The following is a 72,089-nucleotide window of genomic DNA, read 5'->3' on the forward strand; positions in this document are numbered from 1 at the left end:
GCGATGAGGAATACGCCCTTCCAATGTGCGTTCACCGCGATGTCGCTAAACACGGATGCGACCATCATGATGCTGTAAACAGAACATGGATTCGTCCGAATAAATGACGTTTTGGCATTCGTGCACCCAGGTTCGTCGTTGAGTACACCATCGCAGGCGCTCCTCTCTGTGATGCAGCGTCAAGAGTAACCGCAGCCATGGTCTCCGAGCTGATAGTCCATGCTGCTGCAAACGTCGTCGAACTGTTCGTGCCGATGGTTGTTGTCTTGCAAACGTCTACATCTGTTGACTCAGGGATCGAGACGTGGCTGCACGATCCGACACAGCCATGCGGATAAGATGCAATGCATCTCGACTGCTAGTGATACGAGGCCGTTGGGATCCAGCACGGCGTTCCGTATTACCCTCCTGAACCCACCGATTCCATATTCTGCTGAGAGTCATTGGATCTCGACGAACGCGAGCAGCAATGTCGCGATACGATAAACCGCAATCGCGATGGGCTACAATCCGACCTGTATTAAAGTCGGAAACGTGATGGTACGCATTTCTCCTCCTTACACGAGGCATCACAACAACGTTTCATCAGGCAATACCGGTCAACTGCTGTTTGTGTATGAGAAATCGATTGGAAATTTTCCTCATGTCAGCACGTTGAAGGTGTCACCACCGGCGCCAACCTTGTGTGAATGGTCTGAAAAGCTAATCGTTTGCATATCACAGCATCTTCTTCCTGTCGGTTAAATTTCGCGTCTGTAGCACGTCATCTTCGTGGTGTAGCAATTTTAATGGCCAGTAGTGTAATATGGTCACGAGCCAATGAGAGGCGCTGCAAGCGATGTGCTATTAGCAAAGCCACTCGCGTCGGTCGTCTACTGCCATAGCCCATTAACACCAAATTTATTTCGCTGCAGTGCCCTAAAGGATACGTTCGTCGTTCGTCCCACATTGATTTCTGCTGTTATTTCACTTAGTGTTGATTGTCACTTAGCACTGACAACTATACGCAATCGCCGCTGCTCTCGGTCGTTAAGTGAAGACTGCCGGCTACTGCACTGTGTTGTTTGTGGCAAGAGGTAAATGCCTGAAATGTGGTATTCTCGGCGCACTCTTGACGTTGTGGATCTCGGAATGCTGAATCCCCTAACGATATACGAAATGGAATGTCCCATGCTTCTAGCTCCAACTACCATTCCGCGTCAAAGTCTGTTAATTCCCGTCGTGCGGCCATAATCAAATAGGGAATCCTTTACATGAATACCTGAGTATAAAGGTTAGCTCCATCAATGCACTGCTCTTTTATACCTTGTGAACGTGATAACCCCGCCATTTGTATATGTCCAAATCGCTATCCCATGACTTTTGTCACCTCAGTGTATGGCCACCTGCTTAATAGTGTGTTGATCAACATCTGGAACGCATTTCAAATGGCTCTGAGCACTATGGGACTTCACATCTGAAGTCATCAGTCTCCTAGAACTTAAAACTACTTAAACATAACTAACCTAAGGACATCACACACATCCATGCCCGAGGCAGGATTCGAACCTGCGACCGTAGCGGTTCCAGACTGAAGCGCCTAGAACCGCTCGGCCACACCGGCCATGTTGGTGGTCTGAAGCTGCGAAGCTGACGAACAGTAGCGTCCCATACGTGGCCGAGATATCAGCATGAGTCCACTGTCCTCATACCCCTGAAGTACAATTCTGGCATTGCCATCCCCGTTGTGTAAACATTGAGTGTGAAGTGATCTTATGGTCCTCAGTAAGGTTCACGTAGTCCACAGCTTTTGTGAAGCATTACATTATTATCATGGGTCCCGTGTTGATGTCTCCTGCAGCATAATACTTCCCCCATCGACCTGGGTCCGTAAATGTTCCTTACAGCCTTTCGCCCTGATGACAGAGTATCTGGACATGACCAGACCTTGCCTTACTAGAAACGTTGCCATTGATCCACAGTCCAATCTCGATAAACCCTATCGCATTACAGTCGTAAATACCGAAGCCGTCAGGCCAACATGAGAAGCTGTGGAGCGCCATGTTCAACTATGTGCGCTGATCGGTGTCCTTGGAAACTTCTGTGCCTGCGCTAGCATTGTAGTTTGCATACGTGTCGCAGTCTGCTGTCGATCGTGCTTTACAGAGCTGCCAATCTTCGGGCCTCCACCATGTGCGACGAGGTCTGGACCTTCAATTCCTTGTCCCCTATTTGTAATTTTACAACCCTTCAGCCACTTTCCATTGGTACCCACGACAGAACGGCGCAAACAACAGATCAGTTTCACCGTTTCCGAGATCGTCGTTTCCAGAAGTTGTGCCATAACAATAGTGGCTCTTGTCAGAGTCGCTTATGTTATTTGATTTCAGTATCGCCGTGAAGAAAGCAAAAAAGAAATGATTGTCGAAAGGACTGACTCAGCATATAGAAAAGTCAAAGCAACCTTCGGTAAAATTAAAAGCAAGAGACGTAATGTTAAGAGCGCAGTGGGAACTCCACTGTTAAATGCGAAGGAGAGAGCAGATAGATGAAACGGTACATGACGGCCTCTGTGGGGGGAGGACTTACCTGATGACGTGATAGAATGAGAAACAGGATTCTATAGGGAAAATATAGGGGACCCACTATTAGAAACAGAATTTAGAAGAGTCTTGGAAGACTCAAAATCAAATACGGCTGTAAAGGTAGATAATGATTCCCCAGAATATCTAAAATCAGTGGAGGAAGTGGCAACAAAACGATTACTCATACCATCTGACTTCTGAAAAACATCATCCACACAATTCCCAAGATTGCAAGAGCCGACTAGTGCGAGAATTATTACACAATCAGCTTAGCAGCTTATACATCCAAGTTGCTGACAAGAATAATATGCAGAAGAATGGAAAGGAAAATTCACGATCTGCTAGATGATGATCAGTTTGACTTTAGGAAAGGTAAAGGCCCAGAGAGGTAGTTATGACATTGCAGTTGATAATGGAAGTACGAGGGTCACTCCAAAAGAAATGCACACAAATTTTGTAAAAATACAATTTTCATTCTGCATGTGTGAAAGTTTTACAGTGTGTAGATAAATCCTTCCCGCTTTTTTAAAATTTAGTTCAACCTGTTCCCGTGAGTGGTGCCGTCACAGCATGTCTTCAAGATCGCTGCTACACTTGGCGTTCGTCAGAAGCAACGTGCTGTCATAGAATTCCTGTGCTGTGAAAACGAGACAGTTGGAAACATCCACAAGAGGTTGTAAAAGGTGTACGGAGGGCAATATTGAGGATTGTCCTCGCAGCGGCAGGCCTCGCACTGCACACACTCCAGACAATGTGCAGAGAGTTAACGAAATGGTGACTGCTGACAGACGCATCGCAGTGAACGAATTGCATGCTACGTTGGGATAGGGGAAGGAAGTGTTTGCAGAGTACTGAAAGTGTTGGCGTTAAAAAGTTTGTGCCAGGTGGGTTCCCAGGATGTTGACAGTGGCTCACAAAGAAACAAGAAAAACGGTATGCAGCGAAATTTTGGAACAGTACGAGAATGGTGGAGATGAATTTCTTGGAATAACTGTGACAGGTGATGAAACATGGCTCCATTATTTTTCACTAGAGACGAAGAGGCAATCAATGGAGTGGCATCATGCAAATTCACCCAAGAAAAAAAAATTCAAAACCGCACCCTCTGCTGGGATAGTTATGGCTACAGTGGTTTTCGATTCCGAAGGACTCTTGCTTGTGGACATCATGCCAAGTGGAACCACCATAAATTCTGATGAATGTGTGACGACACTGAAGAAACTTCAAGCTCGACTGAGTCGTGTTCAACCACATCGGCGAAAGTAGGATGTTTTGCTGTTGCACGACAATGCACGGCCACATGTCAGTCAAAAATTCATGGAAGCGATCACAAAACTCAGATGGACAACACTGAAACACCCGCCTTACAATCCTGACCTGGCTCCATGTGACTATCATCTCTTTGGGAAACTGAAAGACTTTCTTCGCGGAACGAGGTTTGAAGATGATGACTCCCTTGTGCACGCTGCCAAACAGTGGCTCCAACAGGTTGGTCCAGAATTTTACCGTGCGGGTATACAGGCGCTGGTTCCAAGATGGTGTAAGGTAGTTGAGAGGGATGGAAATTATGTGAAGAAATGAAAATATTGTTCCTAAAGGATGTATCAACACACTGTAAAACTTTCAAACATGTAGAATAAAAGATGGATTTAAAAAAAAGTGTGCATTTCTTTTGGAGTGACCCTCATAAGACTGAAGAAAAATCGAGACACGTTCATAGGATTTGTCGAATTGGAAAAAGCATTCGACGATGTCAGGTGGTGCAAGATACTGGAAATCCTGAGAAAAATAGGGCTAAGCTGCAGTGCAAGACTGTTATCCCACTGCTGCTGCAATTTCTACGACAGGAAGGAGACATCCGTTTGCTGCATGGCAGTGCATGTCCACACACGGCAGCTGCGACGCATTGCGTTCTTCGTGGTTGCGCCCTCACTAGCAAAATCACCAGATCTCTCGCCAGTTCATCAGTATGGGTCAAGATGAAGTGGAAACTTGCTCGTTCACCAGGGTCTGCAAGAACCATTGTCGAATTTCATCAAAAAACGCAGCCGCGTGGTTTGAGGCGCCATTTCACGGATTCTGCAGCCCCTCTCCCCCGGAGGTTCGAGTCCTCCCTCGGTGCATGGGCGTGTGTGTTGTTCTTAGCGTAAGTTAGTTTAAGTAGTGTGTCAGTCTAGGGACCGATGACCTCAGCAGTTTGGTCCGTTAGGAATTCACACACATCTGAACAAAAAACGCAAAATGCTTGGGACAGACTATCGCAGGATGCCATTCAGCACCTTAATGATCCTTTATATGCGAGGATAGACGCTTGCGTTGCTGCCAGAGAGGGTGTAAACTGTGTAACGAGGCGACTGCGCTATACCGTGAGGTGTGTGTTTCATTTAATCTGAAGTAGTTATCGTATCCTACAATGCCGAACTCACTGTCACCTCAGTTGCCAATAAAATAACCTTGTCCTTGAGGTTGTTTCATTTGTTTCCTTAAGTGTATGTACTTCGTAAGCCACTGTACAATGGTTGGCGGAGGGTACTTCGCACCAATATTAGCGATATTTTGACCTATACCATTCTCATTTTGGGTAAAGGAAAAATGACTGTCTATATGCACCTGTACACCCTCTAATCTCTTGTTCTCTCATCCCTATAGGAGATATGCAGTGGTTGTAAAAGAATTGTCACACATTCGTCGATTACCGGCTCTCTGTATTTATCAAAGAGGATAACGCGAGAACAGCACCGTTCTTCATCCGAAGATTCCCGTTTAAATTCCCACAGCATCTTTGTTACACATTGGTATGGGCTATACTGTATCTCAGTATCCTAGCAGTGCGTCTTTCGAAGTCTGCGGACATGTCTGCTAGGCAAGGACTCCAATACACTGGAATTCGTCGCACTAGTGTATAGTATTGGACTTCCTTAATAGATGTAATACACATTCCTCACAATCCTTCCAAGAAATCTGTCTTCCATTCGCCGGCCGCGGTGGCTGAGCGGCTCTAGGCGCTTCAGTCCGGAACCGCGCGACTGCTGCGGTCGCAGGTTCGAATCCTGCCTCGGGCATGGATGGGTGTGTTGTCCTTAGGTTAGTTGGGTTTAAGTAGTTCTAAGTTCTAGGGGACTGATGACCTCAGATGTTAAGTCCCATAGTGCTCCGAGCCATTTGAACCATTTTTTTGTCTTCCATTCGCCTTACCTAATAATAATTTTGTGACATCGTTCTATCCCGTATGGGCGCTCTGTTTCATAAACCCATAAAACGTTAAACCATGTGACTTGAGCAAAATGTTCGTCAGTATTCTTGTTATCGGATACTACACTGTTCTAAACACAGTGACGTTATGGAACTGTGCTTTTTAACACCGGAGCACTTTTAGTAATACACGGAAGCTTACTGAATACGTCTCTCGTTCATTGTTCACTGGAAAATCACTGATTACATTACCACTTGATGTTACTATAGTGATACTCATGCGATGTACATCATATTTACTGTGTGTGTAGCAAGTCTTGAGACCATCAGAAGGAGCTACGAACTGGTGTTACGACACTCAGAAAGGCAGCAACACGAAAACACGGCGAACGTTTCGTGTGAACTTTGGAGAAAATCGGGCAACTCATATATAAACACCGTCGATGTTGTGGATGCACAGAAGGAGCTTCCAGGGGAAAACAGCGTAAATAATCCGTTGCTAAACAGCTGACGTGCTGTTTGAGACTGCCTCAGTAGCATATTTTCCCAACACTTCAGAGAAAGCGACGTTCACGATAGACGTACTGAGCCAGCGATCAATACGGAGGACAACCATAACGTTAGTGACTCAGGTCCCCACATGAATTCTTCATTCTTGACCTGCTTGTAGTTAAGGGCGATGATAGTCACATTCACCTCTGTTCTCCTGCGGTTCTGGCCGTTGTCCCATAGTTACTGTTTCACTTATTCAGCCGGCAGCGTGAAGCAATGCTAGCCAGTGTTGTGCTGTGCCACACGCATGCGTATAAATTGCTATTCAGGGCGGAATCAATCGTCAGTTTCAGGTGACCCTAAATTGTGCCTGAAACCGCTCTGTAGTGATTCCAGTTCATACATTAACGATAACTCATGTTGACGGAAGGTGCGTGAAGTAAAAAAAAGGAACTGCGAGACTTTGTTCTACAAGTATGTGCTGTAAATATCATTTGTTAAATGACACACTTTCACTCAACAGTCGAGTTCTTCATACGGATATGTGTTGAGTAATTGATGGAACATCTGCTTATCGTTCTCAAGTCGAATAGGTGAAAGGGTAACAAATTTTTTCTTTAACAACTCCTGGAGAAAGAAATCACTTATCACGAAATCGGATAAACATCGAAGCAAGTGCAAACAAACCATGTCTTCCGTTCCCTTGCTCGCAGTCCGGCAATTGGCAGTAAGACGGGAACTATCACGTGAAAATGGTGAAAAACTGTTTATCATGGATGGTTTTTAGTAACTTATCTTTTTTCTATTAATTTTAAATAAACGCACAAAAATAAAATATTGTATGAAAACAAATATACCGTACTGGTATGTATTTATCGATTGTGCAGTGTTTGTGACATGCAATCTTCATACTGTGTTTTAACGATAAACTTAACCGTGTAAATGTAGTCGAATGCGGATTCCGATGTCAGCCGTTTGTAAGAATTATTGTTTTTAATGAATGAGGCTGCTGTGGACGCATATTTCGTCCGCACAAACAGGCTGCTTTACAAAATCAGTTCGATCTGTTTAAAATAACCAAAATATTTGTTTTCGTCTTTGCTTTTGCTGAAGGCGGTGCTCACTGCTTTTGGTAAGCAACCAAAACTAAAAAAATGCATTACCTTTTGGCACAAAGCTAGCTCATAGTTATCTACCCATTTAAAATATACCAAACAACTTCTCCTGGTATATCTATGCCGTGAGCTGGTTTGTATCTATTTTTTATCGTTGATTATACTTCACATTGTTGACAAGTTGTAACCTCCACAACAGGTGTAATATATATGATGTAAAATGGAAGGCCAATAAAATGTGCGGAGCGGCCTGCTTGACAACCTCTCTCCTGTTCACCGTGATGACGAACCTGTGGACGTAACTTTCGAAAGTAAATGCGAACAGTAACTTCGCGAATTTGGGTATTTTCGCTAGCTTGCCACACTATGGGTTGCAACGAGCTACTTGTTCTTATGAAAATGCAGTCAATAAATTATGCACGGAGCCAGAGCGGCCGGTGGAACATTGTCGTCTTCAGTCATGTACATCGCCTTCACTTACAGCGTGAGAGCAATCACTTAGAAAGGCTGTAGAATCGTATGCTAATCCTAACCAATGGTCTATTTGATGTCAATCCATTTGGCTTAATGACTGTAGTTTGTGGAAACTTTGTTGTTTTCCGAATATAGTAGTACATTTGGTAAGATCCTGCTCCTGCTTCCTAATTGTTTTCCGAGTACCAGTAGGAGAATATGTTGCAAATAAGTACTGCATGAACGAAACTTTCGTCTTATCTACACTTGTGTCAGTCGTATGAAGTCATTTTCATCGAAAGACTTGGTTCAGTAACATCAAAGACTTTTAGTTTAAATATTATTTCAGTGATCAAGTAACACTTCTGTAAAATTTCTAGTGACCGCTGATTAATGAGACGTCAGTCGTATGAAGTCATTTTCATCGAAAGACTTGGTTCAGTAACATCAAAGACTTTCAGTTTAAATATTATTTCAGTGATCAAGTAACACTTCTGTAAAATTTCTAGTGACCGCAGATTAATGAGACGTCAGTCGTATGAAGTCATTTTCATCGAAAGACTTGGTTCAGTAACATCAAAGACTTTCAGTTTAAATATTATTTCAGTGATCAAGTAACACTTCTGTAAAATTTCTAGTGACCACAGATTAATGAGATGTCAGTCGTATGAAGTCATTTTCATCGAAAGACTTGGTTCAGTAACATCAAAGACTTTCAGTGTAAATATTATTTCAGTGATCAAGTAACACTTCTGCAAAATTTCTAGTGACCACAGATTAATGAGATGTCTAATGAAGAATGATAATGGAAGAAAATAAGCACTTAAATATGGTACTTTTAATTTCTGTTTGATATGACGCAGTGCACTGCTTTTTCCTTGTGTTTTGATCCTATAACAGCAATCATCCGAAACGTTCAATATATGTAGATAAACGAAGTTCAATCCAGACAGCTAATTTTGGATATATAACATATTAACTAAGTCGACCCAAACTAGTTAACCACAGATGAAGATCGACTGGCTCGAAGAATTTAACTGTAAATTAGAAAATGTATAGAATCAAGTTAAGAACAGAATTCAAAGCATTAAATTTTTAGAAACTATGTATCTCAGTTGCAGCGTGGAGGGTAAAAATCGTGGAGGGAGACCAAGAGATGAATGCACTAAACAGATTCAGAAGGATGTAGGTTGCAGTGGGTACTGGGAGATGAAGAAGCTTGCACAGGGTAGAGTAGCATGGAGAGCTGCATCAAACCAGTCTTTGGACTGAAGACCACAATAACAACAACATATCTCAGTTACTAAAGGGCTAAGATTTGAGAACTGACGTGAAAACTAATATTCTTCGATGAAGTGTTCCGAGACATCACAAGAACCAGCATGATCCGCAACAAAACCAAGTTTTGTAGGAAATAGGAGAGTTGATGAGGAGCAGAAGTGAATTAAGAGTAAACAGTATTAGGAGTGGTACAGAATTTATGAGGCTCGACCAGAATTTGAAGAAACGTTGATCAAAAGATGCTATGTCGTACAAGGATTGATAATAAGCAAGACAAGGGGCAAAATATGAAACAACAAGAAAAGGAGATAGCTACTTAGGCTGCGTAGGTGCCTCATCCCAGTGATTAAGACGCTGGACGCAACCGTTAGATCCAAGAGGAAGGTGTTCGCAGTTTTGTTGAAATGTTCTGTAGGCCACCCAGCGATGTGGGAACGAAGGTAGTGCACTGCAAGAACGAATACGATCCAAAATACATTCATGAGCGATTTAATTAGATCAAACTGCTATGTTTTGAGAGAGTGCTGGGTTGTGGTCGTACCTTGTACTGATCGTCTGCGTGACATTTGAGCGCAGTGAGTGCAAGACAGGCGAAATACCCTCCGACTTCAAGAAGAATGTAATAATTCATTCCGTAGAAATGTTGGAACACGTGAGGCAATACTGACCTTACGACTTATCGTAGAAGAAAGATTAAGAAAAGGCAAACCTACGTTTCTAGCATTTGTAGACTTAGAGAAAGCTTTCGACAATGTTGACTAGAATACTCTCTTTCAAATTCTGAAGGTGGCAGGGGTTAAATACAGGGAGGGAAAGGCTATTTACAATTTGTACAGAAACCAGATGGCACTTATAAGAGTCGAGGGGCATGAAATGGAAGTAGTGGTTGGGAAGGGAGTGAGACAGGGTTGTAGCCACTCCCCGACGTTATTCAATCTGTATATTGAGCAAGCAATAAAGGAAACAAAAGAAAAATTCGGAGTAGGTATTAAAATCTATGGAGAACAAATAAAAACTTTGAGGTTCGCCGATGACATTGTCATTCTGTCAGAGACAGCAAAGTACTTGGAAGAGCAGTTGAACGGAATGGACAGTGTCTTGAAAGCAGGATATAAGATAAACATCAACAAAAGCAAAACGAGGATAATGGAATGTAGTCGAATTAAGTCGGGTGATGCTGAGGGAATTAGATTAGGAAATGAGACACTTAAAGTAGTAAAGGAGTTTTGCGATTTGGGGAGCAAAATAACTGATGATGGTCGAAGTAGAGAGGATATAAAATGTAGATTGGCGATGGCAAGAAAAGCGTTTCTGAAGAAGAGAAATTTGTTAACATCGAGTGTAGATTTGTCAGGAAGTCGTTTCTGAAAGTATTTGTATGGAGTGTAGCCACGTGTGGAAGTGAAACATGGACGATAAATAGTTTGGACTAGAAGAGAATAGAAGCTTTCGAAATGTGGTGCTACGGAAGAATGCCGAAGATTAGATGGGTAGATCACATAAGTAATGAGGAGGTATTGAATAAAATTGGGGAGAAGAGGAGTTTGTGGCACAACTGGACAAGAAGAAGGGACCGGTTGTTAGGACATATTCTGAGGCATCAAGGGATCACAAATTTAGCATTGGAGGTCAGCGTGGAGGGTAAAAATCGTAGAGGGAGATGGCTCTGAGCACTATGGGACTTAACATGTATGGTCATCAGTCCCCTAGAACTTAGGACTACTTAAACCTAACTAACCCTTAGGACATCACACAACACCCAGTCATCACGTCGTAGAGGGAGACCAGGAGATGAATACACTAAGCAGATCCAGAAGGATGTAAGTTGCAGTAAGTACTGGGAGATGAAGAAGCTTGCACAGGATAGAGTAGCATGGAGAGCTGCATCAAACCAGTCTCAGGACTGAAGACCACAACAACAACAACGAGTGCAAGACGCGGGATGTTAGCACATTTTGTCGTGGCACACTTCATCTCTGGGGTTGTGCACGCACTGGGGGTATCAACGTGTCATCGTGTCAGTGGTGTACCGCAGAAATCTCAAAGGGTCAAGTGTTTTGACGACAGGCGTTGCCATCGACTGCATAGGATTCTTACAAGAGATAGACAGGAAACAACACAGTAAATCACTGGCTGTTTCGATGCAGAACATCAGGTGAGCTACCTCCCAGTTAGAGGGAGTAGAAGCCACCGCCCAAAACGGGTATCACTTTTCCACACGTCACAGGGCACTTCCTCCAGAACTCAACCACTGGACGCTATGGAAGAAAGGTTGCCTGATCTGATGAGACGTGGTAGATGTTGGTACTTAGGCATGACGGGGTACGAATACATCGAAACACATTTTTAGCGATGCATCGTTCGTATCAACAGAGTATCATTCAGAAAAAAGCAATGTCGTGATCCTATTAACTTCCAGGAACTCTGTTCACTGCAATAAGCGCATACTGCTCACAGGTGCGGGCAATGATTACGGTCGTGTTTCGTGTTACAACTTGCTCATGATGGTAACTACAGTCCATACTGGTCATTTTTGGGCATGCCTCTATTTGAAGATGAAAAACACCGTTGCTGTGGTACAGACGCACTGCAGTTACTTCTGCTATTTCTTCAAACTGTTGATTGGCGACCTGTGGTATTTCGAATGCTTGCGGTATGGCAAGAACTTCCTCTGCTGTAGGATCTCTTAATCGTAATGATTCTTGCAATATCTCTCTGGAGCAGGACGGACAACGGCGTCACGCTTTAAGAAGACTGCGTGGGGCTGTTGACAGTTTTTAACAAACGTAGTACTGTTGGCGGTTTAAACAGATGAATTTATGAAACCTAAGTATCTCCCGGGATATAAAATGTCCAGACAACCAAGGGGAATGCAGGCGGATGGCATCTTCGACAACTGCCGATATTTCGACAGGTGAACGCTCCGTCATTTTCAAGGCACAAATGCGAGAGAACACTTTGCAAGGAAATTTAAACCCTCGGTAGGCGGGGATACGTCAACCAGAAAACAAAAGCCGCCGTATGCAGAAAAAACGACACGCGCCGTAAACAACTAGCTCCACTACACAAGCAAAGATGACCGAAGTCAGAAGTTATCGATAGTGAATATTAATTATCATCGTATGACCCAGTAACGTTAATGCTCTGCCTTTGTAATTTCACCAAGGAGAGAAAAGGATTCCATGCAGAATTTAAGCTGTGTTTATAAGGTCACTTGCTCAGTTAAGCTCGATTGCTTCCATAATAACGCTATCCCAATAACAGGAAGTACACGCTAGAATCTCTGTGTTGTTATACTCCATAGGATGACTAATACCAAACCAACGTTCTGCAGTAGCAGATTTGGACGGCTATTGTAAGCGTGTGTGACGTTTATGCTTTGTATACCGGTGCTCCAGGTTTCTGATGGGTTGGATGACAAGCGACAGCTGCAATCGATACGGTGGACGCACGCCTTACGCTAACTAACAAAGGAATGGTCCAATCCGACATGCCGAAACCTACCTTAAAAGTTTTTTAAGCAGGTGAATACATCGGAAGAAATGCACTGTCGGAATCTTAGCTGTTAAGGAGCACTACAGGTATTTTTTTAAATGTCTAAGTTACTCATTTTTGAACCGCGAAGAACCGCTTATAACAGAGGCTTGTACAGCCCTTCCTACCTGGCTCTGGAATCGGCAAAGAAGCAGACGCAGCCGTGACATGAAGACGTAGTGCAAAGTCCAAAGTGCAGATACGTGAATTTTAAGCACTTAAACCATACCAAAAATATATTACTTCATTAAATTCTTGAACAACTTGCAGGTCATATCTACAGTTAAACTGTTGCAGATGTAATTGTTACATAATTGACTAGCAGGGGGAAAGAAAATCAAGGCAGTGTATGATGGCACTTTGCTGACGACTTCGATCATTCGGGACTGTAATTTGTTGACATTAAATATTTTATAACTATTCCCGTAGCACAATTCTTACGATAGTTGGTGAATATGTATATTCTGCTAAGAATGAAACAATTCCTTGTTTATTGCCTGCAGCTGTCACATAAATGCGAAGTCTCTATTGGATGACGGAAACAAACATTTTCCTTATACCAGGCGCGTCTGATAAAAGAAAAATTAACGCATTCAGGCACTTCACAGCAATTACTAATTTTATTTAGGCAAAACTGAAAAGGAGTAAGAAATGGTCTGCCGTTGTTCTGCATATTGTGCTACATACCACACATACTTGATCAAATTCGTAAAATTATTTAGACAAGATATCTGTATCGTGCGAAAAGTGGCAATTGAGCCTAAACAGTAAAAAGTGAAAGACGTTCCTGATGAGTACTATACAATCCGTTAAATTGCGATTGTACGCTAAACAACAAAACTTTGCAGCTGTTCGATTCAATTATATACCTAAGGGCTACAATTATGAATTCCTTAAATTGGAACTATCGCACAGAAGGCGAAACCAAAGTCTGCAATTTAGTGGTAGTAGAGCAAGAAATACAGTAAAGAGACTGCCCACACATCCCCTGTCCTTCCTCTTATTTCTGCGCACTGTGGAATTCCTGCCAACGGCCTTGTCGCAGTGTTAACACCGGTTCTCATCAGATCACCGAAATATAGCGCTGGCGGGCTTGGATAGCATTTGGATGGCTGACCGCCAGGTCTGCCGAGGGCTGTTGGCAACCGTGGTGCACTCAGCCCTTGTGAGGCAAATTGAGGAGCTACTTGATTGAGAAGTAACGGCTCCAGTCTCGAAGAGTGTTAACGGCCGGGAGAGCGACGTGCTTGACTACACGCCCCTCAGTATCCGCATCCAATGACGCCTCTAGGCTGAGGATGACACGACGGTCGGTCAGTACCGTTTAGGGTCTTCCGAGACCTGTTTGGACGGAGTAGGGGATGGAATTCGTACCAGATAGGATTGACAGAGGACACCGGAATGGTGCAAAGAACGCCAACTCGTTTCGTATTATCACGAAATAGGGGAGAGAGTGTCCCGGATATGATAAGCGTGTTAAGGTGGCGATCAAGGACATTTCTTGTTGCGACGAAATCTTTTCACGGAATTACAATCATCAGTTTACCTCTGCGAATGCCAGAACACCTGTTGACATCCACCTGCAGGGAGAAATGCCCATCGTAATACAATAAGAGCAATCGAGCTCGTTTTTGCGACGGGCTATTGGAGAGTATAACAGTCTAGAAATAGTCTGAAAGTGGTTCTATGAACCCCTTGTCAAACATTTAATGTGAATTGGAGAGTAATCATATGGAACTGTAGATATAACAATTCCGACTCCATTATTTGCTTAACACTAGGGAAAAAGGAAAAGAAACCTCGTTGCCAGTGTAATTTCCACCACTTTTATTGATACAGGCTGACACACAATTAAACCGAATTACTTTAAAGTAAAATGCAGTAGGCATGGAGTCGAATTCTCATCATTCAGACTTGTTTAGATAAAGTTTTCGTTCATGTCCCAACGCTTCCTCGGATAGGACCTTTCGAAACTGAACTGCCGCACAACGCCAAGTCGTCCCGTTACGGGAAGAATGCTACCATCTTTAACAAATACTCACCCTTTGCTGATAAGTGGATTGACAGTAAACATTCAGTTTGACGCGGTAGGTGACTCATTCCATCCGGCAGCACAATGCCTACAACAAACACAGAGCAGGCTGGTAGCGTTGGAAAGTAGACGGTGAACTCTGAACTGCAAGCCGTATGATAAGCGTGCGATCGGAACGTTCAGCGCAAAAGCGGGAAGAATGTTAACATCTTTAACAAATACCCACCCTTTGCTAATTAGTAGATCGTCAGTAAACATTCAGTTTGATGTACTAGGTGATTCATTCTACCCAGCTTTACAATACGTACAACAAGGAAGAAGGAAGTTGGCAGCGTTGGAAAGCTGGCTCTCCTTGGAGTCGCATTATAAACATGCGATAGGAACGTTCGGAGCAAAAGTGAGAAACAACTGTACTATTTCAAAGTTGCAGACAACAAGGATATGTGATGCTCTTTGTAATGAAAGACTCGCTGCCTTTCGCAAAAAAATGGTTCATATGGCTCTGAGCACTATGGGAATCAACATCTGAGGTCATCAGTCCCCTAGAACTCAGAACTACTTAAACCCAACTAACCTAAGGACATCACACACATCCATGCCCGAGGCAAGATTCGAACCTGCGACCGTAGGGACTGTAGCGCCTAGAACCGCTCGGCCACTCCGGCCGGCGTGTGTTTGACCTTAGGATAATTTAGGTTAAGTAGTGTGTAAGCTTAGGGACTGATGACCTTAGCAGTTAAGTGCCATAAGATTTCACACACATTTTTTTGAAAGTTAACACAAAAACACAAACGTAATGTGATTTATGGCCTATTTCACTGCATCTGTCTGCCGCATACCGACTTTTTCTTTTTGACATTTTATTTCGATCGCTCCATATGGGGGGGGGGGGGGGGGGGGGTGTGTGCTGTCAGCGGTGCAGTCAATCCGCTCTTCAGCCAGTTGAAAGGAAGAGATTAAGCTTCAGCACAGCCAAGCATTTCGCCAGAAACCTGGTTTTCACAGATAAAACTGTCTGGGCGACATACAAGTAATATAACACGCATCAGGGTGGATCACGTCAGTTATTCTTAGCACTTTCCGTCTCCATGACTTCTACTTCACCATTCTTATCCAGTCAACTTACACACTGAAATGTGTTCGACTAACAACAGATGTCATCAGAGACCTCCACCATCTGATGGTAGGGTGTTCGCAGTATGAAAGACTTGTTAAGAGCTACAGTTATCCGGTTTCTGAAAGAAGCTGAAATTCTGATATAATGCAGGCGCAGTTGTAGAGACAGAGAGGTCTCCATACTCTGCAGTGCGTCTGATAAATTCTTGCCTCGTCAATTGGTATCTAGCGTGAGATGAGTCATGTGCACTGTCGTAGAATCAGTGGTAAGGAAGACGGATATCGGCGAGGTACATCCTTGATGTCGTCGGAGGAGCAGTTTACCTGTCGGTGCACTGTCCATGGATCTTCATATGTTCAACGTATCCAAACGCGACGTATTCGGAGGACTGTCTACAGCACCTGTAAACATTTATTCCTTACTTTTATTGTTACAGTCCAAGAGGCGAAATGAAATAATGGCTTTCATTTTTTACAAAGTGTGTCATGGTGTTTAAATTGTATTAATGTAATTTAAAATGCTTGTGTTGTGTATATAATATTGATTAACAGTTTGTAAATACACACTTCCCTGAATAAATAGCTAAAGCCAAACATCAGCTGTGGCACTGAGAACCATAAGGGCGTAAAGCACATCATCGTCGATTGTGAGACCGTGACATTTATTCATACTTCTGACATTTGCTAATCTAATCGTGAGTTGGATATGTGAACATTTACGAAAGCTGTCTCACAGGTTTCTCTGATATTCACTTAAATGTGGGCTCGACGACAAGCTGCCTTAGACCCTGATGGTTCTCAGCGCCTCAGTGAAATGAATTTATCCCGAGGCAGTTGATAGAAAAACCTCCGAATTCGATCGGGAATTGCAAATTATCTTCAGTGACTTTCGACAAGCTTATGAGATCATTGACCCCAAATTTCAGCCTTCTTTTCTCACTCGACTTGTCAAGCGCGTTTCGGCAACCAACTATCGCCACCATTCAGTATTCGAAATGGACTGAGACAAGAAAATCCATTGGCGCCAATACTTTTCAACTGGAGATGGTGGGAGCCGGTACATTCCGGGCATTTACTGAGGTTGCGATTCTCGGTGACACGCTGGAGCAAGTACGCACTGATACTTCCTGATTTCTCCACAAAGCGAACAAACTTTAGCTGGTGGTGAATGATAATAAAACAAAATATTTTATTGTAACATGCCGTCAAGCTCTCCCATCCTTCCATTGTTATTAACGGGCATATCTTGGAAAGAGTTCAAGAATTCAGCTACTTAGGAGCCATACTGACTAACAAAACTGAAGTGACGAAAGAAGTGGATCAACAAATAATAAATGCGAATTACATGCTCTTCAGTCTGAACGATTTATTCGCTCCACGACTGATATCAGTGAAAAATAGGATCTGGTTGTACATATGTTTGTGAAACGTGTGTCTCCGAGAGGAAGGTACTTCGAAAGATCTATAGAGACATCGACAATACAGTGGAAAGTAAATGGGAACGAAGAACGAAAGACGACCCGTAGCAGCAGTTTGGGAGGCACACATTGGCCGAATAAGTAGGACATAAGTGGCTACAGTGGTTTTCTCGCATCTTTCGAGCTGATAGATCCCTCCCTGCTAGCAAGCGCCCAAGGGAATGTCGATGGTGTTGGGACAGCAACCAGCCACAAATTTGCTTTCAGTTCCTTTATTCAAAGGGTACCGTTACCGGTTTCGAATCGTTATGATTCATCTTCAGACGGTTTAAATGCTTTCCTTATAACATGTGGTGCGTTTTTTACAGATTTATGATTCTTGAACCAAGTGTTAGCTATGATTAAGTTGTGCTCTGTGCAAAATTCTACCAGGCGGCTTCCTCTTTCATTTCTTCCCCCCAATCCATATTCACCTAGTACGTTTCCTTCTCTCCCTTTTCCTACTACCGAATTCCAGTCACCCATGATTATTAAATTTTCTTCACTATCTGAATAATTTCTTTTATTTCATCGTACATTTCTTCAATTTCTTCGTCATCTGCAGAGCTAGTTGGCATATAAACTTGTACTACTGTAGTAGGCGTGGGCTTCGTGTCTATCTTGGCCACAAAATGCGTTCACTATGCTGTTTGTAGTAGCTTACCCGCACTCCTATTTTTTTATTCATTATTAAACCTACTCTTGCGTTACCCCTATTTGATTTTGTATTTATAACCCCGTATTCGCCTGACCAAAAGTCTTGTTCCTCCTGCCACCGAACTTCACTAATTCCCACTATATCTAACTTTAACCTATCCATTTGCCTTTTTAAATTTTCTAACCTACCTGCCCGATTAAGGGATCTGACATTCCACGCTCCGATCCGTAGAACGCCAGTTTTCTTTCTCCTGATAGCGACGTCCTCCTGAGTAGTCCCCGCCCGGAGATCCGAATGAGGGACTATTTTACCTCCGGAATATTTTACCCAAGAGGACGCCATCATCATTTGTCCATACAGTAAAGCTGCATGCCCTCAGGAAAAATTACGGCCGTAGTTTCCCCTTGCTTTCAGCCGTTCGCAGTACCAGCACAGCAAGGCCGTTTTGGTCAATGTTGCAAACCCAGGTCAGTCAATCATCCACACTGTTGCCCCTGCAACTACTGAAAAGGCTGCTGCCCCTCTTCAGGAACCACACGTTAGTCTGGCCTCTCAACAGATACCCCTCCGTTGTGGTTGCACCTACGGTACGGCTATCTGTATCGTTGAGGCACGCAAGCCTCCCCCCCAACGGCAAGGTCCATGGTTCATGGGGAGGGGGGGGGGGGGTGTAGGCCTTAAAGGCCCGTTAATGCAGTAAATGTTATGACAATCATTAAATGAAAATTGACACCTTTTTTGTGGGCAAGAAGATGATTTCCCGGCGTGCCAGTAAGCCAGAAGCATCTAGACCAAAAATTGACATGATTCTAAACATTTTCCTCTTTCAGATCAATGCGCCATGTCCAGCGTTGTTACAGTTAGTGGACTGAATCCATAAAGCGCAATTCTGGATATCCAAAATTCCTAAGTGTTCTCCAGACACAAATTTCTTTAAGCTGTGGAAATAAATTGAAGTCAAAGGATGTCAAATCAGATGAATAGCGTGGTACTTCTAACAATTCGTGCATCGAATTCCTCCGTTTTTTTATTTACAAAGTGCTATAGTTAAGCATGTGTATTGTCATCATGAAATAAGATTTTTTCAATTATGGGTTCCTTTCACCTAATTTTTCATTTACATATTCGAGAAGCTTGCGTAATGACCGCCAGCTACTGTTCTCCTCTGGCTGTTTGACCGATAGGGGTAATGTCTCCTACACATATAAACATCTCTAGCCCTAACCTTTCCGGTAGGTGACATGAATTCGTCTTCTTTCGAGGTGCACCACGACCTTCCAGCATTTCTTTGATTCCTGTGCCATTTATGCCGCTTAACTGTCGCCTCATGTCACAAGTGGCGTTTGAAATCAGCTGAACTTGTTTTAAAATGACTGAAATACTAGATTTCAGATTTGGATGAAGTTCTTTGTTTTAGGAATCGATTAACTGTGTTATTTACAAATAAAATTCTTATCAAGACGCAACATCAAATTTGAATATTCTGCTATATTAACTGTTGATAGTGGTTTAAATTTTTGAATGGTGCTACACTCTTTGATCCGCAGCATGAAACAAGCTGTGCTCGTACTTGTGTTTTAAATGAACGATCCGTCAGTATATACAAGAAAGCATAGTGGATCTAATACTGAACCTCTTGGAACTCCGTTATGATTCATCCCATCCCCCGTCTTTCTGTCCCCCAGTAAACTTTTCCATTTCCGCAGCATTATAGTTATGCGAAGTACGAACTGAGCCATTTGTTATCGACATCGCTAGTTTCATAACTCAGGAGTTTTTATGATAAAATACCGCCACCGTCTCACGTCCACAGATCTACAAGATCATTCAAATTCATACGATTGCTTGTGCGATCCCAGAAAAAGCTGTTGCTTTAGAATCATTTAAACACAGTGAAAACTGAATTTATCATGACTAAATTTATCAACACTAATAAGATAAATGCATCTGAAAATGAAAGTTGGCTTCACAAACTCTAATTTCTGAAATGCTTTCTGGCAATAAATTACTTTGTATTCCTGATTGGGAGACCTTCAGGCAAATTTAGCCTCTCGCACAGTGCATTTTATATCTTTCGTATTACCACTGAAGCAATAATCTGCCCACGTACTTCGAGACATAAAGCTGCTTTGGACATCCTGAGCATTATTAATAAATTGTATCAAATGCAGGGGGTATTCTGTCACAAATAGAGCAAGTCATTTGGCTGAGAACACATTCACTCGCTAAGAGGTAGCGTACCACTGGCACAACAGTGGTTTTCCCATCCGATATTAATAAACTCCTTCAAAGAATGAAGGCCATCTGACTCGAATGAATCGGCTGATTTGATCATCTTCGTATAGATAACATTGCGGGAATGTTATGAAACCTCAGTGGCCTACGTATTCAGCGTGGTATGGTCAGGTACAAAGAGTGGAAAAGTGAGTTGCTGATATTGTCTCTTGTCTACTCTAATTTTTTGATCTCTTCGTAATCTGTATGTTAGTTCTGGGACGGGCAAGGGAAGGAAAATTTCTACGCCCGGCAATCAGCATATAAGGAATCTTTACTAGATATACCTGAAAGGTTCAGAAACTTCTCAAATGTAATTGGTTTGTACAACCTAAAGCAATGGTTCATCAGCTTCCATTCCCTTTTCTTTCCTCACTTGTTTCCATCGGCAATCTTTTCGGACAGGAATAACTCTCGGAATATTCGAGAGTTTCTTTCGTAAATTTTCTGTTGTTCCGTGCTATTTTCGTATGTCTTTCTTACAGAGCGCTGTACCAACTTTTCAATACCCTCGTCATAAAAGGCAGCAGCCAGTGCTTTCCGCCAGTTCTCTACGCTGGCCTACAGCTCGTTGTCTGTGCCAAAATGTTGTCTTCATCGCCAGCGGTTCATGTGAGCAGAGATGAAACTCAGAGGGAGACAATCACGGGCTGTATTGTGGGTAATCAAACATTTCCAATTGAAAACGATGCAGGAGCATCTGCATTGCCTCTGCAGAGGGTTGTCTAGAAAGTAATTTCCGATCGGTCGCTGAATGGAAATCGTTAAATGGAAACCACAGTGAAAATCCGATGAGGTTTTGCACAGGTATGTTGGGCAGTGTCTCTAGTACGCCCGTCGATCGCGTTACTTCGTTCTTTTTAATTCTGAGGACACAGTGAGCACATAAAGTTACCTAGAACAATGGTGTGTCCCGCAAAGTACGAGGGCCTGGTGAGAAATTTCACCTGAAGCTATGCAGCCAACATTACATAACTGTCGTGCGTTTTCTTCTTCAAGACAATCTCAGCCGCATTCTGTAAGGGCAATGAAGACGCTCCTGCATCGTTTTCAATTGTAAATGTTTGATTACCCACAATACAGTCCGTAATTATCTCCCTCTGAGTTTCATCTCTTCTCACATGAACCGCTGACTATGAAGACAACATTTTGGCACAGACAACGAACTGTAGGCCAGAGTAGAGAATTGGCGGAAAGCACTGGCGACTGCCTTTTATGACGAGGGTATTGGAAAGTTGGTACAGCGCTATTACAAATGTATAAGTAGGAACGGCGACAATATAGAGAAGTATCTGGAAAGTGTAGCTAACTCTTGCAGATAAAATGTTTCTGATTTTCAGTGCGATTTCCATTTAGCGACCAATCGGAACTTACTTTCTGAACAACCCTCGTAGTTTTCTTACTGATCTCACAGGACTTCAATAGGATAGCTGAAATTTAATCATTTATAAAGAAATCAGGCATGGGGATTCAATAAACTATCCTCGACAGGCTTAAAGGAAGTTTCCTTGGGCCCTGATTCTTCTGATCAGCGTGTTGCTGTCTGCCAGGACGCCCTCATATGAGTCAATATGTTAGTATACCCGTGTTTCCCTTGCGAAGAAATCAACGGTATCTTCTGACGATGGGCGCAGACCCGAATGTAGTAGCTGTACAATAAAATCATTTCTAAAAAAATTGTTGTGGCTAATTGCAGTATTTCCTACAGTGTAATACACAAACTTTGTACAGATAACTCTAAAACTCTATGAAGAACTCGAGGAAAAAAACGTACAGGGTGGTCCATCCGAAGTTTCGGATGAGATTATCTCTAAAACCATACATCGGGCAAAAGTAGTGGGTAAGACAAGATCGGAAGCTCAAAGGGAGGCAGCAAATGATACTACACGTGACCTCCGGCTCCCGCCCCCTTGGGTGGAGCGGGGAGGGCAGCTTTCAAATCTTAAATGGAAATACCCATTTTTATTGCATATTCGGATTCTCTATAAAAAATTAATCATTAATTAAGCACCCCAAATTGTGAGAGGCAAGGGGACTCACACTAATGAAGCACCCCAACATGTGAGAGGCAAGGGGACTCACACTAATGAAGCACCCCATGGGAACATCATTCTACTAAGTCCACTTAGTTCTTCCTCGGTAACGCCAAAAATAGAATACAGTACATTTTGTACAAAAATAGCTTAATTTGGCGTAACGAAAGCACTGGTGCACTTTTGTATCGATTTGATGCGTCTTTCTCGGATAATTCTAAATAAATCAGAGTTCTTCCCCAATTTTACTTTTTTCTCGATTTCAGTGCCATCTGTCACTGGTTTAAAAAAATGTTTCAGACAAAACTTGGTTACATTTTTATGAAGAATCCGAATCTGCAATAAAATATGGGGGGGTTTCCATTTAAGATTTAAAAGTTGCCCCCCCTCCCCCGCCCCATCCAAGGGGGCTGTTGCTGGAGGTCACGTGTAGTATCATTTGAAACTTCCTGGCAGATTAAAACTGTGTACCGGACCGAAACTCGAACTCGGGACCTTTGCCTTTCGCGGGCAAGTGCTCTACCAACTGAGCTACTCAAGCACGACTCTCGCCCCGTCCTCACAGCTTTACTTCCGCTAGTACCTCGCCTCGTACCTTCCAAACTTAACAGAAGCTCTCCTGCGAACCATGCAGAACTAGCACTCCTGAAAGAAAGGGTATTGTGGAGACATGGCTTAGCCACAGCCTGGGGGATGTTTCCAGAATGAGATTTTCACTCTGCAGCGGAGTGTGCGCTGATATGAAACTTCCTGGCAGATTAAAACTGTGTGCCGGACCGAGACTCGAATTCGGGACCTTTACCTTTCGCGGGCAAGTGCTCTGCCAACTGAGCTACCCAAGCACGACTCATTCTGGAAACATCCCCCAGGCTGTGGCTAAGCCATGTCTCCGCAATATCCTTTCTTTCAGGAGTGCTACTAGTTCTGCAAGGTTCGCAAGAGAGCTTCTGTTAAGTTTGGAAGATACGAGGCGAGGTACTGGCGGAAGTAAAGCTGTGAGGACGGGGCGTGAGTCGTGCTTGAGTAGCTCAGTTGGCACAGTTCCGCTTTAGACGCCGTGCAGTGTGGACGTGCCTAGTCTTCCGCTCCGCCGTAGCGTTACGTATAGTGGACTATCGTTTTTGTTTACGTGTTGTGTTGCAACTTCTGTGAGTGTTTCTCCGTCGTTGTTTCGTACCTTGTGTTAGTTTCTGTCTTTATTTCAGTGTTTTTTTGTGTAGCGGTTTCGACCGCATATTTTGAAAATGTCGTCCCAGGTTATTCCTCGTCAGGCTACAGTTAGTTTTGCTTTTGACAAGTCAACCCGCCATGTGCAACCTAGTTCTCTTGAGATTCATGATTGGTTGGTAGATACCTTTGGTGTTCATTCGGATCAGGTGCACACTGCTTATTTTGATACCGAACTGTATGTTTTCTTTGTTAAGTTTATGGACCCACTTCAGGTTGATAAAATTCTTTCTAAATACGGTCATCAAGTTCTCTTTCGGCATCGGGATGATTCTGTAAGTACCGTGCTGCTTTCCAATGCTTCCATTACGTACACCAGTGTTCGTGTTTACAACCTTCCACCGGAGGTGGATAATGTCTATCTTAAGGAGGGTCTACAGAAGTATGGTGATGTAAAGAGCATTCGCCTTGAACGCTGGTCAAGCCAACATCGTCTGCAATGTTACAGTGGTATTCGTTCAGTCGAAATGCACGTTAAGCAGAATATTCCATCTCACCTGCAGATCGGTGGATATCGTGTCCATGTAACGTATAGTGGTCAGGTTGGCACCTGTTTTTTGTGCAATGAAAGTGGTCACGTGCGTACCGACTGTCCGCGGAGAGTTTTTGTTTTAAAAAATTCTCTCGAACAGCGTCGCAAGTTAACGGTCGCTGACCTCGTTGCAGGTGGTTCTGCTCTTGGTGTAGCACAGTCCAGTGGTAGTAGCGCCCCGCCACAGGTTTTGCGCTCCCCTGACACTGAATTTCCTCCTTTGCGTGCTAAATCTGATGTTGTTCCGTCTGTCCCTCAGGTGGGTGTGCCACTTTTGAATAATAAGAGGCGTCGCCCACACGATGGAAATAGTACGGATGAGGATCTCCCTGAGATGCCCCAGTCCGAGCGACCGGCATCCTCCGAGCCACTGTGTACTGTAGCTGCTCCCTGCCCTCCTGAGGTAGCGGTTCCGGTGGCGGCTGCTGGCGCCCCTCCGGCCTCCGACGCAGCTTCTCTCGAGTCGGGTCGTCGGTCGGGCCTGTTGGCGCCGTCTTCCGAACCGACTTCGATGTCACAACAAGTGGAGCCGCGACAACTTCCTGCTTCGCTGCCCCATACCTCTGCCAGCGGAGCTGCTCCGCTTCCTTCCAACTCTGCGGCCTCGGACCTTCCTGCTCAGGTTTCGCCTCCGTGCAGTCCATGTTTGCCGGAAGCTAGTGTAGGTGTTGACCATTCCGTTTTGTCGGATGTTTCCCCCGCGACCCCGGATCCCGCATGTGGACCGGCGCGGGTGGTGTCGGATACAGAACTTGACCCTCCTACGTCACCGGCGGCTGCAGCTTCCTTTCCCGTCAGCCGACGCAAGTTACGCGTTCAGCCGAACGTTAATGCTGTTCGTAAAAAACCGAAACGTAAGGGATCCGCGGTACGGGGTAGCAGTCCCCCTCCCTCGGATGCCTCCGTCACCCCGGCTATGGACTGTGACGCTGGTGCGTCGGTGTAGGTGATTTGTTTTCTCGCTTTTCTTTCTATGGTTCAAGCATACACCTTTCTTACCTTAAATGTTAACCGTATTGAGTCCGACGTTCGCATTGCCTCTTTGCGGCAGTTTATTTACGACGCCTGTGCGGACGTAGTGTTTTTGCAGGAAGTGTTGTTTTCTGATCTCTCTCTACCTGGATTTCAAACTGTTTTTAATGTCGCGCCGGAATATTCAACAGGAACTGCTCTTTTCTTTCGAGAGGGCATTCCTATTACTGACATTGAATTCCTTGACTCTGGCCGTGGGATTGGTTGTCGTCTTTTTGATCTCCGCCTCGTTGTTTTGTATGCCCCCTCTGGTTCGGGTCACACTGTGGCTCGATCGCGCTTTTATAAAGAAGAGCTTATTTATCTTTTGCGCCAGAGTCCTCGGAGTCTCCTGCTCGGAGGCGATTTTAATTGTGTTTTACGCCCTGAAGACCAGTCCCCCAATTTTAATTATTGCCGTGATTTACATGACTTAGTTCGTACGATGCATCTGCGTGATGTTTGGGAACACAAATATCCAACCCTGGTGAAATATACGTTTTTTACCGCGTCCTCATGCAGTAGACTCGACAGATTCTATTTATCTGATTTTTTATGTGATAAAATTCTTTCTGTCGATGTTATTCCTACTAGTTTTTCTGACCATTGTGCTTTTACTGCAACTGTAAATCTTAGTCACCAACCTGCAAAACTTTATCGTTCCCAGTGGATGTTAAATGTTTCCCACCTTGCCGACAGTGCTATGGATGATGTTATAAGTGGCGTGTGGGAGCGATGTCTTCGCTCTGTCCCGCGATATCCCTCCTTGCTGGTTTGGTGGACTGCGTTTGCCAAGCCCAAGATTCGTCAGACTTTGATTTTTTACTGTGCTGCAAGGGCGCGTGATTTTAAGAACACGTATGAATTTTACTACTCTGTCCTGCGTGAACTATATGACGCGGCGGGTACCTCTCCTCTGCGGATCCATGATGTTCGTCGTATTAAAGCCAAGCTCTTGAGCCTTAAACGACGACAGATGGATGGTCTGCGAGTTAAGTCGAAACCTCACTCTCTTGTTGAAGGTGAACTGACATCCTCGTACCACCTGCTACGGCATCAGACTCGTCGTCGTCGCTCCTTCATCTCTTCTCTTACGGTGGATGATGGGCGACAGCTTATTGCACAGGAGGAAATGGTTCGTGCTCTTCATCAGTATTACACTAGTCTATATTCTGCCGATGATTCTGGTGCGTCTCTTTCGGATGATGTCTTTGGGGATCTAACTGCGACGATCGCGCCTGACGCGAACGGCGAATTTCTCCGGGAGTTCCAGGTAGATGATGTTTTCGATTTTATTGCTCGCTCTCCGTCCAGTAAATCGCCGGGTCCAGACGGCCTGCCTAAAGAATTTTATCTCCGTTTTTGGCCTCTTTTGGGTGGCATTTTTACGCAGATTTTAAATGAGATTGTCAGAGGGATGGATGTGCCTGCCGATTTTAAAGTAGGGAAAATTGTTTTAATCCCGAAGTCCTCTGGTCGTTTATCTGCTGCCAATCTTCGTCCGCTCACATTGTTGAATTTTGACTATAAGGCAGCTGCTAGAGCGCTTAATAGCCGGTTGTCTTCTCTGCTTCGGGGTGTGATTGGTGCACATCAATGTTGTTTTCATGATCGATCTATTCTGACACCAGTAGCCGAATATCGGGATGTTGTCTCGGTTGCGGCGGTTACAAACGTACATTGTGCCTTTGCCTTCCTTGATTTTTATAAGGCTTTTGATCACGTCAGTCATGTGTTTTTAGATCGTGTTTTAGGTACAATAGGTTTTAACGCTTCATCACGTGGTGTTCTTGGCAATTTGTATAGGGGAATAACAGCTCGGGTGTCAGTCAATGGGCAGTTGACGCCGCCCATTGCTATCCGCCGCGGAGTGCCTCAGGGTAGTCCGCTCTCTATGTCTTTATTCGTATTGTCCCTGGAACCGCTGCTTCGGACTATTGCTCTCAAGCTTCAGGGTATGTCCCTCTCTGGTGGGAAGCTCTCTGTTAAGGCATATGCGGATGATGTCGTTGTTCTCCTCCGTCAACGTGATGATATCCCGTTGTTGAAAGGGGCAGTTGATGCATACTGTCGTTTCTCTGGAGCGCGTCTCAATCAGGGTAAATGTAAGTTCCTTGATATTCGAGGATTTCGCGATGCGGATGTCCCTTGGGCCACTTTTGTCGATCGCCATACGTCCTTGGGGATTATCATTGATCGGTGTCCTCTAAAAATGGCGGCTCTCAATTGGAAATCTGTCACCGAGAAGATACAGGGGGCTCTGATGGTCCATGAGCAGCGCTCTGCTACCATTTTGCAAAAAGTCAGAATTTTAGACACCTACGTTCTATGTAAAGCTTATTATGTTGCTCAGCTGTTCCCACTTCCCATGATGATGGCGAAAAGGTTGCGCCAATTGTCTAGCAGGTTTATATGGAAGGGCCATCTATTCAAGTTACGTTACGAGGTAATGACGAAACCGCGTCTCTCCGGAGGCTTGGGCCTCTCTGACATTACTCGCAAGGCGTCTGCTTTGTACGTCCGCCGAACGACTCTAATTGTTACGCAAGAAGTGACTTCAATTACATCCAGGCTTTTTACTGTTGTGCGTCCGGCGAGCCTTGCTCCACCTGTCGATGTCGGACGCCTAAATTTTAAGTTGAAACACATTCGGGAATTTTACATTGCGGTGAGTTACCTCGGTGACGTCTTCTTGCGGCGACCGGTGCCACCGACCAAGGGCTTGATTGCCCGCTGGGAGGGGCTGGCCGGTCCCAATCCAATAGAACTGGCGTCTCCATCTGTATCCTGGAGGAACGTCTGGAAGAATGTTAGTCTCCCGATCCACTCTATGGCCGTGGCGTCCACGTGGTATAGGGTAATAAATAATTTGGTTCCCACCAATGTACGACTGCACCGTATTGGTCTTTCTGACACGGACACCTGTACTCGGTGTGGTCTCCTGGATACCCTTGAACATCGATTCACCTGCTGTGGGCACCTTGCTAATTGGCGTTGGCTCAGGAAACAACTCGCTTTTGTCACTAGGTCTGCTGAAGCCGCTTATACTATTGACATCATCGTCCGGCCCGATTCTTCCTTTTTTCCGCGAACGAAGCTCCATACCGTCATGTGGTTGATTGGCCATTTCGTACATTTTGTCAACAGTTGTCATGAAGAGGATGGACACCTAGCGTTTCGGCAGTACATGCTTACTGCTTACTGGCAGCGCTTGCGATTGCCAGGCCTCCGAGATGATTTTGCCAATATGCTTAGCCTGACATTTGAAAGAGAGGGTGTTGGCTAAGGTCACCTGTGTGAGCCATTTTCTTTTATACTGCTTCTGGATTTGCCGCCTTTATGTATGTTTTCTTCTCTACACCAGGACTGAAGTTTTCGTGGACCTTTAGGGCGCACAAGAACAACAACCGAGAGACCAAGGAAAAAAAAAAAAAAAAAAAAAAAAAGGGGTATGATTCCTGCTTTGGGTGCAGGAGGTCCCGGGTTCAAATCCCGGACGAGCCCTGCCATTTTGACCGTGCTGAAGAGTAGGTGGAACTCAGCCCCGGTTGCAGCTCCTCAATGAAGAGTAGACGCCTGTTATAGCACGTGGATATAACAAGAATGCGGCACCAGTAAAGTACGTAGGTGGAATTCGGTAGAAACGCAGACGGTAATTTTGCATGCAACGGAAAACAAGGTTGTCTTTGCGGGATATGTGCACCGTGAGTGGAGATTCAGCTTAATTGTGCGACAGTCTACCCTCATCTTACTAGCGACGGCAACAACCAAGGGGTAGCATGTAAGATTGAGCGTGGCTAAGAGTTTCTCATTATTAGTTAGCATCACACTTTGACAGAGCTGTGACAAGGCGAGTAGGGTGAGCTCAGGAAAGCCAGTAGCAAGCGCACTTGAAGTAGCCCTGAAGAACCGGATTATAAATTTTGCCAGCCATAATGGAGCTAGGGGCGTTCTCAGTTACCAAATACCGGTGCAATAAGAGAGCAACAGTATTTGACAGTAAAATGACGCCCTATCCGTCTAGCATACGACATTGCTTGTCTCTGCATACGCGGACGTGAGGTCATCTCGGAAATGAAATCCGAAATATAGATTAAAATTGTTGTGTTCCCGCCCGGGATCGAACCGGGGACCTTCATAAAAAAAAACAAAAAAAAAAAAAGTTGGTAGAGCACTTGCCCGCGAAAGGCAAAGGTCTCGAGTTCGAGTCTCGGTCCGGCACACAGTTTTAATCTGCCAGGAAGTTTCATATGAGCGCACACTCCGCTGCGGAGTGAAAATCTCATTCTGTAGTATCATTTGATGTCCCCCTTTGAGCTTACGAACTTGTCTTACCCACTGTTTTTACCCGATGTATAGTTTTCGAGATAATCTCATCCGAAACATCAGGTGGACCACCCTGTATATTTCTCGAAAGTCGGGTGCCAACTTCACATGAGTGCCGCGTGCGCTACTTTGCACTTTGCAGAAGCTCAGAGGATGGACGAACGGAACATATTGTATTTGTTACTAGATTACGAACGTTCTGACAACCTCTTTTTCGCCGTTTTCATTAAACCGAAACAGCTGATTTATAGACACTGTTCGTGTAAAGAAAAGTCCGGTGCTTTGGCCACCGGCGGGGCAATAAAATTTACGACGCAAGTTCCGCGGGGCAACGCTGAGATGCAGTCCACGACTGGCGGTTGCAATCGGGCACGCTGCCCAGTGGGACACCGGAGGACACGTAATACCACCGCGGGAATACAGCAGTCGCGTGCCGACTGCAGCCGACCTCTACACAGCTGCAGCAGCAGCAACACGGCACTACGCCACATGGTGAAACGCGGGTGCCCACAATCACTGGTGTACGTTTATTGGAGATGTTCTGAGCATGTTCTAAGCTCCAGTATTGTGATTAAAGTTTGTTGGGTAACGACAGTAGGCCATTATGTGTTCGGGTTATGTGGAATGTAAGCAGTCATTGTCTACAGCTCGGAATGCCACCCTTGACATATATACACTGACGGGGAAAATGTCGCAACTCCAAGAAGGATGTTAGTCAAAATGCCTTTAAGACAGGGAGCAATATGTCCTCCTGAACGGGGTGACTTCAACAGAAACAAGCGTAACTCCAGGTGAGCCCCAGGGCAGCGTAATAGGACCTCTGCTTTTTACGATTTACATCAAAGATCTGGTTGATGGTATTGACGGCGGCCTTAGACTGTTTGCCGATGATGCTGTAGTCTACAGGAAAGTAGTATCACACGAAAGTTGTGAACAAATCAATGAGGATTTGCTGAAAATAAATGCGTGGTGTAATGACTGGCAGGTATCTCTCAATATTAGTAAGTGTAACCTACTGCATATAACAAGGCGGAAATCCCTATTAATGTACGAGTACAAAATAAATGCCAAGTCTTTGGAAGCGGTAACGTCCGTCAAGTATCTGGGTGTGACTATTCGAAATGATCTCAAATGGAATTTTCAGATTACACAAGCAACGGGTAAGGCGAACTCTAGATTGCGGTTTATTGGTAGAATCCTGGAATCCTGAAGCGAAGTAGTCCTTCAACAAAGGAAATAGCTTACAATACGTTAGTTCCTCCAGTCTTGGAGTATTGTTCGTCTATACGGGACCCTTACCAGTTGTTCAAAAATGTTCAAATGTGTGTGAAATCTTATGGGACTTAACTCCTAAGGTCATCAGTCTCTAAGCTTACAAACTACTTAACCTAAATTATTCTAAGGACAAACACACGCAGCCATGCCCGAGGGAGGACTCGAACCTCCGCCGGAACCAGCCGCACAGTCCAAGACTGCAGCGCCTCAGACCGCTCGGCTGATCCGGCGCGGCCCTTACCAGTTGGATCTGATTCAAGAGATTGAGAAGGTTCAAAGAAGAGCGGCAAGATTCGTGACTGGTACATTTAGCCATCGCGAGAGCGTTACAACTCTCATAGAAAGTTTGAAGTGGGACACACCAAAGATAAGGGAAATAAGAGCTCGTACTGAGGCGTTCAGACACTCGTCTTTTCCTCGCGCGATCCGCGAGTGGAAAAGAAGGGGGGAAATATGACTTTGGCGCGAATTGTGCCCTCCGCCGCACACCGCTTGGTGGCTAGCAGAGTATATATGTAGATGTAGAAAGACGCTAATATCAACACCTCACCTCAGTTGGAGCGTGGTCATTTAATAGGACTACAAGAACCGGAATATTCCTTCTGCTACATTGCAGAAAGACTTGGCAGCAATGTAGCCAATCACTGTACGTGACTGCTGGCAGTGTTGGTCAGGGGAATGTACGATTGCAGGAAGACGGGGCTCCGGACTGCCACTTGGCGCTTCCAAGAGGGAAGACCATCGTGTTCGGCGTGGGGTTCTGGCGAATCGTACTGCATCTGCAGCAGCAATTTGAGCAGCAGCTGACAACACACTGACACTTTTACCAATCGGTTGCTTCAAAGTCACCTTCGGGCCAGACGCCCTGTAATGCGCATTCAACTGACCCCAAACCACAACCATTTGCGACTTCAATTGTGTTAAGCGAGAGCTCATTGGAGGTCAGAGTGGAGGCCTGTTGTGTTTACTGATGAAAGCTGGTTCTGCCTCGGTGCCAATGATGGCCGTGTGTTGGTTAGGGGGAGTCCAGTTGAGTGCCTACAACCATCCTGTGTGCTACACACACTGGACATATTCCTGGTATTATGATCAGGGGTGCGATTTCGTATGACAACAGGAGCGTTCTCGTGGTTATCCCACGCTCCCTGGCTGCAAATTTGCACGTCAACCTGGCGATTCGACCAGTTACGCTGACAATCATGAACAACATTTCAAGGCGTGTTTACCAATAGGATAAAGTTTGCCCACGTACCGCTGTTGCAATCCAACATTCTCTAAAGTGTGTCGACTTGTTGCCTTGCTCTGCTCGATCACCAGGTCTCTCTCAATAGAGCACATACGGGACATAATCGGACGGCAACTCCAGCGTCATTCACAGTCAGCAATAACCGTCCTTGTATTGAGGGACCAAGTGCTATAAGCATGAAACTTCATCCCACAAACTGATATCCGGTCCCTGTACAACACAATGCATGCACGTTTGCATGTTTGCATTGAACATTCTGGCGGTTACACCGGTTATTAATGTGCCAGCATGTCACATTTGCAAAGCCTTATTTTGCTCTTACATTAACGTGTGATCTTGTAATGTTAATCATTTAAATACAGTACGTAGCCAAATGATTCCAGAAATTTCATTGCTTTACATTAATTATTGTTTGTTGCTGCGATTGTTTTCTGTCTGTGTTTATAGACTGACAAGAGTTGCGTGTTAGTTGGCAAACGCCTGATGCGCTGAATTTTTCAGTGAATGTGTCCTGTGCTCCAAATCTCTAGAGGGTTTCCGAGTTGTCTTGTCTCGACGGTAACCTGTCTGAAGTCACAGTTTCTTCAGTATATTGTCACCTTGGGAAAATTTTATTACTTTAACTGAACACATCCACTTAGGTATTTTTTTGAATAGTTCACTGTGGGCTCCGGAGAAATTTAGGAACACACAAGGCAATATTGACTCGACAAGTTTTGTTAGTAGATAGGTTAAAGAAAGGCAAACTTGCTTTTATAGCAATTGTATATTTAGAGAAAGCTTTTGACATTATTAACTGCAGTATATTCTTTGAAATTCTGAAAGTAGCGGGAATAAAATAAGAGGAGCGAAAAGTAATTTACAATTTGTACAGATATAAGACAGCAGTTATCGGAGTCGAAGGCAAGAAAAAGAAACAGAAGTTGACAAAAGAGTGAGGCACGATTGTAGCCTTTCCGTAATGTTGTTCAGTCTGTACACTGAGCAAGTAATAAAGGAAATAAACAGAAATCTGGAAATGGTTGAAATGGCTCTGAGCACTATGGGACTTAACATCGGAGGTCATCAGTCCCCTAGAACTTAGAACTACTTAAACCTAACTAAGGACATCACACACGTCCATATTCGAGGCAGGATTCGAACCTGCGACCGTGGCGGTCGCGCGTTTCCAGACTGAAGCGCCTAGAACCGCTCGGCCACACCGGCCGGCCTGGAAATGGAATTAAAGTTCTGGGAGAAGAAATAAAACTATGACATTTGTCGATGACTATGTTACTCTGTCAGAGACAGCATGGACTTGAATTTTTTTTTAGCTGCACATATTCACACATGTAAGACAGACAAGGAAGTCGTGATTGTAAGTTGACTGGAATTCCATTATTTACAACGCACAGAAGGTCACAGGCTTGTCTCCAACTGCTAAACATACATAACTGATGCCTTAGTTGCTAACAGGAACTCGTCTGGATCGACAGAAAAGGATCGATTTGGGCACGTTCTTATGACGCGCTGAACAGTTTGTCGCTTTGCACCACGTTCACGAAAAAAAAGGTTCAAATGTCTCTGAGCACTATGGGACTTATCATCTGAGGTCATCAGTCCCCTAGACGTAGAACTACTTAAACCTAACTAACCTAAGGTCATCACACACATCCATGCCCGAGGCAGGATTCGAACCTGCGACCGTTGCAGCAGCGCGGTTCCGGACTGAAGCGCCTAGAACCGCTCGGCCACACGGGCCGGCACCACGTTCACAGCTGTTGTTAATCCCCTTTTCTTGCACTGTGTCAGCACTTCTTCTACTATTTGCCCTTATTCTACTGAGTGCAGACCATATCTTGCAATGCTCTTCAAGCCCTGGTGGCGTGGTCGAGATGCAGGGCACCTTCAGCTGTTCTGGGGTAGCGTTGTTCTGCCTTATTTCTGTCCGTCGGTCTGATGTTGTCGCTCCGTTATCCACGTGAGGTTTCGCACCTTGTAGAGGCGTGTGGCGGGAGCGAAGTCTGTTTTTAATGAGTTCGCGAATGTCCTCATTTATAGGGAGTTGAGGATCACCAGTTATTTTTGTAAACTCCCGCTTGAGAGCAGCTTCACGGGGCAAAAATGGGAGAGCTATACGGCTGAGAATAGGCAGTCAGAAAGTTGGAGTATTTCTGATTGTTCCTGTGATGATGCGCATGGTCTGGATGAACTGCGTATCGGTGAGTCTAATGTATGGACTGTTGATTCAGACTGCAGTGCAATATTCTGCCACAGGGTACAGCATTTCAATGACATATGTCCTTAGTGTTAGATCTGATGATCCCCATGAAAGGACTTGGAAGAGCAGCTGAAAGGAATTGATGATGTCTTGGAGAGAGACTATCAGATGAACATCAACAAAATCAAAACAAAGGCAATAAGATGTTGTCTGATTAAATTAGGTGATGCTAAGGGAATTATTACGAAACAAGACATTAAAAGAAGGATGTGAGTTTTGCTATTTGGACAGCAAAATAACTGATGTAGGCCGCCCGGAGTGGCCGCGCGGTTTGAGGCGCCATGTCAAGAATTGCGCGGCCCCTCCCGCCGAAGGTTCGAGTCCTCCCTCGGGCATGGGTGTGTGTGTTGTTCTTAGCATAAGCTAGTTTAACTTCGTTTAAGTAGTGTATAAGTCCAGGGACCGATGACCTCAGCAGTTTGGTCCAGTAGGATTTCACACACGTTTGAACATTTGAACTGAAGTAGACAGTGTATAAAATACAGACTGGCTGTAACAGGAAAAGCATTTCTGAAAAGAGGAATTTGTTAAACTCGAATATAATTTCAGTGTTAGGAAGTGTTATCTGACAAAGAAGAATGCTGAAAATTAGATGAGTAGATCGAGTAACTAATGAGAAGGTACTTAACCTAATAAGGTCAAAAGAAAATTTATGGCACAACATGATTAAATGAAGGGATCGGCGTTGAGGACGGATACATCCTGAGGCGACAAGGAATCGTCAGTTTTGTAATGGAAGTAAGTTTGGAAGGGGGTGGGGAGTTAAAGTCGTAGAAAGAGACCTAGAGATGAATACCGTAAGCAGGTTCAATTGGATGTAGGCTGCAGTAGTTTTGTGATACGAGGAGGCTTGCACAAGATAGACTAGCATGGAAAGCTGCATCAAACCAGTCTTCGGATTGTAGATAACAACAACAACAACAACAACAACATGTATTTATTTGTAGGGGGTGGGGAGAGGAGTAGATACTTGTTTGTCTGTATTAATATGTAATGTCCAATGCTGGATTGAGTGCCAGGTCTGGTCTGTGAGTGGCGCGCTTAACATTACGTGTTTCGTGAATTTCATGACTGAATTTCTTTACGATATGGGCGTTTCATACCTTACCTAAGGCTATTTGTTTTATTGTACTCCTATCCGCCACGACAGCTGAGTGGTTGCCGGCATGGAAGCTCACCGTGCTCGGTCAGAAAGTTAGCTGCCCTCTGTAATAAAAAAAATGAGTGAACGGATTAACGATGAACTTTAACAGGTTCAAATGGCTCTGAGCACTACGCGACTTAACTTCTGAGGTCATCAGTCCTTTAACAGGTGTCCTGGGAAGTCCGCCCCGAACATATCCAGCGAACAATTACGAACCAAATGAGATCAGCAGAAAAAAAGAAAGTGACCAGCGTGATAGATTGTCATGCCAAGGGGCCCGGGTTCGATTCCCGCCTGAGTTGGAGATTTTCTCTGCTCAGGGACTGGGTGTTGTGGTGTCATCATCATCTTCGTCTCATTCCCATCGATACGCAAGTCGCCGAAGTGGTGTCACCTAAAAAGACTTGGACCGGGCGACCGGTCTACCCGACGGGAGGCCCCAGCCATACGACATTTACATTGTATTCCTGCTTTTGTATTCTTTTTAATCTGTGAAATATGTATCCGAAAACTGCTTTTTTGTGGGCTACTGGGTAGTCTAATTTATGGCATATGGTTGTGAGTTCTTGGTGTTCTGTGTGATATCACACCTCTGTCCGCAGAAAAGCAGTTCACCGTCTTCATTTGCTGTCCCTGTAATGGCCCCTAGCCGCTACCCAAAAAATACAGAGACAAACTAATAATGCTTAAATCTAGCCACAAGCTAAACCAAAAATGCATCATGGAAGAATATTTCTGCATACTGAGGCCAGGAGCAAAAAGGGTAATAAGCTCTAATTAAGCCATTTTATCTTGAAATTAACCCAATGGTCCCTGTTTGTATAAAAACAACGATATGGGATTGTGGATCTGCTTTGATGGAAAACACTAGTTTTTTATTTATTTATTGCCAAACTAGTTTCAGCGACAATATCGCCTTAAGCAGTGGATTCTTTATTTCTAGAACGTGCAAAAACCAGCGTACTTATAAGCATTATAAAAATTGTTACATGTATACTGTTTGGTTCCAAATATTGTGTTCTGTAAACAGTTTCACAGCACTTTATTTACTTTTAGTCGCGGCATGATTCTTAGGTTTCTTGCCGCTGTTGCCGGCCGATGTGGCCGAGCGGTTCTAGGCGCTTCAGTCCGGAACCGCGCGACTGCTACGGTCGTGGGTTCGAATCTTGCCTCGGGCATGGATGTGTGTGATGTTCATAGGTTATTTAGGTTTAAGTAGTTCTAAATTCTAGGGGACTGATGACCTCAGATGTTAAGTCCCATAGTGCTCAGAGCCATTTGAACATTTGCTGCTGTTTCTGTCGTATTTTATGTGTTTTTATTGGCCTTTCTGCGGTATACAGCATGTCAGCTGCAATTGTATGAGTGGCTGTTAGTAAACAAATATGAAAAAGTGAACTGATGTACGTCAGCGTTATGCTATTCTGATTGCAGTTGTGGCTGTGGATAGAGTTTTGGTGTGCACCAGGTTGTTACCTAGTTTGCTATGTATTGTCATGTACTCGCGTTCACAGCTGCTTTTAAACACAGAAAAACATAACTTTTGCACGTTATTCCTAATTCAAAACATTACGCCATCTTGCTGTTGGCGTGTGTCCCGAGAATGTATCTCGCATTGCGAGAAGGTACGGAAAATTGTAATGGAGTTCCGACGACTTATGTGTCTCTATGCGTGATGGGGTAGTGGTTTTGGGTGTGTGTGTTTTTCTGTTGTCTGTGTGGCAGCTCTCTTAGAGCGGTGAAGAACGTTTGTTGCGAAGTATTGTGTTGTCGTTTATTAGGTTTTTCCCTTCCACTATAGCCTTCTGCGTGTTACAATTGTCTTCCATTGTTAGTTTTCGGTATAGACTGTTGCTGTGTTTCGGGATATGTAGATCAGTTTCGATATTAGGGAGGTGGTGGTTTTTATTCAGTATGTGTTCTGCGGAAGTGGAATGTGTGCTGCACTCTTAAGAGCTCTCTTGTGCTTTGTTTGGAAGTTTCAGTTTGTTGGTCCTATTTATTGGGTTTGACAGGATTTGGTATATTCCTGCATTGCTGAACTTGGCTGAGGTTCATTTGTCTGATCATAGTCTTTGTGGAACTGTGTTGTTTTTCTGGATTTCATTGGGATCTCTTGCTTTTTCAGTATGTTTCCAATTCTGTGTGCTGTTTTATTGTTTATGCATGACACTACTTAGTGGTTCACTGTGCAGCACTGTAAAACAACACGGACCGATAGAAGAGATGCTGGGGGTGAAGATCTCTCTCTCTCTCTCTCTCTCTCTCTCTCTCTCTCTCTCTCTCTCTCACACACACACACACACACACACACACGCACACACACACACACACACACACACACACACACAGAGAGAGAGAGAGAGAGAGAGAGAGAGAGAGAGAGAGAGAGAGAGAGAGAGAGAGTTGCTGAAAAAGACCTAAAAAGAAAACTTTCGAAGCCGGAATTGTTACATTTACTAAAGTTCTCTAGGGTATTATGCGGTTGGCCGATGGACCTTGTTGAGAAACACAACGTGTCGTCCCCGTCTGTGGAAGACATTTTCAGCAGGCGTTGTAGCTTGTGTACACGTTCGAATCACACCATGACTTCCTAGTGACTGAAGCCAAAGAAACCTTGACTCAGAGACACGACGTAACTTGTTTTTCAGTTTCGATTTCAGTTACGCCATTGTCGGATGTTGCCAAAACTACCGATAACGACCAACACCGGAAGACTGGACTTCGTCATAAGCAAGAACCACGTTTCTCTATATACCCTCCTCTTTCCGATTAGAGTTAGTGGCTTGTGTAGTAAACTCTGTCACCGTTATGTATAACTTACCCTGGAATCCGCTCATGGCTGCCAAGACCTGGGCCTGATCAAATAGAATTCTGTGTTTCCCCCGCCTGAAAAGACATCTCGCTACATCTGAATTAACCATTGCCTCCAATTGCCTTTATGCTTCTGTGTTTTTTCATCGACACTATAAGGGATGCGCAGCCTTCTTGCTGATGTATGTAACTGTACCTGTGGCTGTTCCAAATGACGAATTTTTTTTTCTATCAAGCTAAAATTATAAAAAAGAACTTACGTTCTGAAATGTGCCACAGGAACAGTTATATGATTTGCCGATACTTGCAATATAAAGGGAGAAAGCATGAAGGATTGATTTTGTAAAGTTACAATTTGACAAATAAAAAAAGAGGAAAAACTACTTAAGCAAGACAAAAATTTAGGTCACTAAACATGTTCAGTATTACGGTACACGTTTAGGAACCAAGATCTCATACTTTGATGAAGAAGTTTGTGATCCTTATCAAGAATTACAATGTTTGTAATCGAAAGCAATTCGGACTGTACGATAGTAATCGGTGAGTTTGCTGAAAAACTGGGGATTCTTCGGCAGCTTCGGATTCGATACCGGGAACTTCAGAGATACATAATACTGGAGTTCTCTCAGAAGAGCGTAATGTACGCTCTAAATACATTTTTTCAAGAAAAACATAGGCACTAAATGGACATGAAAAAGAATAAAAGAAATTGAAAATGGGATTGGCTAGCTGCTGCGAAACAGCAAATGAATCGTGCAGGATAAGTCGCTATGGATCCTGATCGGGATCTCTACTGATCATATGATAGTAAGGTAAAAACAGAATTGGACATTAGATTAGAGAGAACCAAACCCATTAAGAACATATCTTATGTCAATGATTCAAAAAACGGAGTATAAAACAGGTAGAATAGGAATTAAAATTAACAAAGAAGTATATTGCTCCAGAGAAAGGAAAAAACTATAGATGTAAGTGCGAAAAATGACGCTTTAACAAATCTTATGGCTTGTGTTAACTAAAAAAACTCTAGCGAATGTGGAGTGGTGAAACGGTGCAATAGTTCATTTTAGATATTGACAAGATTAATATAAGTCACAGGGATAGGGTGAGGGAAGATTAGAAACTTAGATGGAATCAAACTGTAAAAATGAGATTTATGTTTTGCAATACATCCCGTGCTGGTTGTGTGCAGCCAAAAGGCGAATTATCTGTTAATTTGATTTTATTGGATTTTTGCTGGAAACAAGTCTTTTAACCTTCACGCGATCGCGCGGGCGGTGAAGTGACGCCTTTTTGCAATTTCGCGCCATACTTACTCCACAAAGGTAACGAGGCGGCGGGTGGGACATGTACTCTCTAGTTGCACCTTTTTCCGACAGATGTTGCTCAAAGTTCGTCCAAGTCGCACCTCTCTGCCTCTCAGGACAAGTTCAAATAGGTCCGAACACGTACGGCGGTCAGTTACCGCCTTGCGAGCGCTTACGAGACTTTGTTCTACTCGTCTACTTCGGAATGTAAGTATTTCTTTTTGTAATTCACCTATAATTCCTCAATTTTATAGACTCTTCCAATTCTCTAGTGAATGTGCATGTGCTCCAGAATTTCAATATCAAGAAGAACACAAAGGCATGTATATTTTTCCGCAGGCAGGAATAAATACGTTACGCATTTTTCAATTCACCACAGGTAATATGAAAGAAAAAACGAGAAGACAATCCTTACATACGTTATCTTTGGAACTGATGAGCGAAAACCTTAAAGAAAGAGCTAAATTGAAGCATGTATATTTTTCCGCAGGCAGGAATAAATACGTTACGCATTTTTCAATTCAACACAGGTAATATGAAAGAAAAAACGAGAAGACAATTCTTACATGCGTTATCTTTGGAACTGATGAGCGAAAACCTTAAAGAAAGAGCTAAATTGAAGCATTTATCAAAAGATTTGTTAGTAGTTTTGGAAAATTACAGAGAGAGTGACGCAGTTTATCCAGCTGTATCAACCCCTAAAAAATGGCTCTGAGCACTATGGGACTTAACATTTGTGGTCATCAGTCCCCTAGAACAGAACTACTTATACCTAACTAACCTAAGGACATCACACACATCCATGCCCGAGGCAGGATTCGAACCTGCGACCGTAGCGGTCACGTGGTTCCAGACTGAAGCGCCTAGAACCGCACGGCCACACCGGCCGGCCTATCAACCCCTACAAGGAGAGGAATATGTTATTTGTGTGGCTCAAAAAAGAATATAAAAACAAAGCGAGAATGCGGTAAATGTGGAAGAAACGTCTGTCTACGACATTCAACCACGACAGTTACGTGCAATAATTGTTGTCAGTTTCAAAACGAAAATGAAATGGATACAGACTGATCACCATTTTTCATTTGACAGAAATGTTTGTGACGTTTTCAATCAAAAATTCTTTTTCAAATCAAAATTAGCTTTTATTGTGACGAGTTAAGACAGTGAATAATTCTAGTCTTAAGTATTACATTATATAGTCCCAGGGGCGGTTCTAGAAGTTGGTCGAGGGGGGTGGGGCTAATTGGTGGAGGGGGGGGGGGTTTATTGGGGGAGTGTAATATCACCTAACAAAAGGAGAGTTGGGGTCCTCCGCTGACAAATTGGTAAAATTTGGTGTTGCCTAAAGTAGTTTTTGGTAACTGTTTTGGAGTTCAACGTAAAAGAAACTTATTTTCACATGGAAGATTTTATAAATTACATAAACCATGAAAAAGGGCGACTTACAACAAATAAGTTTTCATTAATTATCTGGATACAGAAGGTCACATGAATGTAGAAACTTGAACTAGACATGAATATAAAAAAAATCTGTAACAAAATTCACTGTATATTTCCGTCTTCTGCCCAATTTGTCTTACTCATTCGCCTCTGTTTCTTTTTACTGAATATGTCAATGAGATTTTCTATGTCCATATCTCTTTCTTTATGGATATTTGCAGGAGCCAATCCATTTAGTCTCACCTGCCCCATTGTGTTACGCAAATAAGTCTTTATTCGTCTCAAAATAGAGAAGCTTCGCTCAGGAGTGCTTGTGGTGACAGGAATAGTCCCAAATATTTGGAGTAAAACATATACATTTGGGTAAAACTGCTTGCCACAGTTCTTTAATGCTTCAGTTACTGATTCAGGTTTTTTACTTTCATCAACCTACTTTCTCCTCCATAGTTTCAGTTCTCCTTTCATTAAAAGCGAAGAACTCTCAAAAAACTGTTCATATTTCTCGGATGCCTGGATCACTTCATCCTCAGTGTATTTTAAACAGTATGCAAGAATAAGTCCTTCAAGTGATAATATGGTGCGAAAATCTTGGGGAAATCTTGTTTCTAGCTCGGCAATAAAACGATCCACAACAGGTAAAAATACTGTTCGCCTGAAGTATTCCTCGGCGTTTGAAGCAGGAACGTTGTCTCTTTTGGTTTGTGTTGAAATAGTTCTTGGCATTGCTATTACACTTCCAATATCTTCTGCCAGTTTAACAGCGTCTTCAATAACACTTCCGAATTCTATTTCCGAATCCGTCCTTATATTGTTGAACACCTCAAGCACATCATTGACATGATTGAAGGCAGTTGTTAAATCCATTTTAGAACTTTGGAGCTGTTCGCTTAGTCTTAAAGAGAAGCAATATGCTGCAGTTGCTAACGCTACTACGAAGTCTCCTCTTCCGACAGCAGAACTAAACATGCAGGCTTTACTAGCCGTTTCTGCGTTGGTTTCACGACTACTTGAAAGTTCGTCAAGCAAGGTCACGACCGGGAAAAATAGCGCCTTGAAAGTAATAAGGGTATCGTGTCTTTCCACCCATCTTGTTGCATATCGTGTCTTTCCACCCATCTTGTTGGACACATTGCCTTCAACTTTGTTTTCTTTGACTCTGTGAACGGTAGTCGTGATATAACTTCCTCTAGGGAAGTTTTTCTGTTTGCAGAGGCAGACAAGAATGCTGAAACTGATCCTACAATTCCCATCATATTTCTAACTATCGGAGTATCACAAGACTTAGAAATGCACAAGTTCAAAGAGCGGCTAAAACAGTGGGTATAAATAGCCAACGGTTGTTTACTTAAAATAAGAGCTTGAACTCCTTTAAATCTCCCAGCCATGTCTGAGCCGCCATCATACCCCTGTCTACAAAGATATTGATAGCTCAGCCCCAGTGTCTTGAGTTCTTCTTCATCGATGGCTTCTGCAATCGAAGTGCCAGTAGCTGATTTAAGCTCAGTAAAACCCAGAAAGTCTTCTTTGGTAACAAAGGTCTCTATATCAATGTACCTAACACAAAATGTCATCTGTTCCTTAGTGGTGACATCAGTTGTTTCATCACATATAATGCTAAAAAATTTAGCCTTTTTCACATCCCTCGCTACTGAGGAGCGAATGGCGTCACCAATGCAATGTATGACTTCGTTTTGGACTGTGTTACTTATCATAGAACTGTTTCGGCCACATGTACTGAAATGATGTTTTAAATCTTCATCTCGAGCATCCATACGAAAAGCCAAAAGACTCTGAAACACTCCATGTTTCCCCTCTAGAAGATCATCAGTTTTTTCTTCTTTTATCTGAACAATTAAACCATGATCACGATGTCCTCGTAAAGGTAGGTTATTTCTAGCACACATGACTATAGTCTTTATAATAGGCCTCAAGCGTTTCCGGTTTTCTTCAATAACTGAAGATTTCTTGGTATCGAGGACAACAGCAATACTTTTTTTACTTGATTCCATACACTTGGTGAACTCTGTCGCCTTCTCCATGGAAAATTTGTGATATTTTGTGTTTTCATGATGACGAAGATCTTCCGTAGTCTTCTTGTATTTGACCAATGGTTCTTTTACCAGTGTTTTCAACACCTATAAAAATAAATTAAAAATGTCTTAGGTAAAGAATTAAGTAAAGAAAAAATAGCGTGAACACCAAACCTTGCAAGCACTCTAACATATAAATTTTTGCTGAGAAAGCAAGCCTGAAAACTATTTGAATAATTATGTTTTTGTATCTGAAGTGTTTCCATTTAAAAACCACACCTCCAAGTTATTTAGGTTTTTTTACCAAGCCAGTTAAAGGTTTCAGTTATTTAGAATACTCGAAAGCCGTAAAAAGTACCTGGGAGCCGATTCTGGCACCTGAAGGAGAAAACAGAACACATGCAGTAGAAAATCCACCACGTAACATTTTACTGTATGAAAGCCAGTTGTACTGTCTCATCCATTCATGCTTAAATCTTCGGTGTTGCTTCTCTTCTAATTGAGTAGGAAAAGAAAAGTTTGCAGCATTCTTTAAAAACTTAAGCTTCTCATCATCACGTAAGGCGCCTTTAACGGCTCTTCCTGTGTCATACGGGTCATAATATGTTTCAGTCCTTTCTGATCTTTCTTCCTGTGAATTAAATATGCTTTAAATGTCAATATTACGTACAAGTGGCTCAACACAAAAGTATATAGCGTTATTTACACATATAAAAACTTAAATTTATTATGACTACTAAAAAGTCACCATAAGTCTTCCAAAACGTTAACATCATATCCCTCAGTCTTGCTCCCTCCCCCTACAAACATTCGTATGGGCGCCCTCGGTAAACAGTATTGAAATGGTCTTGTGTGTTGACATGCTTAATGAAGGTACTAACTCCAGCAATTCCGTACAGTAATGACAAGGAAAAAAGACACAGAACAGTGAAGCAGTAAAGAGTAAGAAAGCAGACAACAATGGCTTCTTCAGATTCAGCTACCTAATGTTACCAGCAGCCCGGAACAAGTGACTGCCATCACCTGACTTTTACCAATTCAGGACTGTCAAGATACTGTTTACACACTGTAACTCTTATTTGTTTGTGAAACTGGTCTGTGAACGGCATTTATGAGTCCAAAGATACATAAAATCTAAGTTTTTGTTAATTTAGTGGCCTTTGCCTGGAAGTTTTGTTTGAAATGTTCCTACAGAAAGGCTTCAAAATTTAGGACGACATTAGCGATCTATGTCAGTGAAGGTCGTTGGTTGGTTCCGCCCTGTGCCATCAGTCGGTCACAGTCAGATTAATAACAGCAAAACCAGGAAAGATTCCGCATCACATTATTTACTGCAGGCCTATAAGCTTTCTTCTAGTAGTCTGAAAAGCTTTTAGTAACTTTAGAAATGCTCTCACATGTTTATAGACTATTACTGAAAGTTGGTAGATCTTGTTGAGAAAGAAAGCTTTGAATAATTTGTAAGGTGACAGAATAAATGAAGGTCAATTTAGCACCTTACATAAGAGCTTTATATATCGTAACGGGAAGGTGAATATGACACCTAACTTAATTTGGCGATAATGAGCAAATTTGCCTGTAAGTATGTAATGCAAAAGGGATGACACTCAATCGACGGTATTAACACACCGATCATGTAATGCATGTCTATGAGAAGAAGGTGAGACAAGCAGCGAGGAAAAACGTTTTGATTTGGAAGCAATTGTGAGGAGAGGAGAAGGCCACACCACAGGGGGTAGCACGGACAGTAATTGGGGCGCGTCCCAAGGCGGGTCAACGACCGACCGACCAGGTGACTCGGACCCAATTGGTCGAAAAAAGCCGTTACACGGAGAATGAAAGAACCCAGGTGGGGAGACAGTTCGGCTACGAGAAAGACAAGACGGAAATTTTTGAGGACTCTTCTCTGACCAGGCGTCAAGTGCAGAACGGGGAGCATAGCGCTCTGTACGACGCAGAGGAGAAATTTGTGTGAACACTGCGTTCACAGCGGCTGACGTCCAGCTAGGAGTTAACTCCAACAGCGGAGAAACGAACCAGACAGTTAGTTAATTGTTCTTGAGAGAACTGAGAGGGAATTATAATATGCATGCTGCTCCAGCCATGCGCGTGTATATTGCCATATTCCAAGACTAAAGGATGAGTATTTAATTTCTCGCATAACGAGAAACATAGGGAAAAATTCAGCAAAGGTTTAATAAGCTTTTATAGGAATTTCAGAGGAGAGAGCGGCCATGCATATGACAGCTCATCACAGCAAAGGTAAATACCGCGTGCAGAGGCGTAAACTTGTTGGTTCGCCAGCTTGTGTCCACTGTCAACTCGAGCGACCTTGGGTAATCTTTTGCTCAACTTGTCACAAAACTAACCATCCTCTGTAGACTTGATTGCCATCCTAAATAGAACCGAACTTTGAAATGGAATCGGATGATTTATCGTAGTACTAACCAACATCATAATGTAATTGTAAGAATAATTTTGTAAAGAAACTTTTAGTTAAAATTTAATATTGTTGTGTTTAGGATTAGTTAAATTTCAGAGGGCAAGATGCATCATTTTCACAACTGTGTTAACATTGTCACATTGTAAACTGTGTAAAAGCGTGTATATCTCTGAAAAGTTTGCAACATTAAACAAATGTCATTACAGCATACACAGTTGTGTCCTCAGTCATAGAATAAACAACCACCATCTCACACCTTAAAAATTTTGTCGATATTATTAATACAAAAAATACGCATGGCCAGCTTTAGTAAAAAAATACAACAATAAAGTGTTATTTTTCAGTACAAAATAATTAAATAATACTGGTTTGTGCATAAAATATTTTACCTCCTTATAGACGAATGGCATCTTTAAAAATTAACCCCACTTTTTATGTTTTCAAGCAGTCGTATTCTTATCATTAGTTATCTATTAAACATAATAGCGCTAATCCTACGTAATTAAACTAATAACTACTAGTAAAAAATTTCAGTAACATGAAGGAAGTGTTATTTAAAATTAAGAAGATACGACTCTTACCAATTGTTTTGTGTTGTCGGAATTGTAGTCTCTAGATGCACATGCCTTTGACGGTTCCAGTTCTATAGCACAAGCTTCAGATTCCTTACGAGAGTTTTTGACCCTACGCTCAGGTTTGCCAAAATAATCCGTTAGCTTGCGATTCATTGCAGCAACGTCTTTAAACGCTCACTCCAATCTAGAATACACTATTATTTCAGAAAAAAATTGACACTTCGCGACGCATGATTCGGTCACACTACTCAGTTACACGCTGACAGCACGTGGAAGCGTTGGAAGGACAATTGACTGTTTTTAACAATCGATTGGTCAGTCGATTGTTTTTTCGTGCAGTCGGTTTCTTCATTCGGTTGCAGCTGTTATATGAATTTTACACTCAGTTTCCGGGTTTGAGTTATTTCATTTACTTTCTCTTTCGGACTTTTTGGTTATCATATCAATTTTTGGATGGTTTTTAAAATTTAATATCAGAGGCTGCCCTTTAAATTTATGTATATATAAATGAAACCTCACCTTTTAACACGTTTCTGAAATATCTATGATCAAAGTTGTAAAGATTGTTTTGGAACACCCTGTATTTTCCTTACTTCTTTATTGAGATAATGAAAAGCCGCCAACAATCGGCGATCGTATACACCGCGACGTTGCCCCGCTCGCCAGACAACTGAATAATTTAAATATCATTTGCCTTCTACTGATTGAGCTGTATTAAAACAGTCTTAATTTACGTTCATATTCCTTACTACAAACGCGTACTATGTTTCAACATGAACGTCCCTATAATGCGCTTTCACAAATTCCTGTAACTCTCGTGCGTAGTTTATATCTACTGGTCGGTAGGTAGCGCGCACACTCTGGCGTTGCCAGCACTACAACGCGTCTACAGAATTTATGTGCCCGGGAAAATAATACGATTTGACCCAGATGTCCGGTGATTTTGAAGTTTTTGTCTGGGGTTAGTAATTTAAGTGTTGGTAGGCATACCTGGCATATTTAGCTTTCATGATTATTGTAAGTGGTACATTAACATATATCCAGTGGATATAATAAATAATAAGTCGCCCATTTTAAGTTAAATGATATTTATTGGTTTAGATAGTAAGTTGTTTGCCGCTCTTATTCTTTTGTTAAAATGTGTTTGAAATACACTGCAACCGATATTGCTACATAATTATAAAAAAAAAAGATTGAATCTGTTGAAGAAATATATTCGCTGATTTCTGAGGTCATTTTATCCGGTATAAAATGGTACTCCATTAAGGGGGGGGGCTATAGCCCCCATAGCCCCCCCCCTTGCCACCGCCCCCAAAACATTACAATTGAAAAAATGTTCTTATATTTCGTTTGGGTATTTGGCTTCCTTGTTGTATTCCATTGTGTATTTCATTGTTAAATAAATAATTATGATTACAAATGTGTTTGCAATATTGTGTGAGATATCCTATGTCGATATTTTATGGAAATATGACCTTTAAAAACGGAAAACCTCAAGAGATTGATGAAAACTCTCGGGCGGTCAGCCCGCGCGAACGCTCGCGTGACTGTTTCTAGCGCAAGCGCATGTCGGTTAAAGTGATTCTTAAGGTTAGTTAAGACATACATCTACAAACGCCAATTTTTGATGTGTCCGACATATATGTTGCGTCTTTCAACAACGTGGTAATAGGCTACATAGTTAGTTTCGATATTATCCTGACTCAAAAACTTGTGGTTTTATGTTTGATAGGGGAACCCAGATTAATAAATAATTTGCTCATACCAGATTTAGAAGGGGAGCACGTTTCGTGAATCTGAATAGGACAAGCGACATACCCCCTTTTCCTCAGTATGTTCACTGTCCAATGGAGAGTCCCACGCCCATCGTACGGAGAAACAGTCACGCCCTAGCTATATTCAGATGAATGATGCAACGTATCTCCACAGAAGATTCTTGTGGCCGCGGTTTTGTTTTTATGTTGCGCTGGACTGACACGTGCGTTGACGCCTTTTTCTCCTGCGAAGTCTTCCGCTGCTTTTCGGTCGCTGGTATACCTCTTTCCTTGAAATTACAGAAACTGTATAAGTTGTGGTTTCCTTTCTTTAAACTAACCTTCTCAAAGGCATCTGATAGTTCGTTGTACTGAACACCTGCATGCTCCTTTAGCCACATTAAATGGATACATTTTATATCTTGATTTTTTTATTAATTTCACCCGTCAAAATGTGACAGTTAAGGTGAGATATTCAGTTCCTGTGCTGTAATTGTTCCTAGCTCTTGAGCAGTCTGCAAGAATAAGTGCTTTGCTCAGTTTCTGGGAATAAAACAGATACTGCTTACTTACGGCAACGAAAATTTTGCAATGCTGGACAGTAATACACTCCTGGAAATGGAAAAAAGAACACATTGACACCGGTGTGTCAGACCCACCATACTTGCTCCGGACACTGCGAGAGGGCTGTACAAGCAATGATCACACGCACGGCACAGCGGACACACCAGGAACCGCGGTGTTGGCCGTCGAATGGCGCTAGCTGCGCAGCATTTGTGCACCGCCGCCGTCAGTGTCAGCCAGTTTGCCGTGGCATACGGAGCTCCATCGCAGTCTTTAACACTGGTAGCATGCCGCGACAGCGTGGACGTGAACCGTCCCAGCAAATTAGGGACACTGTTGCTCCCGGGGTATCGGCGAGGACCATTCGCAACCGTCTCCATGAAGCTGGGCTACGGTCCCGCACACCGTTAGGCCGTCTTCCGCTCACGCCCCAACATCGTGCAGCCCGCCTCCAGTGGTGTCGCGACAGGCGTGAATGGAGGGACGATTGGAGACGTGTCCTCTTCAGCGATGAGAGTCGCTTCTGCCTTGGTGCCAATGATGGTCGTATGCGTGTTTGGCGCCGTGCAGGTGAGCGCCACAATCAGGACTGCATACGACCGAGGCACACAGGGCCAACACCCGGCATCATGGTGTGGGGAGCGATCTCCTACACTGGCCGTACACCACTGGTGATCGTCGAGGGGACACTGAATAGTGCACGGTACATCCAAACCGTCATCGAACCCATCGTTCTACCATTCCTAGACCGGCAAGGGAACTTGCTGTTCCAACAGGACAATGCACGTCCGCATGTATCCCGTGCCACCCAACGTGCTCTAGAAGGTGTAAGTCAACTACCCTGGCCAGCAAGATCTCCGGATCTGTCCCCCACTGAGCATGTTTGGGACTGGATGAAGCGTCGTCTCACACGGTCTGCACGTCCAGCACGAACGCTGGTCCAACTGAGGCGCCAGGTGGAAATGGCATGGCAAGCCGTTCCACAGGACTACATCCAGCATCTCTACGATCGTCTCCATGGGAGAATAGCAGCCTGCATTGCTGCGAAAGGTGGATATACACTGTACTAGTGCCGACATTGTGCATGCTCTGTTGCCTGTGTCTATGTGCCTGTGGTTCTGTCAGTGTGATCATGTGATGTATCTGACCCCAGGAATGTGTCAATAAAGTTTCCCCTTCCTGGGACAATGAATTCACGGTGTTCTTATTTCAATTTCCAGGAGTGTAAACGGCATTCCGTTTGTTTTAGACCGATTTACATCTACATAAATAATCCATAAGCCATCACACGACTGATAGCGGTGGGTATCTTGTACCACTGCCAGCCATTTCCTTTCCTGTTCCACTCGCAAATGTTTGTTGGCGGCAGTAGAATTGATCTGCAGTCAGATTCAAGTGCCGGTTCTCTGAATTTTCTCAATAGTGTTCCGCGAAAAGAACGTCTCCTTCTCTCCACGGATTCCCATTTCACCACAACACTTTTGCCAGCAGTGCTGTTTCAACAGTGTCGTGAGAGACTTTCTGCTTGAAAGGAACCAAGAGGAGCCTGAGCCGACCAAAAGTCCTGAGCCGCTGGGTGCCATGTACTCCGGTGGCTTAATTGGAAGGGCACTCCACGTAAATGCCATGTGCCCAGTTTCGAGTCCAGTATATAGTCTGATCTGGTACAAGTGATTATTATTACTGTTTGCGAATATGATTTTTTTTTAGTAAGAGATGTTTCTTCTATGGTCCTAGATTTAAGACATTAGCTTCAGAGGTGTGAAAAAAGTAATTCTAGCCAATGAAAACATTTAGTCACCACTTTTACTGAATCTTCTTACCGTCATCCATCTTCCTAACAATATCACCAATAGGTATAAACTACCTAAATGGTCTTGGTAAATGAAAATTGCTGTAAATATTAAAATAATTTTTATTTTAGTTCAAAACAGGAAGATAATAGTTTCTCTACTGAAACCAATCAGACAATCAGATGTAGCAGTTAATTATAGTCTACATTCACTCACGTAGGGCAATTTGAAATAAGATTCAGATGAATTTTAGTAACACCTCTGAAGTTGATTTGAGTGTTCATTTTAGATTTTTGTGATAACAACAGCTATCAATCTGTACATAGTTTAATTAATGCTGGTTGCAGTTAATTAAAATCAGTTTCATAACCACAAATTTACTGAAAATTTACGTATTCTAGGTATAAATGTGTTTCCATGGAACAGTCCAAAGCTATCTGCAGCAATCCCCAATTCTAAAAGCAGCGACATTTTCCTTACCTCCTGCTTCTCAATTCACCAACGCAGTGTGACTTTCAGTGTGCTAATCGTGCTACGTGCACTCTTGCTGTTTTTCCCTTTACACACACTCTGCTCAAAGGTCTTAACATAGCCGACATGTATAAGTTACACTCATATGCCTTATAAGAATATCAACGTGGAAGATAAAATGCCCTTATATGTCGATCACCGAAACAACGCCAGCTGCAGAATATGCTGAAAAAAAGGTTATGTGTATTTAGTATAGTACTGTAGTTAGCGAGTAGCCTGGAAAGACTGTGGGTCAGCTGTTCAATTTACTGCGCCTTACAATCAATTGTAAACCTGACTCACCTGCCACGCTCCCTTATGTTGTGTGCAAGGAGGTCGTCTTGGCCCACGGCCAGGGAACGCGATTTGCAAGTGAGCAATGAGTCACGCGACGCGCTCATTACTGCTGGTCAACATGCAGCTCGACTCCTCCTAACTGCTTGCTGCTTTTCACGATGCTGTTCCTACTGCAATTGTATGAATCGTCCCACAATCTTCATGTACGCTGCTGGCAATTAGATTTGCAACACCAGAATGAACAACAAATAATAAAATTATCTGTTGTACGAATAATGTACAGTAGGAAGAATGAGTATTTAAATTCGAAGTTGGTTTGTAGGTGTATAGGGTTGAAACTTAGTGCACAGTGCTGATGCCTCTCAAGCAACAATGACTCTAACCTGACTCGACATCGAGTCCATCTGAGCTTGACGACAGATATGTGTACGTCACTCCACACTGTTCCAACTCAGTGCCTGAGTTCATGCATAGTTGTGGCATAGCGAGTGATTACGTTTCAGTTTCTCGGCAGCCCACAACCAGATGTTTGCAAAAGTTGAAAGATCTAGAGAAAGTGCTGGTTAAGCTAACAGTCGAGTAACCCTTGTATAACTGGTCAGGATGACACAGGCAAAAGAAATGGCACCCCAAACCATCACTCCTGTTTATCGTATGGCAGGCAACAGTCGTGTGGGGATTCCACCGCTGTCTGGGACGTCTCCAGATACGTCTTAGACCTGGAATCTCACTGACTGGAGTACAGCTGTCTTTAGTGACGATTCACGCTTCAAACCGAGCCTCGATCACCAGCAAAGACATGTCTGGAGGCGCCGCAGCAGTGGTGGGATACCAGCCTGAATGTCGCCTGCCATACGGCCTGACAGCCAGGTGGGATGATCTGTGCAAGCCATTTCATTCCATAACAGGGCCCCCGTGGTAGTCATGCACGACATCCTTACACCACAGTGGTACTTCGACGATATTCTACGCCCCGTTTCGTTGCCCTTCGTTTCAAGCCATCCTGGTCTTACTTTTCAGCAAGACAATGCCCGCCCGCGCACGTTGACAGTTTCTGTTGCTTGTTTTCGTGCTTACCAAACCCTACCTTGGCCAGCAAGGTCGTCAGGTCTCTTCCCAATTGAGAACGTTTGGAATATTATGGGCAGGGCCCTCTATCCATATCGAGATTTTGACGATCTAAGCCACCAACAGGACGGCACGATATACCGCAGATGGACGTCCAAAAACTCTGTCAATCAATGCTAAGCTGAATAACAGCTTGCATAAGGGCCAGAGGTGGAATAACGCGTTATTGACTTGCTCAATTTGTGAAGCTCTTTATCTTGAATAAATCATCTACTTTCTCTTAAATTGTAATTATTTGCTTGTCTGTACTTGTAGTCACATCTACCGACTTCCGTTCCATTCTGATAATTCCTTCGTGGTGCGTCGCTTTTTTTGTCTTAGAGTGTACGTGTCTTACCCGTCCAACTTCTCTGACGTTTTATTCTAGCCCAACCGACCGCGTTGCTTTCTACCTTTTTGCTTGATGTGTCTTTCTCGCGTTCAACTAGCCTGTTGAACACGCATTTGTCCATGGTGTGTTGTGAGTGAAATAGTGCAAGGGAGGAAAGAAGCGTCGGTTAACGGTGTTTATACACACACTGGCTAAAATGCTACACATCTACACTAATGAAGAATATCCAGATATGGTGTATGTTTACGTGTATGTTTACGGCTTCTGCGATAGTGCTCCTGTTGCTGTCGTCGGAGAATATCGTCGACTCTTTCCGGCACGTTGAATTGCTGGTCGTAGAGTTTTCAGCACACTGCGTGAAACAGATGTTTTTCCATGTTCCCATTTTTCTTCTGGACGTGTAGTACGTTGTTCCAAGTTCCCATTTTTCTTCTGAACGTGTAGTTCCACTACATATGGTGTGGGGCGTATGCAGTTGGAGTGATATGGGGCTGCTCATACGTCTAGATACGATTCTCACAGCATACCGTGTGATTACCTGTAACCATTCATGTCCATTGTGCTTTCCGACGGACTTGGGCAGTTCCATCAGGACAATGCGACACCCACACGTCCAAAATTCCTACAGAGTGGCTCCACGAACATCCTTGTGAATTTAAACACTATCGCTATCAACCAAACTCCACAGGTATGAAGATTATTGAGTAAATCTGGGATACCTTGTAATGTGCTGTTCAGAAGAGATCTCCAACCTCTCGTAATCTTACGGATTTATGGACAGCGCTGCAGGATTCATGGTGTCATTTCCCTCCAGCACAACTTCAGACATTAGTTGAGTCCATTCCACGTCGTGCTGCGGCACTTCTGCGTGCTAACAGGGGCCCTATACGGTATTAGGCAGGTGTACCAATTTCTTTGGCTGTTCAGTGTTTAAGTCGCCGTAACACGCAATGTTACAGCTGAAATCACATCAAATTACTATCGGTATGTCCACTATCTGCTACAGCCACATGTTGAAGCAAGTACAAAATTTTAGAAATTGTTTCTTATTGAGATCTGATTATTGCAGCAAAGCCGCAAGCTTAGTGGGTGTCGATTAATCATGCGCTCTAAATTGTTCTACAGGAAGAAATTTCATTAGCTGAGGTTCGATGAATTTGATGGCAAAGCCAATGGCGTGGAAATAGTCCCATCGAATGACTCCAAGACGATATATCCATGCAGGAAACGGGAAATTTTCACAGGTCACTGACGTTTTTCAGAGCCTTGCACGAACCTGTCCGTTTCGAGTGATTCGGTCAAGCCATGATGATATCACAAGTCCGTGTAATGTATCGACGGTGTGCTCTGTTTAAAACTAAATGAGGTGATATCTCATCTGAATAGTTTTGCACAAGAAGTAGTTCTCTGACGCCTGCACGACGGTTTCTTGTGCACCCGTAAGCCACAAATACACACGTGATAATTCTTTGTTCCCATTCCCATATTTACTGATGAGGCAATCCAAATGGAAACGTGCTTTGTCAGGAAATTATATGCGGTTTCGTCGACACTGAACTCCTCAATCAGCGGCAGGATTTAATTCATAAACTGCAGTCGCAGCGACCTGAAGCGGTTGCTGCATTTGAATTCTGTGTGCAGACATTTCATTTTATGCACTTGCCGTCGTAATCAGTAAACATACGGCGCCACTTTTCTTGGGCAGTCTCGTCGGGGATGTGGTGACGTTCTTTGTGACCTTCATATTAGTCTTCTGGATAGCTCGTCATGGGGTTTCATCTATGGAACCAAACTTACACGGAGCAGAAACAGTTCATGTTAATTTTAAGAACAACGGTTTTGTTGTATTTAGCCGCGGATCGTGCTTAATATTAGATGTGCACTGGGAGTTTTTGAGAATAACAACATGGTCCAAGTAGGCTGTATTCTTTTTATTATCTGTGCGATCGGCCATTTTCAACCTTTCGTCATTTTCAAGCACGTATCGTATTCTTCCAGCTTCATTCTTAAAACACGTTGAGCTGTGGACCCAACAAAACCAAAATTTTAAAATGGGAGTTTTTTCTCACCGTTGTTGTATACTCATCTTGTCGGTGGTTTTGTGATAAAATAAATATTCTTCAGTTCTTTATACTTGGCTGCTACTAAGTAAAATAAATAAGTTAATAAATTCATTAAGCCCCCAGCCTGGTCCACGATTTGCGATCTGACGTAGCGTCTGCAGTTTGTGTCTCAGTTTCGTTGCATATTTTATCAGGCAGTTTCTCATTTAGCCTCATGAGCCTGAATGGAGGAGTTCCACATACTTCCGGCATACAAGCCTCGCATGAGGTGTTCGATTAGTGAACATAGGACTCAACGGCTCGGTAGCCAACAACGTTAAACAGTTGACCAAGATAGCCGCCTTGCTGTTACAGGACAAGCGTCCATTAGCATATTGCCCCTGCGTTTCTAGCACGTTGAAATGTCTGACTTCAGTTCAAGCCTTTTGTACCACGAAAGTGTACTGCAGCGCTATCTGTTGGTGAGTTTTGGTACTGACACAGCAGATTCTTAAACGCTTGACTTCACACAAACGTTATCTACAAGAGTAGCTTTAAGAATTTGCCATCGTATGTTTGCTGTTCCATTTTAAAAATTGTCTGTCTTTTTGTCTCTGTACGCGAAAAATTGCAGCGATGGGGCTTATCACAATCCTCAGTCAACAGTGCAAAGTAAAACGTGCTACTCTCCGGTACTAAACCACAAACATGAATGTTCTTTTCTTTTATCCTTTCTTTATTGTTGTTTCATCTCCCTCGCCCCACACGGGCCGGATATAGTTGTCAGTTATTACTGTATTCCGCTTTTCAGCTAAACTATTTTAAAAATTTAAAACAAGGTTTTTTTTCTATTGGCCTTAAAAATTAATTATTTTTCACGGAAATATAATACGGTTGGTAAGATACGTAGGTTAAACGATAGATGAATTATTTTTCGAATTCTAAAATGTTTATGTAGAGTAATGAGCTCGTGGAGACTTCCAGGGTTATGGGTATCATAGGACCTGTAGGTTTTTTGGTGGGATGTACTATGGGATTTATGTATGTAGACCTTTGGTTGGGGAATTTTGGAGGATGATGAGGGAGAGTTTCCGAACCAACCTTAAGGGTGTGACTGGAAGGAGTGGTGAAGACGAGAGCCCTGCCAACGGGGTAAGTGTGGATTCTGCTACCGCTGGTAGCACGGGTATATATGTGGGCGGATTTTGTGGAGGCTACGCAACCTGTAGAATACGTAGGGCTTGACAGAATCATGGAGGAACAGAAATCCATGCTCCATTTTCATAGCAGAGAACGGGTCGGATCTAGAATTTATGGGTGTAGAGGATTATTTAAGGCGGCGGTCCCCATGTTCGGCCTGTTAGCACTTTCAGTAGTGTTAGTCTATTGTGGGCTTTCTGTGAATGGTTAGTATGCGACGTTTCCATATTAGTTGGCTAACAAGCGGTAGTTCGATATACTGTAGCGTGTGAAAACTAGAAAATGAGGAGCCACTTAAATGTATTGAATTTCAATCATCATCGTCATATTCATTTCAAGCATTAGCCCTTTTTTGCTTTGCTGTTACGGTACCCGTCGCTTCCTCGGTCTTCCTTGACTTCTTCTCGCAGCTGGCTTAAATCTTCTTATCTGAAAAGGAAGTCCTGCTCCATCCATTCTTTCAAGATGTTCATATAATTTTTCCTTTTTTCTCATGCTTTATATAACCTCCACGCTAGTGTTGCCGTCTGTGAATGCACGTTGGCGTCGAATAGAGACAAGGGTCATATTAATATGTATTTCTAGTTTATCTGTTTTGTAATTCAGCGATGGGCTTTTACCTGAGTACAGTAATCATGCAATGTGGAAATGAAATTTTGTGACACGTGAAGCTGCTGATTACTTTAATTTTAACTGTAGAAGCGTTTTCGATCAGAGACCATTTCCGGTACCGTTACGGATAAAGGAATATTTCCATGATTCACATGTTTATCAATGTGTCATTTCTAAGATTTATCGTAGGTACGGAAGACAAACAACAAAAACTATTTTAAAGTCATCATGGTTTCACTACCGAGTTGATTTGCCTTTTTTATTGTAAATATTTTTTGTTATTCTGTATGCCGTTTCCTTTTGTGTTTTATGCCAATTATGCTAGACTTTTCTAACTTGCTCTCTCTAGTTATCTCTCCTAGTAGCTTGAAGTTTTTGACCCCTTGTATTTGGCCAATGTGTTTGCAAATATTCTGGTACATTTAGATTTCTCTGCTTAGATTCTTAAACCTGCTCTACTAGCTGTCTTTTCAAATATGTTTTATTGTGAAACAGTCGCACATACTAAAATTCGAATCTGAACCAAGCTGATGAAATGTTCAAATGTGTGTGACATCTTATGGGACTTAACTGCTAAGGTCATCAGTCCCTAAGCTTACACACTACTTAATCTAAATTATCCTAAGGACAAACACACACATACATGCCCGAGGGAGGACTCGAACATTTATGTAATGATTTATGAGCTGTTTAACTTATCGCGAATGCATATATAAATAGACCACCACTGCAGCCGTACGAAAATGATCGTCCTAGCTAATTGGTCAAAGCGTAACGCGAACGGTCTGTTAACGTTAAGGTTGCATAAGTCAGTTAATTGAATCGTTTTATCTTTTTGACAGACTGTATGATCTGTAAGAATAGTACCGTCACTATTGCTTAAAGACTTTCTTTGTATTATGTTATATGTTACAGCTCTAGCCGTCTTGAGACACAAAACCAAAATTTTCGTAATGAAGTTCAGTTTTAATGTAATAAATCAGTGGACGAAGAGGGCGTTTCTTCCTTAATTGTTTTACTATGTACTTTATTTATAAAATCCTAAGCTTCTACCTGAAGAAGACAAACCTCGAAACATGTAGCATGTGATCGTACAGTACAACTAAATCCTTAAGCCATTTACACTTTATACACAGTGGTCACTATGATCACGGATTCTTATGAATAATTTATTTCCTTTATTAATAAACTTAATGATAATTTATAAATAGGATAAAATTGCTTCGAAACATTACCTTGAAAGTAATCGCTCAATAATTACGCAGAAAAATGCGCTAATTCATTGCTGAAGTGTTCCAAAGTGAGTTATATCAAGTTCCATGGAGATAAAGAAGACATGGCTTTACACACAGTTTTTGCAAGCGATTGGAGGTCGCAAGGAAGTCAAACTCATTGCGCCAGTATGCGTATCTGCCAGACATTCTGACTTGAATAGATAGAGAGTGAGAGAGAGAGAGAGAGAGGGAAGAGAGAGGGAGAGTACTACAGTGATATGACTAATAATCTTTTAACTAGTGGGAATTCCAGGAAGCACTGAGGGCGACGTAAGGTAAGAAAGATCGTATCGGTGTTGTCACGGACAGTGGGTGTGCCGCTTGCGTGACGGAGATATAGACGGTCGAAATCGTATCAGGTAGTCCATGAGTCATGGCCAAACGTTGTCACTTGAACGAGAATAGTATCAGGTAATGGATCAGTGTGAATCTTTCATTTCGATCTACAGCCTGCATTATCTGTCTGCTGCGAAGAGCTGTTGAGAGTAGGAATTCCCTGAGTGCGACCAGCGGCCACACCTGTTTAATTGGTTATGAGAGCTTCAGGGTCACCTTGGCTAAACGTGTCGTTGTTATCAGTAACCGGCGGTAGAGTTAAGCTCCTTTCTTTGACCTTCGGGCGATACTTGTAATGAGTTTAGTCCTTCTTCCTTGACCTTCAGGCAACATCCGTGTGGCTGGTGCGAGCAGGCTGTCCTCCTGTACCTCCTCAAACACACGAAATTCCACCCCCAGAACTTTGTTTCCAGCAAAAACGTATCCCAACACCTCACTTTATGTTCCATCCCCGATAAAACGTACCGGAAACTACGTCGCAGTCCATCACGTTCCACTTCCCTTACATCTCCAGACACTCCATTTCCAGGGTAACTTCAGCCACTTACCTCTCCCAGGCCACGAAATCATTCTTGAGATCTAACGGTTTTATCGACTATAACATATGCTGCATCCTCTGTTTCAAGTAAGTCTACATCCCACCCTTTCTCTGCCTAACTGCACTTCTATCCATCTCCTACCATCTGTCTATTCCCCTTTACCAGAACACATCCCACATTTTTTCTTCTATCACATCCTGTCCAATCCCATCTGCATCCAAATGTCTCATCCAGCTACTGTTACCAGGAGTTTTCAGCACCGTCACTCTTGCAGATTACGACACTGCTCCTACCACCTCATCAAGTTATAGTTCATAGTTATTATTCCTACGTCTGTTTCTTTATTAGTGCTTCATCCCTCTCAAGTAAGTCTACATCCCATCCTTTCTCTGCCTAACTGCACTTCTATCCATCTCCTACCATCTGTCTATTCCCCTTGGAGTGCAAGGAGAAGTATGAAGTGTAGCCATGTATGGAAGTGAAACATGGACGATAAATAGTTTGGACAAGAAGAGAATAGAAGCTTTCGAAATGTGGTGCTACAGAAGAATGCTGAAGATTAGATGGGTAGATCACATAACTAATGAGGAAGTATTGAATAGGATTGGGGAGAAGAGAAGTTTGTGGCACAACTTGACCAGAAGAAGGGATCGGTTGGTAGGACATGTTCTGAGGCATCAAGGGATCACCAATTTAGTATTGGAGGGCAGCGTGGAGGGTAAAAATCGTAGAGGGAGGCCAAGAGATGAATACACTAAGCGGATTCAGAAGGATGTAGGTTGCAGTACGTACTGGAAGATGAAGAAGCTTGCACAGGATAGAGTAGCATGGCGAGCTGCATCAAGCCAGTCTCAGGACTGAAGACCACAACAACAATCCATCTCACATCGTGTGGATGTAAGTGGGCTGTCAGTACTGTAAGCATTCCGTTCTTTAAAAAAGGGATTTCTATATACATACAGCTCAAATAGTGTAATTGAAAAAGGCGAAACATTTACATATAAATACATATCAATCCTTTTTGATTAAAGGAGACCACTAGCGGAAAACAGAAGTGTTGAATTATTGATAGACACACACAAAAAGAAAGAAAACTTATTAGTTTTTGGTGGAATCCTTTCTCGAGCTGGAGCGTAAATACACATGCACACACAAATACACACACACATTCATACAACTACACACAGCTATGCTCCTACATACTGTCAGTTGGATGCACAATGCCAGTACTGCATTTCGGTATATGGATTAGGTTGTGGTGAGGGCAGTGTTGGATGGGATGGATGGTGGAAGAGAGAAGTGTGTGAAGCACTGGTGTCACAGATGGTGGGGAGCAGTAACTAGTGAAGGTGACATGGGAATGTGAATTGGGAGGATGTGGCAGGAAGCAAGATGGGGTAACTGTTGGGTGAAGAGTGTGGGCACAGTGGGTTACTTGAAATTGAGGACAGGATTATTATGAGAGTGAAAGATGTGTTGCAAGGACAATTCCTATCTGCCTAGTTCAGATAAGCTGATTGTGGGGGAAGGAGCCTGATGACCCAGATTGTGAAGCAGCCATTGAAATTGAGCATGTTATGTTGAGGTCACTGGCAAACCAGCTGCCTCCCTCTGAGCCGCCAGCCACTCAAACTAACCCCTATTCCTGCTTCCTGTCTCTCTCTCTCTCTCTCTCTCTCTCTCTCTCTCTCTACCCACCCCAGCTGACGGAACCTCAACTACAGTATAGCCCACCTGCCAAAATGCAGCATTGTCACTGTGTGTCAAACTGGCATCATGCACGCCATGGTGTGTGTGTGTGTTTTCTGTGTGTATTTATACTCTAGCTTGAAACAGGATTACTCTGAACGATTTCTTTCTTTTTGTAAATGCCTATCAAAGACTCAGTGCATCAGCTTTCCAGTCACTGGCCTCCTTTAATCGAAAAGTATCTACATTCTGCCAGAACTTTGTTGCATTTACATATGTTTTTAAGATTATTAAAATGATTGTTTTCATTATGTTATAAAAAAGTCAAATCAATAAATTTCATCCTTTTCAATTAAAACCAAAATTAAGGTAAGGGTCTATTCTGGAAAAGGATAGTTAATATGAGGGAAATTAGGCATTCTACAGGGTTGAATGTTGTGGACATAAACAAAGGGGGCTCTGGTGTGTAGTAACTATAGATATGAGCGTAGGTATTGGAGTGAATGGTAGGAAACAGAAATGGGTTAGGATATTGGGGTGTGGCTCAGTTTAAAGTTAGGGCTGAAGTGAGACAGCTAATGACAAGTAGGGTAAGGGGATCAAGGACTTGGGGGAGGGGAGGAAGAGATGGTAGTAGACAGGGATGAGTTAGATTTGATGGGATGGATGATTTGATGTTTACTGGGGAGGGTGTAATTGTCTGAGACAGGTCGTTGGCTGAAACTTCGCTGTGAGAAGACTTGGGGTGTGTGCAAGTGTAATGTTGGTTGGTGGGATGTGTTAGATTGCAACATACCAGGATTCGAAATTAGGAGGAAAACAATTGCCGTTTTGGAGTCATGTTTACAGATGGTGAAAATTTTACAGAGGTCTTCAGCATGAGTGAGGACTTTGTTGAGATGCTAACGTATACGTGTGAGAGAAGGTACAGATGCGGAAGACAGAGTGGGGCAGTCGAAGAAAGAATATGTTGGATCAATATTTTATAGGTGTGGAGGATAGTGGATGGACGTAATCACTTCTTGGCAATCTATTTTTTATATTTATTGTTTTATCAAAGATTGAAGAGCGACGACATAGCCGCTGTCAGCCCGAATTTCTATTTAAGGGAATATAAATAAAGCATAAATACAAAAAAAATCTCTGTCTGTAATCACCTGCGTCCTCCTCTACAGGGAAAGATGGATTCAGAACTAAAATGCTTTAGAATTCGAACGTGAGGCCTGTAAGCGAAGTGTTTTATATTCTTGGGAAAGGCAAACATCTGCATTTACACGCTAAAGAAGACTTAAAAAAGGATCATACTAAGTAATGCCTTATCACCAGTAAAACAGTTCAGATACTTCTCAAGAAGTAATATCCACTAACTTTAATCGTGTAAACTATTGCAGCCTCTTGCTCTACTCTGGAAATAACAGCGTGTTTTTGCCGGCAGGTGGCAGTGCTGTAGTGATTGAGACTATGGTCTATGCAGTGGGGTAAGTGCTCAAATATGTCTTTGTACTTTGCTCCTTCCTGTGCGAGAGTAACAATAAGTTGAGATCATGGAGCCTCTGTTTTCGAAGTGTTAAGGGTGTACACACTCTTTGGAAACGAGCATTTCATGAACCACTAGTGAACATGTTGCTCGGAATGTATATACACATTTACATTATGACATTATAATTTCAAACTTTTACTAATTCTTCATAACAAACTAAAGAAGATAGTAAATGTATTTTGAGACTGTTGTAAGCATGCCCAATTTTACTCAGTTACCAATATGACGTTCTATAACGGGCATCAGATATCATTATAGCATGTCTCTGTACAGTGAATGCTTTATGTCCTAATGTGAAACTAAGTCGCCGGCCGCTGTGGCCGAGTGGTTCTAGGCACTTCTGTCCGGAACCGCGTTGCTGCTACGGTCGTAGGTTCGAATCCTGCCTCGGGCATGGATGTGTGTGATGTCCTTAGGTTAGTTAGGTTTAAGTAGTTCTAAGTCTAGGGGGCTGATGACCTCAGATGTTAAGTCCCACATTGCTTAGAGCCATTTTTGAAACTAAGTCACCCACTCCAGTCACTCCCTCATCCATTTATATATTTTCTGATTTCTCCAAGCTAATCCAAAATGTGCTTCTTCTATTACTTGCTTAGTGGCCTCAATTTTTTACTGGTTCTTCCCATTAATAAACAATGATTGTAAACTTCCCTTTTAAGGTACAATCGAAGCCCCTTTCCACTTCAGCAAAAGCAAACATGCAAGGAAAGAGCAGACCTTCTTGGACAATGATTGTTCCGATTTTAGACATTCCCCATCCATCCAAAATTCTTTTCCAGGCGAATCAGAACAGCTGCAAAGTGTGTCTTTCTTAGTACAACGGAATAAGGTACTGGGTCACTTCCCTTTGTGTGAAGACCAGATACACTCCTGATGGAAGCGGTCCGGCTCGGCCACGGTACCAGAGTAAACGATTCTAAGGCACGCTGAAGTGTGGGAGCACAACATTGTTGCAAGCCAAATACTTGTAAAAGTTGTGTTACCCCGGCTATCGTGTTTTTGCAACAATTTTATATCAGTAAGTCTTGTAGACGTTTTATATTACTTGTTTGTTCCAAAAACGTAGCAAAGGTAATGTGTGACGGTGGTAAATGTCGATGTCGTTCGATCTGTATGAGCTTCTGAGCCTCACACTGTGTGTGTAGTTGAAGTGAGGAGATCGAGTGGAAAAGATGTTTTCATCGCATATGAAGAATGTTGCTGAGAACGTGGAGGAGAGTGAGCGGAAGATTTTGAGGAACTGCATGTGAGCTGAATAGTGAACCAAGACGTGGCAGGTAATGTTGATGTGGGCACGGACGGGAAATCCGACCGCATGAGAGACAGTGCCGTCAGCACATGGGACGAGCTGATTAACGCTCTCCAGCGGCACTTATCGGCTTTATTTGGCTGGCAGACCACACAGTTTGTTTACGAAAATGCTCGCCATAAAATTCCTACGTTAACTCTGTAAAAACGCAAATTTCCTCCCTTTTCCATACGCTAGACATATGGTTCTGTCTGTAGTATACATAAACATGAAATAAGGCAATTGGAAAGAAACATATACAGTCAGTAAGGACGTCACCTAATAAAAGTTCACAAAATCGAACAAACTCTCTTCTGACAGAGAGTGCACTTACATTTACAGCATCAAATGTTACAGAAATTATTTCTATTAATTTAATAGGCCCCACAATCTTTTAGAAAACGCGAAGGTAAAGAAAAATGGGATACACACGGATGCGAACCCACTATCCTCTGCTTCGTGACGTGGCACTACTAACAACTACGTTACGCTGAACTTGTGCGAGGACGCACGTTATGTTTTATGTTATGGTCTTCTGAAGGCTGTAATCGCCGATAAGTTATTAATTGGCATTTGATTATAACAATTGTTGTTGTTGTTGTGGTCTTCAGTCCTGAGACTGGTTTGAAGCAGCTCTCCTTGCTACCCTATCCTGTGCAAGCTTCTTCATCTTCCAGTACTTACTGCAACCTACATCCTTCTGAATCTGCTTAATGTATTCATCTCTTGGTCTCTCTCTATGATTTTTACCCTCCACGCTGCCCTCCAATATTAAATTGGTGATCCCTTGATGTCTCAAAACATGTCCTACCAACCGATCCCTTCTTCTAGTCAAGTTGTGCCACAAACTTCTCTTCTCCCCAATTCTATTCAGTACCTCCTCATTAGTCATGTGATCTACCCATCTAATCTTCAGCACTTTTCTGTAGCACCACATTTCGAAAGCTTCTAATCTCTTCTTGTCCAAACTATTTATCGTTCATGTTTCACTTTCATACATGGCTACACTCCATACAAATACTTTTAGAAACGACTTCCTGACACTTAAATCTATACTCGATATTAACAAATTTCTCTTTTTCAGAAACGCTTTCCTTTCCATTGCCAGTGAACATTTTATATCCTCTCTACTTCGACCATCATCAGTTATTTTGCTCCCCAAATAACAAAACTCCTTTACTACTTTAAGTGTCCCATTTCCTAATCTAATTCCCTCAGCATCACCCGACTTAATTCGACTACATTTCATTATCCTCGTTTTTCTTTTGTTGTTGTTGTTGTTGTGGTCTTCAGTCCTGAGACTGGTTTGATGCAGCTCTCCATGCTACTCTACCCTGTGCAAGCTTCTTCATCTCCCAGTACGTACTGCAGTCTACATCCTGCTGAATCTGCTTAGTGTATTCATCTCTTGGTCTCCCTCTACGATTTTTACCCTCCACTCTGCACTCCAATACTAAATTGGTGATCCCTTGATGCTTTTGTTGATGTTCATCTTATATCCTCCTTTCAAGACACTGTCCATTCCGTTCAAATGCTCTTGCAGGTCCTTTGCTGTCTATGACAGAATTACAATGTCATCGGCGAACTTCAAAGTTTTTACTTCTTCTCCATGGATTTTATACCTACTCCGAATTTTTCTTTTGTTTCCTTTACTGCTTGCTCAATATACAGATTGAATAACATCGGGGAGAGGCTACAACCCTGTCTCATTCCCTTCCCAAACACTCCTTCCCTTAATGCCCCTCCACTCTTATAACTGCCATCTCGTTTCTGTAAAAATTGTAAATAACCTTTCGCTCCCTGTATTTTTACCCCTGCCACCCTTAGAATTTGAAAGAGAGTATTCCAGTCAACATTGTCAAAAGCTTTCTCTAAGTCTACAAATGCTAGAAACATAGGTTTGCCTTTCCTTAATCTTTCCTCTGAGATAAGTCGTAAGGTCAGTATTCCCTCACGTGTTCAAATATTTCTATGGAATCCAAACTGATCTTCCCCGAGGTCGGCTTCTACCAGTTTTCCCATTCGTCTGTAAAGAATTCGTGTTAGTATTTTGCAGTGACTTATTAAACTGATAGTTCGGTAATTTTCACACCTGTCAACACCTGCTTTCTTTGGGATTGGAATTATTATATTCTTCTTGAACAATTATAACAGTTGTAACAATGTCTTTATGAATATCCATTGTGTCATTGCTTTAAAACGAGATACTTTCCATAACATGCGAATTATTACACGAAAATAATTAATACGAAAATTCTTTAATCACCAGTTGCAGAAATCGCACCAATAACGGCACATGCTTGAAAGATACAGTGTGATGGTGCTTAGAAACAGTATATATTCGTAGGAACATAAAACCCACCCAACAACTTCATCTGAATGCTGCAAATATAGTATGGTGTTTCGTAAGTTGTGGTTGTGACGCAGAGGGTTCAAAATGGCTCTGAGCACTATGGGACTTAACTTCTGAGGTCATCAGTCCCCTAGAACTTAGAACTAGTTAAACCTAACTAACCTAAGGACATCACACACATCCATGCCCGAGACAGGATTCGAACCTGCGACCGTAGCGGTTGCGCGGTTCCAGACTGTAGCGCCTAGAACCGCTCGGCCGCCCCGGCCGGCGACGTAGAGGGTTCTTGCTTCTTAATGCTTCCATTTTTCATGGCACCTAGCGAAATATGATAGAGCTTGTTTTGTGTTTCATGAGATGAAATAGTTCTTCGACGTGAAATAGCAGAATGTGACGTCACAAAACTCGTAGAGCGCCGCGTCAACGTTAGCTAACTCGTCCCGTGTCGCGATGGCTTAAAGCTGTCGTCGCATGGGGCGTAAAAGCCAATGTGGACATGGACGAGGACATGATTTCCATCGTCATTGCTAAGCAGACAGTGAAAGACATCAGGCTTTCTGCGTCTGACTTTCATTTTTACTTAATTTGTTATTATTTAGCTCATATAGTGATTTTAGTAATTTGTTTGTCATCAGGCTGCAATGGCATCGTTGAATATGAAGGGCTTATTTGAATAGTGGTACAAGTCCCTTACCTCCACTTTTCTGCATATAATACTTCTGCAATTAATGAGCCAAACAAACAGAAAGAAAGGTTCATCTCTAGCAAGATGCCATATGCTTGGATGTTTCTGGTATCTCAACTGCAGAATTTTCAGCGCTCATAAGCCAGCGCCTGGATGAGAGGCTAAAACGTTGAACGTACACAAGGGAGTCAGTGGCGCAGAGCATCAATGTTTTCAGTGCGGGCAGCCTTAATTTTGGTTCTGAGACACATTATTTTGGTATAATTGGATTTGGAATGAAACGTGCACGTTTTGACAGGAAGCTGTGTCAAAGGGTAATCTCCTCATTGATTCGAATCAAACGCCTAATACCTCTGTTGGTATGTGAACCAATGTGATGTGGAAATATTGTAAGGAGGAAAGAAGACGCAGATTTTTAAGAGTGAGTAATGAGGGAGCCCGTGTAAGGAGATAGTGTTGCGAAGTTTGCGTGCGGTAGAGACGTAGTTGTGAGTACTGGAGACGGTGTGTTTGAGATTCCTGCGTCAACATCACAATTTGCATATGTTGCGTGTAACTGATAGTGACTGAGAGTCAATGGTATGGTGACATACTGTGCACACGTAAGCTAGGAATATAGAGTCCGGGGGCATGATTGCGAATTCTTATTTGAAAGTGAGCGTCTAAGTCCATGGTGCGAGTGTGTGCATTGCAGTTGTATGCATCTCACAGAGTTTGTCAACAATCCAACAGCGGAGATGGAACGGTTTCACCAGCGTATCAGCAGCAGCATCTTGTAGGCAGAAGATCACGGTAAAGTGACGCAGCTCTGTGCTAATTTGTTAATGTGGTAAGTTCACGCACACCAAAGAGCGGATGACTAGCTGCAGCTGTGGTGCTAACTTGTCTAAGTGTGTGTGTGTCTTTGATCTAACGTGTTCATTCAATGATCTAAACGGCAGTTAGATAACCATTATAGGATATTCGGCCATTTTGTGATTGAGCAGTTCGGGTAAACCAACTCCATTCTCAGATATACATAGTTGAACATTTTGTCTGTATTATTGGGAATTACATGTGGATCCGATTGTTTTCTAATGTATATTGTTTGAAATAAATGTCCTAGTTACATTCAACAATCTGTTCTGCGTTATGTCCTATCATCATCAGAGTTAACCAGCATGACGGACCAGTTACTTGTATAATGGAATACCTTGTTGAGGTATGACTACGTCAAGTGAAATTCCTTTAACAGCGAATGAGTTGTGTGATGCATTCCTGGTTAGTACGAGGGGGAGTCGAAAAGTTTCTAGCCTAACAAATAGAGAATGACAGAAATTTCATAATACCAATTTATATTTCAGTACAATACTCGTGTACACTAATACACTTGTGGGCACGGTCAGATAACTTTTGCGACCCTTCAAATGAAAGGTCTTTGATTTTGAGTCCAACAAGCGTTCACAGCATCAATCAATGCATCGTCATTATCAAATCGTCGTTTGAGGTCATTTTTTTTACGTTTGGGAAAAGAAAAATGTCTGATGGAGCCAAATCTGGAGAATATGGCGGATGAGGTAACAATTCGAACCCGCAGTCACTCAAAGTTTCCAGTGTTGCGAGGACGTTGCGTTGCGCGACTATGCGTTGTCCGGAGGCAAGCTCCGCACGCCAATTTTCCGCGTCTTTTTTTCTTATCTCTTCTCTCAAACGGCGCAGGAGGGTGCAGCAGTATGATTCATTTGTAGTTACGCCCTCTTGCAAGTAATCTACCATAATTACCCCCTCTGCATCCCGGAAGACCGATGCCATCACCTTACTGGCTGACTTTTGCACCCGGAATTTTTTAGGGGTAGGGGATTAAGGATGTTTCCATTGTCGTGACTGGTGTTTTGTCTCAGAATCAAAGTGGTGAACCCACGTTTCGTCCATTGTTACATATCTTGCAAGAAAGCTTTCTTCATCCGCCTCAGATTGGAGGACAATTTCATCACAACACTGCACTCGCTCCCGTCTCTGATCTGCGTTCAAGTCTTTCGGGACCCTCGGAGATGAAACTTCCAGCATTACCAAAATTTCCGCAACAATGTCATGACTTCGCCCATGGGAGATTCCAAATATGGTTTCAATGTACTGCAATGTTGTTCGACGATCCTGCAAAATCGTATCGTGAATTGCAGTCAATGTTTCATCAGTGGCAATGGTGACAGACCTTCCACTCTTTGGCGCATCTTCCACTCCTTTCACGTGTGAAGTCCGACACTCAGTTTTTCACTTGTGTAAGACGAAACACTGTCCTTAAGTGTATTCCGCATGTGCTCCGCAATTTTGATCGTCATTCCCTTCAAATGAAGATTTTTAATCACAGCACTGTTCTTGATTCTCTCATTATTCGCCATTTTGCTTATACTACGGTACACAACGCATTCTAGCGGCAAAACTAGCAAAGCTGGAGCCGCGAAATTTGACTTGCGTACCCACAAAGGGCCACCATAAGAGTAGGTGGTATTGTTTGTGCGAGACGTTACGGTAACTACCTCGGGCTAGAAACCTTTCGACCGCCCCTCATATTCTAGAGACTTCAGAGTTGAGATAATTTGTTCACGTGATAGTTTTTTTGGGAAGTTATAATATACATGCTCCTAGTTTAAATCCTTGGTTCGTCAACTACGAGATTTTTAGATGAGAGAGGGGACAACGTTTCTCAATTTTAAGTAATGTTAGTGATCGCAACAGCAACCACATTTAATATCATTTAGCGTTATCCACAACTTTGTGCACACAGCAGATCAGGGTTCATTCAGTATGTAAAAGGGTAAATTTTTGTGTCATTGGGCTTATTTTTAACGAACATTTACAGTTTAAGGAAGGTAGATAATTGACTACTTTACCATTTATAGCGGATTTTGGCAGAAGAAAAAATAACTACTACAATACAAGTAGGTGGGAAAACAGATAATCATTCACATCATCATTATCTTTTCCCTCCGTTATTTTGGAAATGTAAATTAATATCCTTGAAATAATGCAATAACCCCCACATTGCTTACGAATAGCTATACACCTCCCTTATTGGTGAAACCTGCCTTTGATTCGTTCAAGTGGCATCTTCTGACACTGAAGTCAGAATGTGTCAGTATTTTTTTCTGTTCATTGTTTCAGACCGAGAGATTGAATTTCCTAATGATTTGTATAGTAATTATCCGATGTCTGCATGCTATTAGGCAGTACAGGTATCTGTTTTGATCAGCTGTTTTTAGAAGTGAAAGATAAATTCTAATAACACAGATGTATAGGATATTCATTGAATCAACTAGTAATTATGAATTACTAAGTAGTATCTGCTGGTCCATTTTTTATTCTTATTATTTTATCAATTTTGTGTCTTGTACGTAAGGCTGTTTGAGGAATCTGCTCCAAGTTTTCTGTTATGATAATTACTAGTCGTAAACTGCACTTCAAAATTTGTTGGCATCATTGTGTAACGTGATGCAGGTATGTGTAATGGGAAGCACCGAGGAAACTGGAATGTGAATCGGAATGCACACGAAGCTCATAACAAAGGCTGGAATGGAAGAAAGAATGATGATTATGGACAACAAAATGGCTGGTGGGCAACCATGACCCAGGTTTAACAACCATGTCATGTTTGAACGTATCAAAAGTGGAGAAAACAGCAATGAAAACTGAGCAGAGGGTATTGAGATTAAGGGGCCGAACCCAGGACAAGGGGCGCAAGGAAACAGCAATGAACGCTAGTAACTAGCCTTGAATGCAGGAGAGCTGCAAAAGGAATCTGCAGCTGACATCAGAGGTAGCCTCATTAAGTCATTAGATATGATGACCTTGAGAAGATATTATTGGAAAAAAGAGACAACCATTCACATCGATGTGCAAGCAATCATAATGGTAACCATAGAAGCAAAGGAACTTCAAGCAGTACTTTACAGTGGGAGTGAGATATCCGCAGAAGAGACATGAACAATGCAAAGGACAAGAGGACTGTGCACAACTCGTGGTAGAGAAGATAAGAATAAAGAAGATGAGAGCCATTAATAATTTCCAGTAAGTGTTCCGTGTCATAGAGCATCCCAAGTTCTTCATGCCACTGTTCTCATACAGACAGGAAGTCAAGGAGAAATATGGAGGTTGCTATAAGAAGGGGTTATTAAAAAAGCTTTGTTCACTTATAATAACCTCTTCCGAGTGGTGGAAAAGTAGGATGGATTGATACATCTGGAGCCCGATTCAAGACAAATTAACACAATAATCTTGCTAGAAACGGACCGTCTGGAGCTCGAAGGTCCATGGTGTTAAGGTGTTGTCATCAGTCGACCTTTGATCGTGTTTTTGGCAGGTCGAATTTCATCCATTGTGTTGCCATTACATGGTAATCTTAGTTGGAGGGCGTTGCTACAAGTTTCGGCGATTGCCATTTGCTCTCAATATATCGTCTGCAGTGTTCATTAAGAAAGTGGACAGAAATTTAACAGAGAAATTAAAGAACGTCAACATGTGCTATGTTGATAATATCATGACCGCAAAGGCAGATTGGCGAGAACGCAACAGGGTGTCAGGGGAACTTCTCGGTGCATTAAGGAGACACAGTGTCACAATTAACCTCAAGTAATCGTGTTTTGAATCGCAGAAAGTGATTCTTAGGCACGTGATCTCTGCAGAAAGGATTGCACTGAACCAGACAAAAATGGACACTATAGCACACAGTGTCACAATTAACCTCAAGTAATCGTGTTTTGAATTGCAGAAAGTGATTCTTAGGCACGTGATCTCTGCAGAAAGGATTGCACTGAACCAGACAAAAATGGACACTATAGCACAAATCCCGAGACCAATGACCAGGAGGGGCCTAAGAGGATCCCTTGGACTCGTAGATTTTTGCAAGAGATTTATTAAGACAAAGAAGATGCAGCACCATGGCTACAGGACATAGGACGAGGCTGCTGATATGAATTCAATGCACTGGTCGCATTTCAGGAAGTCATGGAAAAAGAGACTTTGGTGAATAAGATAGATCTGGTAACTGCATCATGCTCATAAAATGTGTACATAATTATTCAGTAACGTGGTTGTAGGCCTTGGTAATCGTTTGCTCTTTCATAAAGCTCAAAAATTTCCTGCTCGGACACTAGACTCGTGTCTACGTAGACCATCAGGCCCTTGAATTTTTGCTGTCGACAAAATTATTACACGACAGGCTGACTTACTGGGTTCTTTTATTGCAACACTTCGACTAAGGCACCACACAAGTACCTCCAGAAACGAATGTGATCCCGGATGCCTTTTCGCGTTCACCCATTGGCAGAGAAGCTGCAATGGTTGAAGATGTCGAGGACAGAAACTTCAGTCCCTTCTGCTTGCGAGAAGTAGCAATCTGGAGCTTCATTATGGTACCGTTGCAAGATATAAAAAGGGAGCAGGAAGCAGGACAAAGGTCCGGAATTAAAGTGACTGAGGGGGTTTTGGCATAACCGTCAGGAAGTCCACAAATGGATGTTCTATCTCGTGAGAAAGAGGGTCTTGTTACATAGGTGGAATGTAACCAGCAGAGTGTGGAGTCTTTGCATACCAGAAGAGTTAGTCAGTAAGTTAATTTGGTACATCCACTTTAATTACTGTCATTTAGGACAGTGGAAATGCTTGCTTACATCGAAGGACTTTTGCCATTTCAAGCAAATGGAGAAACTGATTTGGAAGATATTATCTGTATAGCAAGACCTGTGAGAGACAAAACCTGATAGCCAGACAATGAAGGCACCATTCTGTCCAATTGTACCGTACAAACTGCAACACACGGCGGCAGAGGACTTAATGGACCCGCTACCCATCACTTGGCGAGGATTCTGTTATATTTTGGTGGTTGTTGAGTTGACATCGAAATTTGCTACGGTTTCACCTTTACGGCGATCCATGGCAGTCACTGATTCCAAAGCTCTGACTAAAGATATCCTGACACAAGTAGGTAGAGTGGATAACATCATCACAGATAGCAGGGCTCAGTTCAGGTCTCAGTGATGGGTGGAGAGTCTGGAGAGATGCAGGATGGTACCTGTTTACATATCGGGACAGCATCCAAGTTCTAATCCTTCGGCATGATGGATGAAAGACCTTGGCAATTTTTGTCGCATCTACTGCCACGAACAGCACAGCTCATGGGACGTGATGCTGCGGGATTTCCAAAAGGTAGTGAAAGAATTCTCACATGGTTCTGCTCTCCTGGCACCAAGAACTGTGTTGAGGAACAGATAACTGCCAGAGAAAATGCAAGAACTGGTAGACTTTCCCCGCGGTAGACAGATTCCACACCGAAGAATAACTGATTTGGG

The sequence above is a fragment of the Schistocerca piceifrons genome, chromosome 6 (genome assembly GCF_021461385.2).
Source record: "Schistocerca piceifrons isolate TAMUIC-IGC-003096 chromosome 6, iqSchPice1.1, whole genome shotgun sequence".
Taxonomy (NCBI): Eukaryota; Metazoa; Arthropoda; class Insecta; order Orthoptera; family Acrididae; genus Schistocerca; species Schistocerca piceifrons.